The following is a 72,089-nucleotide window of genomic DNA, read 5'->3' on the forward strand; positions in this document are numbered from 1 at the left end:
TTGAGCGGGGCAAACATGAAATTGCGTAGGGCAAACATGAGATTCAGTGGGGCAAACATGAACTTCAGTGGGGCAAACTAGAAATTGAGCAGGGCAAACATGAAATAGAGGACCGAGTACTCACGTTCCATAATAGATGAGAATGATACAGGAATTAAGGAAATAAAGAGTAAGCAATGCGTTCATTTTTTAAATAAACAACTAAAGAGAGTAAGCTTATATGGATTAGGGCTTCAAAGATATGAATGACTTCATGTGGTACTTATTACATTCAGCGACGCTATCTATCATGGAATTGAGTGAGGCAAGTATGAAAATTAAGCGAGACAAGCATAAAAATTTAGTGAAGCAAGCTAGAAATAAAATGAGGCAATCATGAAAATTGAGCGAGGCAAACTAGAAATGGAGCGAGGGAAGCATGAAAATTCAGCAAGGCAAGCAATAATTTGAGGGAGGAAAACATGAAATTAAGCAGGGCAAACATGAAATTGAGCAGGGCAAACTAGAAATTGAGCGGGGCAAACATGAAATTGAGCGGGGCAAACATTAAATTGAGCGGGGCAAACTAGAAATTGAGCGGGGCAAACATGAAATTCAACGGGGCAAACTAGAAATTCAGTGGGGCAAACATGAAATTGAGCGGGGTAAACTAAAAATTCAGCAGGGTAAACATGAAATTCAGCAAGGCAAACATGAAATTGAGTGGGGCAAACTAGAAATTCAGCGGGGCTAGAAATTCAATGGGGCAAACATGAAATTGAGCGGGGCAAACTAAAAATTTAACGGGGCAAACCAAAAATTAAGCGGGGCAAACATGTATGTTAAACAAATACCTTTTTTCTCTCTTCTTTTTTTTTTTTTAGTTTTTATGCTACTTAGAAGGTGTTTAATAAAACACCTGTAACACCATTGTAGTTCAGGTGTTTATGAAAATGCCTCATGGTAAGGGCTGCATCACTCTGGGTGAGGCTGGGGTGCACTTAATATACTCTTGAAAATTAGGTGGCTTTTCACTTATAGGACAAGACGTAGCAAATCGTTTGCATTCTCTCTGCTTGTGCAATTGTTTGCATTCAGCGGGGCAAACTGCCATTATTAGCAAGGAATGAATGTTTAATTGACCTATAAGTGAGGGAATAGAAACTTTACAGACATCATTTTTCGATGGTCAATGGAAGAACCAATTTTATGAACTAAACATCTCTCTTACGTTGAAAAGTTATCAGATGTGAGACAAACAAATTGTTTCCTTTTAGTGTTCAAATTGAAGGGAAAAAGTGAAATAGCATGGAGCTATAAGAAATCAAAGCAATAATAAAGAAACCTAAATTAACAAAGAAGAGAGGGAGACCCTCAGGGCATCTGTAAGGTCTTGACCTCAACACGGGTTGTCGCAGCCACTTCCGGCTCTGCAACTTGGATCTGGATCTCGGCCTTAGCTATCTCGAGCCTCCGACCTACCTGCTCGACGTGACCCCTCATCTTAAGGAAAGCTTGGTGGGAGGCAAGAACTCCAATGACACCCTGCAATATTCTGGTATGTATCTTATTCTTCAATTTTCGGTTTGCCCCACTAAATTTCTAGTTTGCCCCGCTCAATTTTCAGTTTACCCCACTCAATTTCTAGTTTGCCCCACTCAATTTTCAGTTTGCCCAGCTCAAACTGAAAATTGAGCGAGCCAAACTAGAAATTGAGCGGGGTAAACTAGAAATTGAGCAGGGAAACATGAAATTCAGCGAGGCAAACATGAAATTCAGTAGTGCAAACTAGAAATTCAGCGGGGCAAACTTGAAATTAAGCGGGGCAAACTAGAAATTGAGCGGGACAAACATGAAATTCAGCGGGGGAAACATGAAATTCAGCAGAGTAAGGTATTTGGCTTTTAAGGCCTATTTGGATACCCCGAAATAAGTTACTTTGTATACCTACATAAGTAGATAAGTAGCTTATTCAAGATAAGTAAGCTCGGTTTAAGATCAATTATAAGTAACTTTTTTACTTAAAGTTACTTAATCACTTCAGCTTAAGAAGTAGAAACCAAGATAAGCTACTTAATGCATAGGTAGCTTATATCAAGTTACTTACAATCCACACTCCTCTGTATCGACACTATTTTCCCAACTTTTATCTCATGTTAAGGCTAAAGTAATCAAGTTGGTTGGCTAAAGTAGCTTCTCCTACCCCAAAATCATATATGGTACGTCAAGTAACTAATTTTGGTTTAGAAGATATTCTTGTTAAATGAATAAAGAAAGAAATGAAAAAAAGAGAGAGAAAAAAAATTTATATGCTTATATATACATATTTATATAAATATGTATTAGAGAAAATTGTAGGTAGAATAACGTTCTCCATGTAAAAAAAAAAAAACTCATAGACTTTTACGGACTACAATTATTGCTACGGCTATAATCCGTAGCTATAGCTTTGATACATATCAAAAACACTTCGATATGTATCGAAAATTGCAGGATTTTTTAGGCAAATTCGCAGGTCAGTTCTGAACCTTTTTCGATCATATTGAAAGACCTTCGATATATCGAAGTACATATCGAAAGACCTTCGATACATAGCAAAGGGCATATCCAAAAAGCATGGGCTACGGTTATAATCCGTAGCCATATGTTCCTGGTTTTTTTTTTTTTTTTTTTTAATGTTTTTCTGTTATAATCCCCACCGCTTTTTGTGGGTCCTGTTATGAGGTATGTGTTATATCCAAACCATCCATCTATTTGGCAAACTCATATTAAGGCTTGAGACGAAAAATAAGATAGATCTAACTATCAAGTGGACCACACTATAAAAGGCAGTGGGGAATTGAACGTCTACCATTGAAACCCTTTTAGGGGTTACAGAAGTTTTGGATTATTATGAAATTTGTTTTTCCTCTTCATCTAGGTTTTGTGACCCTATGAATGAACTTAGACGGGGAGGATTTCTCACAAACATCACAGTGGGCCCCCGAAAAGCTTTAATGGTCGACGCTTATTCAACACTGTTTCCTGTAATGTGGTACACTTGAGATTTGGATATACCTCATTTTTGGTCTCATACCATAAAATGATCTGGAAAAATATATGAACAGCATGGATGAAAAGCATACATCATGGTGGGGCCCACAGACCACTAACCATCCACCATTGGCGAGTGGCAGGGCGAGTACCCAATCTGTTTCCGTGAAAGGAGGGGTGTTTTTGTCCTCAAATTCGCTGTCCGTACGAGCAGGTCTAAGTTCCCAAACAAAGTTTGTATTGCTTCATAAAACCTGCTGGATAAAAGGTGGGGTCCACAGTCACAAATTCCTCATATTTTATCACCAGATTAGATGGGGCATGACAACGCAAGCATGCATTGAGCAACTCCCCACAGCTAGAATTACTCATTTGCTCTCACTTTTGCCTAAAATTACACTCTTTGTCACTCCCATCCAACCATCCATATTGTGTCTTGTGGTGCTCACATTCCTACAACCAATTTTAGCCTTTAAAGGCCTTTTTGCCCCTAAACTTTCTAAAAATAACTATAAAACCATTTCAAAACCTTATAAATACCTTCATCATTCACCATTCACCAAGAAAGCTTAAGGGATAGAAAATTGAGAGAATGAGAGTGAAATCTAGCTCATCCATCCACAAAGGAGAAGAAGAGCGCAAGAGAGGAAGTCCTTCTAACATTAAGTCAACTTAGTCAAAACCCTTACCTTCATCACCCAAGCCATCAAAAAGTTGATCTAGTCCACCCACGTCAAACATTGCAACAAACCCATTCACCCACTCGCCCTACTGACATTCGCATTGGCATCCTTATCTCTACTCTCAACCCACCTACTCGTCTAGTCGGCCTAAGTGTATGCTCCATGGCTCGCCAATATTTTGTATCTTGCTTATCAAAAACTTACATCGACTAAGTTTTAACTACTTCTCCAAGTGAGTTAGGGTAGACTTGTCTAACCCGATCCATCATTTACGGTAGGCACTGCATTGCCACACTGTATTCCACACTCATTAGCATCATTTGTGTATCCTTATCTTAAGGTTTATGCAGGGGTCTAACTGACCATGAAAATCTGAGTAATTAATTAGTGGCGACTCCAAGTCAAATATATAATAACCCAAGTCATAAATACACACGAAAGCCTTTAGATTTTATTTATATGATAGATTTCGAAGTTAAATTTGAAGTTTTAATTTTTAATTGAAAGTTTTAAACATTAATTAAGGCATATAATTAACATGTCACATCTAGTTTACATATAAAAATGTGAGTTTGATACTAAATTGTTAACTTGATGATGATTGAGAATGATATAAACTAAACTTAAAAAATTTTATCCATCATTTTAAAAAAAAAAGCGTGCACACACACACACACACACACACACACACACATATACACTCACCTGCCAACCAATTCTCATGAGAACTTGTGAAATTTTTTTGAGAACTCATCTAGTATGATATCAGCCTAAAATCTAAACCAACCACCTGATGCAACACCCCATGAAACCGTAGTGCCCAACTTTTACCCTGATTCAAAACTTTGGTGGGCCATGAAAAAAGAGAGGCAAATCAAGGGAGGAAACTACTTCATTTTGACATGGCCCACCAAAGTTTTGGATCAAGGTAAAAGTTAGGCCCTGAGGTTCTCATGGGGTGATGCATCACATGGTAAAAATACTTAGAGAGAGAGAGAGTGTGAGAGTGTGTCACTAGTATTGTTGAGGTGTTACAATCGTGTGTGTGTGTGTGTGTGTGTGAGAGAGAGAGAGAGAGAGAGAGAGAGAGAGAGAGAGATTAAATTCTCACCATTTCTAGTGCCCCTCTGATAACTCCATTTGTAGTTTGATCCCAAATAATAGGCTTTTAAATTTCCTAATCCCAATCCGATACAAATGCAAGAATCCACCAAATTCATGAATTTGAAAAGAACTGAAGTTAGATGGGCCACCACAATGGAAACAATGGGGAGAAGGCCCACCATGAGTCAATATCAACTTTTTTTTTTTTTTTTTTTTAATTTTGAAAGCTTGGTTATGAGAAGTATTTGCTAAGCACAGCCTCATCTAAGTGGTTACCTAATGGTGTTTTGTGGGTGCCACCATGATGTATGTGTTTTATCCACACCGTTCATCTATTTTTCTAGATCATTTTAGGACATGAGCCCAAAAATGAGTCAGATCCAACTCTCAGGTAGACCACACCGTAGGAAAACTATAGTGATTAAATGCCAATAATTAAAGACTTCCTATGGCCCACTGTAATATTTATTTCCAATCAAACCTGTTGATTAGGTCACATAGACCTGGATGAAGGGGGAAAGTACAAATATCATCTTCATCCAAAACTTTTGTAACCCCCAAGAAGTTTTTAATGGTGGACATTCAATCACCCTTGTTTCCTATGGTGTGGTCCACATGGATTTAGATCTACCTCATTTTTGGGCCCATGCCTTAAAATGATCTGGAAAATGGATGGACGGAGTGCATAAAACACATACATCTTGGTGGTCCCCACAAAGCACCGTCCAGTAGCTTCTGGCTATTGGCAGCAGCATCAGTAGGCTATCCATATCCCAAAGGCAGAGCACGTGCTTCCATAGAATGGCACACGTGCATTGGCCATCTATGCCATTCATCAAGTATAATTGTAAAGCCTCGTGTTTTCAGGACCCGAGTATACAACCCGTTTCCCAAAACTCAAGTGTTAGCTTATAAAGGGCCAAAGTCCACATATATTTTTTCTCTTTCATCAGAGTAAGCAGATGAGCGTAGTGTGGACAAATTAGACATTAAGAAAAGTTGTATTATCATTTAAATATTCAAGAAGCTGCCCATAATGACTTATACAAACTAATGTCTACATTCTTACAATACAAAATGAAATAATATTACATGTGAAATAAAGTAAATTTCAACAATCTTGGGATGTGAAATCCTGTAGCAACCCTGTGAACAGCATCGGCTTACTCTACACCTGCATCGATTATTACGATTTGATAATGTCAATGGCTATCGCAGTGAGGAGCACCCTCTAAGATTGCACACTCATCATTCATAATCCAATACAGCACGCAAGTCATGGAAATGGATATATTAAACAGGACATTTCATAATCATGATCATACACTCAAAAATCAAGTTAGTCAACAGAATCTCATCGTAAGCAAAACACAATAGCAATTGCAATATAAGGAAATATGTTCAAGTAAGCAAATAATCAACCATACGACTTTCTATTACACTTAAAAATTACATTGTACATGAACTCCACAAGATGGCTATAAAATCGATAAGCGAACTTCAGCTCCACCAGGAAATCATGGTACAAGTGAAATCCATGAGATGAATAGAAAATCAACCTTCAAACCTCTTCTTCATCCGGAAATCATGTCGTACGTCAACTCTGCAAGATAGCTAGAAAATCGATAAGCAAACTTCAGCTCCACCTGGAAATCATGGTACGATTGAACACCGCAGATGAAGAGACAAATAACATATAAACCCTACACCACCTGAAAATCATGTCGTACGTGAACACCGCAAAATGTCTAGAAAATCGATAAGCAAACTTCAGCTCCACCTAAAAATCATGGTATGACTGAACACTGCAAGATGGCTAAGAAAACAAACATATAACTCTAAACCACCCGAAAATTATATTGTACGTGAACACCGCAAGATGGCTAGAAAATCGATGAACGAACTTCAGCTCCACCCCGAAATCATGGTACGACTGAACACCACGAGATGGCTAGGAAATAACAGGTTATACAAACATAACTAACAAGCCACAAAAGGACACTAATAGACTATCAAAGCCATGAGGGAAAATATACAACCCAAGCTGTAGGGCAGATATGCGGTCTGAGCCACGTAAGGCAAGGTGGGATCTAATCCGCGTAAGTCAACCATGGACTGCAAGATGGTGAGTTCATGATAGGTTTCATTCATTACATCATTCAATCGCAGACGACAAACGTATAATGTACAACTAAAGATAGCATGTTATCACCAAATCGTTTATGCATGTTATGATTAAAAAGATATTTTCGTTATCTACCACAAGAATCAGGTGCAACACATTATCATATTCACATGTTCACATGATAAGTTAAGTAACAAAATCAAGTAACTCAGGAGATACTGAATGGAAAGTATTAAGGCATCATCTATTGGTTAATGAATTTAAGTGGGAAGCTCAAAGGATGAGTCCTCACCTTACGTGTCGAGTCGCCCATTAGTGTCGCGAGGAAACGTATGTGTCATTAGAACCAAATCCTACCATACATTTTAAAGTTATATAATTAGATCCAAGCTTTACACGCTATTCATGGTCAAGGTCTTAACCTAGGGTTTGGATTACCTAAGTTTAGGGTTTTATCCATTAATCAAATCTTAGACTTTGGTTTAGGGTTTGAAACCTAACTCATATAATTCAATTTATAATAATATTAGAATAAGGTAAAGATAATTAATAATTGTCTATTAACAACACTAATCTTATAATCAATATCCTACTAATGACAAAATAAAAATAGCATTAATAATGATAATTGTTAATATCAAGTATCTATAATAACTAATACTAGTCAAATTAACATACTAATGGTTAACCATATTTAAGAATTGCAATAATTATAGTAATGCTAATGATGATGATAATTAATAATAAAATTATAATTGATGATAATAGTTACCATAATACTAATTAATACATCATAATATTAATTATAATTTCTAGTCAATAGCATCAAAATAACATTAATTATTACAACAGCTAGAAAATAATAATGATATTATTAATGACAAGTAACTAATGACAAATCTAATTGGTGAAAGGAAATGAAGATTCTCACCTTGTCGACTCATTTCGAGTCGAGTTGGCTCGTTTCAACACAACTGCCAACACCTCACCTTCTCTCTTGGTTCTCTATCTTTTCTCTCTTTTTCCTTATCTTTCTACGGGATGACCAGTGAGGTTACCAGGCCCATAACTTAGCCAACAACTTGCCCTGATTCAAGTAAAATGAGTCAACAGCGAGTTAACTCGGTCCCAACCCGAGTCAACTCAGCGACTCACCTTCTCTTCTTCTTCCTTTTTCTTTTCTACCCACTCAGGCCCACATGTCCAGCAGCGTTGCTGGACTGAACCAGCCCAACTCGTCGGACAGCAGCCCTGACTCACACGACTCAGCCTGGCCCGCAACTCACCTCTCTCTCTCTCTTCCCTCTCGTTTTCTGTGTTTTTTTTTTTCTTCCTTTCATTCTCTCTGTGATCCTTGTTCCTCTTCTATCTTCTCTTTTTCTTTTGTTTCTTCCTCTTTCCTTATAACTCTAGTCAGCAAGAACACCAACCCAGACCGAACTAGGTCGGGTCAGTGCAGTGCGACAGCCAGCAACTCGGTGCGGTGTAACAGCCGCAGCCTCCTTCCTCTTTCTCCCTCATTTCACCTCATATTCACCCTATTTCCTTCTTCTTCTTCACTCTCTCCCTTTGGCCAGCAGCAGAAAGTCCAAACTCAGGACCAAACCTGACTGAACTCGTCCGGAACTCGTACCGAGTTCGGGTGTGGTGCGGCGGCAGCGGGCAGCAGCTGTCTGCACCATCTTTTTATTTTTCTTTTTCTTTTTCTTTCTTCTCTCTCTTCTTTCTTTCTCTACTTCCCCCTGCTGAAGATCTACTAAGGCTCAGGCTCGACTTGGAATCGGACCGAACCAGGGCAGCTCGGCGAAGAAGACGGTCTGGCCGTCAATGGCAGATTGCCAATCAATGCGTCTTTCTTCATTCCGTTTTCACTGGGAATTTTGCATTGGTCCACAGGAGCTCGTGGAGGCTGGAGAACGAATTTTCAATGGAGTTTGGGTGGTGGGTTCAAGGGAAAGAGGAAATGGTTGGTTTTCTCGAAAAACAGGGGAGAACGGTCGGTTTGGTTTTGTTGTGGGAGAAAACCCTAAACCACGGATTGGATTGCTGAGATCTCCCCTAAAGGAAGGTTGGGATAGAAGGAGAGGAAGCCACGCTGATCGCCAAGCTGGCAGCCGCGGAGACAGTTCTTTTTTTAGAAACATGGTTTTTCACAGTCCGTGTGCGGTTGGATTTGTGCCCTCAAGAGTACACCTCTTCATGTGAGATACCTGGGTTTCATTCCGAATTGACCTATCTACAAGATGGGCGGATCAGATCAAGTTTCAGGGTCGGTTGGTGGGCCACTGATGCAAGAAAACAGGGTCAGTTCGTTTGAAACGAACACTGGCGGGAGATCCTCCCATTTTTGGAAACAATCGGGTCAATCCCGATTTGACTGAAGGTGGAGTCCGGTGCACCGCTGGTGCTCTCGCACTGGTGTACGTGCACACTAAGGTGGGGTCCACCGTGGTGGTTGCGACCAATCCACACCGTCCATTTGTTCCTAGGAGTTTACTTGGGCCTTAGGCAAATTTTCAGGTAGATCTAAATTTTCAGGTGGGCTCCACAGATGGATTCGGGTTTGCTGATTCCCATCAATCTGATGGTCGGATGTTTCCAAAACTGAACGCCAATGGTTAAAAAGGTCCAAGGATCCATTTTGATGGCTGGGACACCTGTTCTATGAATTTAGAATACTAAATGCTATTATTAGAATAATTCTATTATTATTATTATTATTGTTATTGTTGCTGTTGTTACTATTATTATTATTATTATTATTATTATTATTATTATTATTATTATTATTATTATTATTATTCATATATTCTGTCATATATACTTTATATTATCGCACATCGTTAACATATATAAATTATATGAATATTAGTAAATGAAGATTAATATATATTATATGTATGTTATTTGTTTGGTTATACATGTGTTATGCTTTAAATTTTATATAAGTCGTTAAATTGCTTGAAGTATGTTATTAACTGATGCTTTTAAGTGTCCTCATGCAATCATGGATGGACCCTAACCGTCTCTTTTAGAGTTGGGTAGTTATACCGTGTAGGTAAGCGTCAAATCATCTCGCAGGAAGTTGCGGGCTTGACAAAAGGGTGGATCTTGTGGTCCTTGGATTTAAATCTACAATGTGTGGTTAGATCTGTTTATCAATGAATTTAGAATCCTAAGGATAGGTTATTCGACGACGTGATGGTCTGTCTCGAAGAATAGTGGATGGATAGCATGATATATGGATGGGAACCGTTTTCAACAGTTGGATTTTTTTAACCGGAATGCATGTCAACATTCACTTGAGCTTGGTTTGTACTTACACTATGTAGGGTTACTCGGTAGCACCCGAGTTCTGAAAGTACGGGGTGTTACATTGATTCACTCCGCAGGCATGGTCCAATGCACGCGTGCCACACTTGATCAGTGTACTACCATACTTTTTAGTATATGTTCACTATCCCCAACCTGACGAATGGCCAGGAACTCCATGTACCACTAGAGGGGTACACGAACCGAGCTAGCTTGGTTAGCTCCCTCGACTTGACTCAAAAAAGCTCGATTGGACTAGGTTCGAAACTGAGTTAGAGCCGAGTCGAGCTGATTTTTTGAGCTCAAAAGTTCGAGCTTGCCCAAGCTCGACTTGACTCAGATCAAACCCCAGCTCGAATCGAACTCAGATCGAACCAGTTCGGTGACTCGGTTACTTTGATATTGATGTTGCTCACCAAGTGTTTGATGAAATGACTCAAAGAAGTGTGGCTATTTGCAAGAAAGGTATGTATATGAAACCAACACCCTTTTTTTCTTGATTTTTATGTTTCTTAGAAGGTGTTTGATAAATTACTTGGAAAACCATTGTTGTTGTCTCAAATACAGTAAATTTTTGAAGGTGCGGTCCAAGTGTTTGTAAAAATGTTGCAATGGCGAACTCGGCTCAATCTTGGCTCGAACTCAGCTCAAATTGGCCCAAACTGTTGACCAAACTAAGTCGAGCTGGCCAGTCAAGCTCGAGGACCGAGCCAAGTTCGACCTGAGGTAAACTAGTGGCCGAGCTGAGTCAAGTTGAGGCCAGATCGACTCAGAACGACTCAATGTACACCCCTATGAACCACCCACGCCGAGTCAAACTGAGGCCAAATCGACTCGGAACGACTCGATGTACACCCCTATGTACCACCCATCCACATCTCTAACTTTGTCTTCTACCCACTCACATGAGGAGCTTCTCGTCAAGTCATAACCATATGGTCAAAAGACTCACAACTCGAATCGACTTGTTCAACCCTAAACCAAACCTGGGCTCACTCGAGTCAAGGTAGACTGGAGAGCTCGTGGTATTGAAGTCTATTGAGCGGTTGACTTGTAAAAGTCTCTTAAAATGGTGATCAAGAACCTTAAGGCTTATTTGAGAGCATGGATTCCTAGATTTTCTATAATGATATGCAGTTTGGATTTTTAAAATCTTTAATTTAAAAAATTGAATTTGTTTATTGATTCTTAAAAATTATTATATATTATATTCACAAGACAATGAATATGATAAATTAAATACTTCTATTTTCAAACCATAATTTTAGATCGGCCCCATTTGATGTTCTAACATGAGTTGTCACGATAAAGGCTGGTTTGGATACCATAAAATAAGTTACTTTTTCTACTTACAATAGTAGATAAGTTTGGTTTATGATTAGTTATAAGTAACTTATTTACTTAAAATTACTTAATTACTTCAGCTAATTATTACAGCCTTTTTACTTTTTATGAGACGCTAAAAAGAGGCATAGGAAAGATGAAAGAGGAGACACTGATAAATAAATTATTTACCAAACATACTTATTTACTTAATAAGTAAAAACTAAAATAAGCTACTTCAAGCATAAGTAGCTTAACTTACTATCCAAACACCCCCTTACATATGTGAAATTCAATGAATTTCACGCAGTCATCATGGTTAGCTCCACAGAGCCTTTCCCACGCTAGCTCTAACAATGCAACGCCAACTAGGGCTATATACAACCAATATGGAAGCCATATACAAAGACAAACATAGGAAGATATATGGATGGATTGAATTGACAAAAATGCCATTAAAGCTGCACACATCCCATTTGCAAGGGTAAAATTAGAGCTGTACATGAGCCGAATTGAGCTTGGCCCAGCTTGGCTCAGCTCGGCTAGCAGGCTAACCCAAAATTCAGCCCGATAGCTCATCAAATGGGCACGCGCCTGTGTGAGAGATGCCGTCAGAAAAATGGCACACGTCCATGTTCAACACTAAAAACAGACCTGATTACTCAAGCAGCCTGATTTTCAGGCCATTTGTGATGGGTCCACAATCATTTGGGATCTCAAACGTACTCCATGGGCACCTGTGCACCAATCATCTTGAAATTTCCCACTTATAATAGGCTCACATGCACAAGTCACTCCTATGCTTCCATCACAGAGGTACTTATAATAGAAAACAGAGAGAAATGCATGATGAGTTGGCCAGCCTAACATTTTTTAGCCTGGTATATACACATCACGGACCACCTGATGAACAGCTAAGATCTTGCACATGTGCACTGCACTGGCATGTGACCCCAAGTAACCTCTGCATTCCTCCACAACAGATTTCTTGAGAGGAATGGAAGATTTAAAAGAATAAATACATGAGCATGGAAATTCAATGTCTTAAAAAGTCCATATATATCTTCCTGGGTACAGACAATATTTACAGCTGCATCTCCTGATGCCAAAGCCTTGTAATTAACAAAAATAGCCATATAGCTCTGGCCCATCCACATCAGGTTTGCACATAACATCTTCAGTTTCACTTCTCCAAAATAGCTGAGAATTCATTCTAGTGGTAGTCTAAAGATATTTAGGTGCATTTTTTTCAGTCTCCCAGAACCAACACTCATGTGAAAACTCTGTAAATAAAGTCATTCTCGTGGTATGTGGGAAGCTAAAGCCCAGACATGGGCAGTTGGAGAGAGCTACCAGCACACCGGATGAATCGTCTGGTCCACATGATCAATGGCTCAATCTCGTCTTGATGAAAATATCCTCAGCAGTAGCATGTTTTGTTCAGGTAGACCAATCTGTGGGCCAAAGTGCTATGTATCAATATCGTACCATGCATCGCATAACGAACTGTAGTCAGAGGGAAGGATAGGGGAAATGTTAAGAAAATTGTGGAATTTTTCAATGCAACTTGAGAGATGTTAAAAGACATTGATTACACACTTAAAACATAAAGAAAAATAAACTAAGGTGTAGTAGTTTTCCATTTTTTTTAAGGGACAAAACTCGGCGTTATCTGCCATAAGTGATGCAATTACATCAAAATAATTAATATTTTTAATAACACAAATATGTAATGGTCTCCCCATTACATATTTATTGTATTAATGAGCATTATTAATATTCTCAATTTTTTTCAAAAATATTTTTAATTAATAAATATGTGCACTATTTTTTTAAAAATAAAAATATTCAATTATTTAAGATAATGATATGACTGCATCATTGTCATCATCATCGTCTAAAGCCTTATCCCAACTAATTGGGGTTGCAAAAAACTTGTTCATTCCACTCTATCAAGGACCATGTCCTTGGCAAAACCATTGGCCAGTCATCAAGTCTTTTCTTACTACCTCCCCCTAGACTTTTCTTAATAATTTATTCACTACATATATCTATTTAAGTATAAAAATATTTTAAATACATTTTAATTGAAAGATAATTTATTTTTTTTTCCAAAAAAGAGAGTAGTGAACATGATATGCCCCGTTACAAGGTCGTAAAGGCCATTACGTAAAGGCAACAGCGGCAACCGTTACATGCTATGGGGTTGTAATGGCCATAACAATCATTTTGGAGAAAAAAAAAAGGGGGGGACCCGTAACAACCTGTTACGCCCTCCATAAAGGCCGTAACGGCCCCATAACAGTCCGTTACGGAACCGGTGTAGGTTTTTTGGATTTTTTTCTTTAAAAAAGAAAAAAAGAAAAACTGTAATGGCCCGTTACAAGCCGTATCGTAAAGGTAATGGTGGTGGCCATTACGGCCGCCATTACCATTATGGAATACCTTGGTAATGAATCTGTATGACTCATCAACATATATCTTTTCTACACCAATATTATAATTTAAAGAATGAAAAGGGAGGAAATTCAGATTTCCCCAATTCCTCCATTTTCCTTATTCAAAATTGAAATTTCTTGCTTCAAATCCATGTCAATGCATGAAACTCATGCATATATATGGATTTACACTTCTTTTTTTCTTAATATATATTCAAAAAATGAATTTAAACAACTAAAATAAAATAAAAAAATCACCTATTGGGTTCTGACCAGATTCTGCTCTCGGATCATGATTTCTCCACCAAAATCATGTTATGATGAAAAACAACTCACCTGAGTGGAGTTCTCAAGACATGCCCAGAAACAATTTCCACCAAAAAATCTGACATTTTTCTTCAATTTCCCACAATATAAGTGTGTATCAGTTTGGACTTTTATAAAGGTGAGATGAACAATACATATGTTACATGCAATACGTGTGAGAAAGCATGTGATGCATGCAATACATTGACCAACTTGGGGGACTTCTGTGAATATACCTGAGTTTTGAATCACACCTGATATTGATAACATCAGTGGATATATCAGCCAATGTCATTGAAACATTGATCATGGGTTGACCATGCATGTAGTAGGGCTTAGCATTCTCTGCGAGTGTCACTTTTAGCCTTACAGGAGAAAGGTAGATGTTCCACCAAGGCATCCAAAACTAGGTCCACCCAATCTCCAGCATCCATGAGAGAACAGAATCCATTGTGGATTGACTGATTGGATCACCCTTTCAATCTGACCCATTGCACTACAAATGATGGTTGAAAGAAAAGAAACCTGGTTGGTTGCATGATACCACCGAGGTTAGGATCATTCAACTAGTATGAATTTTGCAATGTGACCAATTGACAGTGAGGCACACCAGATGGGAAAGTAGATAATTGGGCCATTCACCCACATGCAATGCTGATGGACAAACAGAATTTGCTGTCTTACTGGGATGGTAGATATAAAGAAGAGGAATTATAGGATCCTTGCAAATCTAAATGGGAATGGTGTCAAAATGACATTCCCCAAAAATCTCCCTAATCAAAGGTTCTAGGAAAATGGCCAAGGATTGGAGGTCATCATCCATTTGCTGCAGGTCCCACAAGACCCGCAGCCCGAATCGCTAAACCATGAAAATTGCTTGGCACAAAACGAGTGCACCATGAAATTATTCACTTTTTCATGCATCCACAGTATAAAATCCCTCTAAAAAACTTATCCAAGAATCCTGTTAACTATCTCAGTCAGTTAAGCTGTAGAGTATCCATGACTCAAGAGCCTTAATTTTGCAAACTGCCCCCAGCTCATTGATATAAAATGTTAATAGTGTTTTCTGTTACAGTTTTCGAAATGTAGCGTAATTTAAATAATTTTCAAAATTTCCAGATTTTAATTAATCCTAATTCTACGAATCCCCATCTAGATATCATCTAGTTTCTATAAAGAAAAAACCAAAATAAAGGCTACAATTTGGTTGTAGATTGCCGTCAGTCACTTTTGTGTAAATTGTTGCAGTCGATCCTTTAATCAAGAAGGCTTTCACCCAGATCTATCCTAGACAAGAGAGAAGAAGAGCCAACACCCCACTCCCTAGAGCAGGGCTAGGGCAGCACGCGAGAGCCGTCCAAAATGGACCCTGTGCGTGGATGTGTGGATGGAATCAAAGTAGAGAGAACATTGATTCTCTCTCTTCACTTTCTCTTTCTCGCTTTTCACTCTCAGTGCTCTATACCATGAGGTTGGAACATCAAGAGCTCTCTCTCCAATCCCCTCTAGCATAGGATCTGTTTATAAGAAGGAATTTGACTTACAGGGAGAGACACCAGTACAGTTCTCCACCACCATGTAGACTTTGGAATGCCCTATGCCCTATTGCATATAAAGTTTATAATCTTGCCTAACAATGTACCTAAATTGACCCAATCCCTCCACTTATCATCACCATCCACCCTTGATCTAATACCCATGCAAACCAAGTGGTGGACCATAAGATCTCAACTGTAGGAATTACCATAAAGTGCGATTAAACTTTTTAGTAGTTAAAACAAAATATCAATGGTTAAAAACATTTTAAAAACCATTTAAAACCTTTTTGAGTGCTGGCACCAATGAAAAACCACTCCATGGATGGTCCGATCTACCAAATCTTAGTCATAAGAATGTTCCTAGGTACAATGGATCCCTTATTGGATAATATGGTCATTAACCGTATCCTAATGCATGAACCCCACAACACCCACAAATGAGCCACTACAATTGACTCCCTAAGGTGGGCCAAAGTACATTACATCAGGAACTTGAACTCCAAATACGTCCTTACGTCTAAGGATTAGCCAAAGCTAGTACATACATGAGTCAATCTAGACCAAGCATAATGCGTCTCCCCAATCCAGAGACTTGAAGTGATCCTCCAATGCAACTATCCAACAGGTCTAATAACAAGATCCCATATCCAAGAATACTAACACTCCCAAGTGGGATAGGACAAAGACACCGACTCATCGTTAAACCCGATGGTAGAGACCTTCCATCCTGATTGACATTGGTTACCTCACACAGGATGACTGCATAAAACAACCATAGGTTCGTCCTAAAACGTGCTAGGTAGTTACGGAACACATCTCTCCCTTGACCAATGGTCGTCGTGCCCAAACTGAAGTTGCAAAGTATAATAGAAGAAACCCACTCCATTAACCCATCCATATACACATGATTAGGATGTACCCACACATTAGCTATGAAATTAATACCACGTCCACATAGGAACCATGGTCACCATGATCTATGATCAAGATCATCAATTCAATGGATAAGATCATCAAATTGGCTTTTCAAGGCACAACAAACATTTTCCTTGCATCCGACTCTGGTTCATCAACATGATGATGTCGGTATGAGTTTGATCCACTTCAATTGTCTCATTTACAGTTTCATGAAATGTATGCTCTTTACATCATAGTTCAAAACCCAAAAAACTCGACTCGACTCAATATTTAATAATTATGATCTACAAATATTAGTAATAGTAACATATATTTAACATAGATTAGAATTTCTACTTATAATATAAAATAGAAAAATTGCTTGCTTGAAGATGCACTGATTAAGTGCGTCTCTTCCTTTACGTAAGGTTGAGGGTTTGATTCCATCCCTCGCATCTTCACATTTTATTACACGGACTCACTAAGTAACTCGATTTGAGTCACCACGAGTGATGTTGATTTAACGAAGTGGTTGAGTCGACTCAACAAATCTTCTCGAGTCCCGATTGAGTCCAATATAATTCTAACTTTCCCAACGATTTGACTCAAAATCTCGCTAGTTCGAGTTGACTCAGCCAAGTTTCATGTCAACCTAGCGAGTCCTACAATAATGTCACTCATAGCTACACCATTAACGATCAATGCATTTGTGAAGTATGAATGTATTATGAGACATTATTTTAGGAGGCAATATATCATGCTCCCTGCGTCAACATTACAGCGAGTTTTCAGCAATCCAAGACTTTGATGTAATTGGCCCCACAGTGGATGGAAATCTCATTGATGGAAAAATCCTAACCAAGGCATTCAATAACAGTAATGGAGGACATAACAGCCAGCCTTATGGTTGTAACGGTACCTAACGTAACGGCCATTATGGCCCTGTAACAATCAACATTTTTAAAGAAAGAAAATGCATCGACCCCATATGAGCCCTTCATGGTCTTGTAATGGTGTTATTGGGCCTTCAGAATGGCCATTACAGCCCCATATCGCATAATGGCTCCCACCATTCCCATTACATAATGGCCTTTTACTACCATAATCCTAACCCTTCAATAGGTGGCCGACAAATCAATTAGTGAAAAAATACAACAACGGTTCAAAACAAACAAAAGAAAAGGCCAAAGATTCAATCACTAGGAACTTATGATTTTAGTGTCTGGGTGATCATCCATGTTGGCACCATGATATCAACAGCATGGATCATTGAACCATGGTTTCCACTGGTACAAACTTAAATCATGAGCATACTACAGAAACTCACAGGCCGAGCATTATATAATAGCTCGTGTATGACTTTTAAGATAGATTTGTCATTTGAAGAGACTAGAACCATAGAAATCCTCTTCTATAAAAAGATCTAGAGATCTCATACTTGTGTAGCACTTCATGAGCAGATCAGCCTAACTCTGGGGCAAGAGCATCTACTGATACAGGACATGAAAATTAAATATGATATGCAAGATTTTAAATATGATATGCAAGATTTCAGGCTTTAGATCATACTAATTTAGAAACAATCACATAAAAATTTCACATCCCACACAAAAGTTCCAGCACTCAAAAAACAAAGGGAATCTTATGCGGATCCAAGCCTACACATGCTAGGGCCGGCTCAATCAAAATTATAGACCAAATGAGAATCAAAGGAAAGTAAATTCATCCACACATGCACAGAAATAATTCCCCCAATCCAAGGGATTCAGAAATTTCAATTCGGGGAACCCTAAGGTAAGAAATGGCATAAAATTGGGGATTTGAATAATTTAGGGTTAGGTTTAGGGATTTTGGGTGAAAGAGGAGTGAAAGAGAGGAGAAAGACGAACCAGAGAAGTACCGCACGTGTGGACAGCAGCAACGGCCCAAAAGCACGTGCGTGTGATCCCTGTCGCACATGTGTGGGGCCCACTATTTACAAAAAGGTCACCTTGGCCCCAGTCATACAGGGATGGACTCCAAAACTCCCAAATATCAACTCGATCCGACGCATGATTTGTGCATGGTGCTCCGCCGAAGTTTCAGCCCTCTTGCAAGGCCATATTTTGGAAATCTACTGTAGAAAGAAAAACGCCGGCAAATATTGATGGATTTGCACATGGAATGCTTTTAGGAGGAGAAATATGGATGGAAGAAGATGAGGGCGAATCGGGATAGGTGTGGCTTCGCACCACGGTAGTCAGCCCTTCGAGGAAGGGAGGGTTTCACACCCAATTGAATCTCCAGAACTCAGAAATTTAAAGGAGAAGAAAAATGCAGTAATTTTATTAATCTTCATTGATTTAAAAAGACTACAAGGGGTGCCTATTTATAATAAAACCTTATATCCCAATGCGTAACCTATTACTTGGCGACGAAGTAATAATCAAAGCAATCTAAACCGTCCATGATACTCCTAATAACAATAATAAGCAAAATCCAAAGTACTAAATTAATTGAAATAGTGGGCAATGATCATGAGAACCCATGGTGGGATTCATATGACTATCAGGTCCACTCCAATTAACCAAAATGCAGCCCTCTAACTAGGAGGCCCTCCCTGGACGTCGTCATTGATCCAGATCGATGGTGGGGCCCTCCTCCTCCTTGCATACGTGCGTAGGGGGGGCATGCGTGTGCACGTGATGTCCCCATCATCTACACAATGAGGTCCATCGTATAGACAGATTGAATCTCACGCATGAGTCACATTAGCACGTAAGGTGTGTGGATATCCACCATTGAATTGGATTGCAATAACTGCTCTCATGAAGTGGAAATTACCGAAAAGTAATGACTTCTCACACACAGAACTAGGCTCCAAGTTGGAGACGAAAGTAATGCTACTACAATTAGGGGTGCAACTCAGGCAGGTTAGGTGACCTAGAAGCCAAGCCAAGCCCAACCTCAAGAGGACCGAACCCGCAACCCAACCCGACCGAAATTCCAACCGAGCATCCGCAACCCAAAGTCCTCCATACTTGACCTATAGCTGCACAAAGCGTGAGGCAAAGCAACAACGAATTCAAATGCAGGAGTGGGGAAGCGTCTCTTTCAAAATGTAAACAAATAAAATAGGTGGAAGCAGGAACAACAACGAGAGTCCAGAATGGGGATTTGAAGCGCGAGTGAGTGGCACCTAATCAGAAGGATCATGCAACTAAGACCTGACCCAAACCAATCGGTTTCAAACCAACCTGACCAAAATGACCAAACCTGAACTGAATTTGCTTAATCGAACCCAACCTGAATTTGAATCAGGTTAGAGATTTCCAACCCTAACCCAACCAAGAACCTTAACAACACAACAAGACCCGACCCAAACTCGAATTGCATCAATCATGTTCAGGTTGACCCAAACTCAAGTTGCAGGCCTAACTGCAATTTGAGAGCTACTAATAAATTTGTAATGAATACTCGGGGATATCACTAATTTTGGTTACTACCTCTTACTAAACCAAGCGATCGCAATTGAATTCACTTGTTCATCCAAAGGCAACCTTAAGTGAATTCTCGAATGAAGATGGTCAGGCAATTCAAATGTAACAATAAAATCATATGCAAAAAACACTATGAATAAGAATCAAGAAATACCTGTAGTCAGAATTGGTTGCACATACAAAAATAAGATCTCAGGACTTCTTTCACCACTCCCACTGATCTCTAGGCTGATTGCAAGATCTTTCTCTCTTCCAGTGTGAGTCTTTTGTGGAGGCCCTGTAGATGCTGACAGAACTCCATGAACAATTCACTTAACTGCTTCCCCTTCTCATACTCAATAGTTCCCTTATGCACAACCTTTATTTTGTCAGCATGGTCTTCATTTTTGTTCTGTGGTTTCTTCTGCATGTACCACACAAGATTTAGTCATGATTTCATCAATAGTAGACCATTAATGCTGACCAGTCAAAGGTTCCAAGTCTGACTAATCATAAGTGGACTTCGGGCCTTAATTTTTAGGGCCTTGGGTGGGGGCTAGTCCTGAATTTCATGCCTAATTGGCAGATGTGTGGATCCAGGCCAAATTTTGAAAACCATTTTCAATTGACGCCCACTCTAGTCCAGGCCCACGCCTACTTATGATAGATTTAGGTCAGCCAAGGCCCTAAATTCAGGTCCAGTTAATAGTGGGCATGGCCCAAATTTGACTCTTAGGCCTGATTAGTAAATTATTTGATCTAGCTTCGCATTACAAATCCGAGGATAGACCAACAATATTGTGCTTTAATTTCAATTAGAGGATGGACAGTTGAGATAAAAGCTCATATGCTGACACCAGGCAGGGATCAAAAGCATGTCTAACTCCGACTCCACTCACCTCAAAAGAGTAGAAGAAGAAGAAGAATAAGAATGCTGACACCAGGCAGGGATCAAAAGCATGTCTAACTCCAACTCCAACTCCACTCACCTCAAAGAAGAGGGGGGGCATGAACTAACCACAGTTGTAGCATTGGATGGACACCAAGTGGTTGATATTATACCTCTAGGACCAGAACTAATTGTTTCAGAGGGTGAATCTATCAAGCTTGATCAACCATTAATGTGTAATCCCAATGTGGGTAGATTTGATCAGGGAGATGCAGAAAGTTTTTTTTTTTTTTTTTCCTTTTGGTTTTGTTTTTTATACCTACAAATAGTTTTATATCAGAATGCAACCATGAAAACTAACCTTGGGTTGGTGCATCAAGCCTTCAAATTTGCCTAGTCTCCATTCCTTCTCAACTATCACCCATGGTCTACAAACAATGAAAACAAGTTGTTTTTACAATCAAAATATGAACATTAAAAACTTGTAAACATTTTTTTAAGGCACTTGTAGTTGCCAAATTGCAAATGAGATACAAAACGCTACTTAATGTTACAGGTACATTTGGAAATTGATGGGAATTTTCAAAACCAAACACAGTTTTGGGATTATCTATCAAAATATGGACCTACCTTCAAAGTTGTTTTCAAACTACTACTTTTTATAAATTGAAAAAGCATTTCTGACCAAAACTTTACGATTGGCATAGTGGCTAAGAAAGGGGTTTTTACTACCAAAGATCATTCAGGTCTTAGACTCTCAATGGGTTATAGTGCTGCTCGGGAACCTTTGGCGCACTTTGCACTTGGTTTACAAATTCCAACAACCTTTCTCTCATTGAAAGTTTTGTTTTCAAATGCCCCAATTTTGCTCACATTTCCTGATGCCATTTTCATTGTTTTGAGGCTCTTCTTTTGTCCATGTAGAAATATAATAGTCATATCATTTTCTAATCTCGTTCGTTGTTAGAAGTGTTTGGGTCAATTAACCAACACTGCTTGCTAAAGATCAATGACCAAGATGGGCTCTAGCGTTTCATGGGTATGAATTTCTAGTGACCCAAATTGCGTACTCGAAATTTCACCCACGGTGGAGGCTAACAGCGTGGGAACCAATGGTAGTGGGAATATTTTCCATCAAACTAATATTTCATTTCCATTGCAAATACTAGTCATGTAAGCTAGGGTGTGGGACCACATTTGAGCTGAAAGTTTAGGGGTTTGATAGATCTTGATTTTAGACGATTTGTCATTATTTTTTGAAAATTTTTAAGACCTTTTTTATGGTGTTTTGGCCAAAATAGAGAGATTCGACAACCGGGCCCCAATCAGATTTTCTTCGATTTATCTCAAATCGGTTAGTTTTTCTCCAGTTTATTTTCTCAAGATGGATTGAAATCTTCCTCCCAAGCTAATCTGGAGGAGGTTTTAGTTAGGATTGATGTTTGAGTGGGTTTTACCCCCAAATAGACATGCGGCCATGCCGTTTTTGGCTTGTTTGAGTCAAATCTGACTGCATTGTGTGTTGGTTTAGAGGATTGTTTTTTGTTTGGGGTTTGTTTTCCATTTCCTTAAAGGATTGAGTGAGACGGAGTTAGTTAAAGAGTTTTTAAAAAAAATAAAATTTGGAGCCCTCCTATGGATGACAATGAGCTCTCGTCTTTTGGCATGGGCTCTCCTAAATCCAACCCCCTGCAGATCACTTCCATTAAGTTGAATGGTGACAACTATCTTCAATGGCCGCAATCTGTAAAAGTGTTCTTGGGAGCCCGTGAGAAACTGTCGTATATTTTGGATGATCCTCCAAGCTCTACAGATGCCACCTACAAGTATTGGACAAATGAGAACAATAAAGTTATTGCATGTTTGTTGAATAGTATGGATTCTTCAGTTAGTCACTCAGTGAAGTTTTTATACTCAGCTAAAGACATTTGCGATACACTTCATGATTTGTTCTCCGAGTCTCAAAAATTTTCACAGGTATTCCAACTTATTCAAGAAATTGGTCGATTCCAACGAGACTCAAAATCATTAAAAGATTATTATTCGACACTTCGAGGCATGTGGGATGACCTGGAACTGTATCAACCTCTTCCTTCCAAATGTAAATGCGGTCATGAACATGCACGTAAGTAGCGGGATGACACTCGCATCATGCAGTTCCTAGTCGGGTTGAACTCTGATTACCTCAATGTTCGAAGTCCGGTTGTTGTGAAGGATCCTCTTCTCCCGTTGACGACATTCTATGCCATGTGTCAGCGCTCTACTATCTCCGCTCTTCCTTCACATCATTTATGCCACCAGAGCGTTTGGTGCACCTTGTTAGTGATCAATCTTCTCTTCTTCCTGGCCTTCGGTCATCATCTTTGAGTTCGTGGTTGAGGCTACGAGGGAGATCACAGTAGAGGCGGTTGTAATCTTCATGGTTGTGATGGACATGAATGAGGAGGTGATGGTTCCTGCATTTATTCACATCATAGTGGAACCAATCACACTATTGACTATTGTTGACAGCTCCATGGTCGTCCAATGTGTACCGCCACTTCTGTTACTATCATAACTGCTCCTGAGGGACAACCTTCCACCCTTGCATTTGAGTAGCCTTCCTCAGGGGAGTTTCTTATCATTTCTCGAGCTACATATGATGCACTGATGTGGCTTCATGTTCATGCTGTTGTTGAGCCTTCTCATGCAGCTTCAGCTCAGTCAAGTACCACTCTTCTTGCATCTTCCTCTCCTACCTCTTGGGCCATAAACTCTAGAGCATACTCCCACATGACCGGTGAGTCACAACTTTTTTCCTCTTATTCTCCTTCTCACCACTCTCAGTATGTCATTATTGCAAATGGAACCCAAACTCCCATTTGTGGAATTGGTTCCATCTCTCTATCCTTCCTTACCATTGTCCCCAATCTTGCATGTGCCTCATTTTCCATTAAACTTATTATATGTTAGCTCTCTTAGTAAATCATTGAATTGTTCCATTACCTTCTTCCATTCTCATTGTCTTTTTTAGGATCTACAGACGAAGAGAATGATTGGTGGGGGCATGAGTGAGGAGGCGTTTATCATCTCAATAATACACCTGTTATCGCTTCTACTACCCTTTCTCTAGATCGAGAGTCCATAACACGATGGTACTATCACTTAAGCCATCCATCATTAGCTAGATTGAGACTTTTATTTCCCTCCTTTGTCACTAAACCTTTATGTTGTGATATTTGTGAATTGTCTAAACATCATCGCACTATGTTTTCTCATAGCTCTCCTGAGAGGAAACCTCACCCTTTTGAACTGGTACACTCGGATGTCTTGGGACCAGCCCTAGTTACTTCCACTTTTGGATTTAAATATTTTGCCATCTTTATTGATGATTATTCACGCATGACTTGGGTTTATCTTTTAAAACCTAAGAGTTAAGTGTCTGATGAGTTTAATGTGTTTTATCATGAAGTGTGCACTCAATTTCAAAGCTCAATCAAAACCCTCCATTCTGATACATGTCCACTGCTTTTGTGTCCTTCTTGCAAGAGCATGATATTTTCTCTCAGACATCGTGTGTTCGCACACCTCAACAAAATAATATCACAGAACGAAAGAATTGTCATCTTCTTGAAGTTGCTCGTACTCTTCTACTTGGTATGCATTTACCTAAACATTTTTTGGGTGATGCTCTTCTAACTGCCACTTTCCTTATTAATCGTATACCCTCACGTATCTTGTCTTATAAATCTTCATTTACTATATTGTATTCTCATAACAATCCATTTCCTCTACCTCCTAAAGTTTTGTTACATATGCTTCGTTCAAATTATGGATGGTAGTAATGATAAGCTTAGCCTTAGGGCAACTACATGTATCTTCTTAGGGTACACTCTTTGTCGGAAAGGATATAAGTGTTATGACCCCTCGACTCATAAGAAATATGTCTCTACTGATGTTCTTTGAGGATGTTTCATTTTTCTCAGCTCAAGGTCGATCCCTCTGTGATCCCCTTGCGAGTCAGGTGGAACATAACAGTTATTCTCTTCCTCTTACCACTAGTGATTATGGGGAGACATCTCCCCACCGTTCCACATCCTATAGGTGATTTGAGTGACCCTAAGCCTCTGCAAGTGCATCATCGTTAAGATAAATCTTCACACACTCAGTCGTCCACCCTTCCACCCACTTTGGATGTTGGCTCAAGTGATTCTCCTACCTTGAGTCTGGATCTCCCCATTGCCTTGCGCAAAGGGTCAAGATATTATACTCGGCACCCCATTAGCAATTTCATTTCATATGTTCATTTTTCACCGTCCTTTCAATCATTTGCAGCTTCCATTTCGTCACAGACTATTCCTCAATCTTTCTCGCATGCTCTTCCAAGTCCTGACTGGACAAAGGCGATGATGGAAAAAATGTCTGCTCTTGAGAAGATTCATACTTGGGAGCTAGTTTCTCTTCCTCCGGGGCACGAACATGTTGGATGTCGATGGGCTTACAAGAACAAGTTCCTTCCAAATGGCTCCATTGATCATTATAAAGCCTGGCTTGTTGCTAGGGGCTACACGCAGACTCATGGCATGGATTACTTCAAGACATTCTCTCCGGTGGCTAAGCTTAACTCTATTCATATTATGATCTCCTTGACCGTCAATCGATCATGGCCCTTGTTTCAACTCGATGTTAAGAATGCATTTCTTCATGGGGATCTCGCAGAGGAAGTTTACATGCATCAACCCCCTGGTTTTGTTGCTTCTCACAATCTTACACTTGTACGTCAGTTGAAGAATGCTCTTTATGGACTCAAACCGTCCCCGCGTGCATGGTTTGTAAAATTTAATCAGGCTCTAATAAAATTTGGCTTTATTTATAGTCATGACGACCATTCCTCTTTATATGTCATCGATCGACAGGCATCATGGTTCTCGTTGTGTATGTGGATGATATTTTACTGTCCAGCAGTGATTCGATTGGAATGGGGGATGTCAAAGAATTTTTAAAGACCAAGTTTGAGGGTCCTCTTCACTACTTCCTAGGAATTAAGGTTGGTCGCTCCACATCTAGGGTAGTCTTGTCATAACGAAAATATGCTCTTGATCTTCTCAAGGAGATGAGCATGTTAGGATGCAAACTTGCTACCACCCCTATGGATACTTCACAGAAGCTTCAGCCAGATGATGGTACTCTCCTTTCTAATCCTGGGATGTATCGACACCTTATAGGTTGGCTCATTTACTTGACTATTACTCAACCAAATCTTTCCTTTGCGGTGGGCGTTGTTAGCCGATTCATGAAAGCTGCCCGTTCTTCGCAACTCATGACTATTCTACTGCATACTCTGGAATCTTAAATCAGCCTCAGGTCTTGGCCTCCGCTTTCAGTCTCATGGTCATCTTCATCTTTCTGGCTATTTCGATGCCGATTGTTCAGGTAGTATCTATAATCATCGCTCTATGTTCGGCTTATGTACCTTCTTAGGTGGCAATCTTGTCACATGGAAGAGTAAAAAGCAACCGGTTGTTGCTCGGTCCTCGATTGAAGCAGAATATTGTGATATGGCTCATGCGACGTGTGAGCTCATAACCCTGTTTTCCATGAGCACACCAAACATAGAGGTTGACTGTCACTTTATTCGGGAGAAAGTTGCCTCTAAGGAAATATCACCCCTTTTGTTCGATCCAGGGATCAACTTGTTGATGTTCTTACAAAGTGTTTAAGTCGAGATGCTCTTCATTGTGTTCGTGACAAGTTGGGCATGATCAACATCTATGTTCCAACTTGAGGGGGAGTCTAAAGAGTGTTAGTGTATAGTGTGTGTGTGTGTGTGTGTGTGTGTGTGTGTGTGTATTAAGTGGCTCATTTAATGGTAAGTGCATGTGCACAACATTTTCCCAAAACTCCCTTCTCTTCTTCTCTCTCACTCTTCTCCACACCCTAGTCATCAAATCATCTCCTACTTTCATACTCTCTCTCTGGACATCATGAAGAATGCTCCTTTGCCGACAGGCAACAGGTACTAACAGTGTTCTTACTCGTTTGCCTACTTATACTAATCCATATTTAGACTCTTCCTTAGATGTACCTATTACTGATAAAAAATTGAAAAGACTGTGTACTTTCTCATCACATTCAATGTTTTCTCTCCCATCACTCTGTCTCCTCAACACAGGTCATTTGTTTCTACTCTTGAGTGTTCTTCCTCCACTTCCTAAAGATATTAAGGAAATTCTTATTTCTCCTCTACGGCAACATGCTATGAAGGAAAATATGGTAGGTTTTGAAAAAGAATAAAAATCATGCATGTGAGATAACTGAGTTACCAGTTGGGAAGAATCTTGTGACTTGTCGTTGGGTATATACTCTAAGGTAAAATCCTAATGGCAGTAAAGCTCGACATAAAGCCTGCGTTATAGCTAAGAGATTTATACAACTTTAGATGAGGATTACTCTGAGACATTTACTCATGTTGCTAAGATGAACTTTGCATGTGTGATCATTTCTCTTCCTAACAATCTACATTGGCCCCCATATCAGTTAGATATTAAGAATGTTATTTTAAATTGTTATTTTACTAAAGAGATCTATATGCTTCCTTCTCTTGGATTTGCTCGAAAGCGAAAGTAAATAACGGTATGTCATCTTAAAAAGGTAATATATGGATTGAAGCAGGCCCCTCGAACTTAGTTTGAGAAGTTTAATGGGGCCTTGATTCGCGTTGGATACATTCGTATTCACTCTGATCATTTTGTTTTTTGAAGTATGTGCAAAGGACCATTTTTAAGAGGCATGTGTAGATGATATCTTTGTTATAGGATATGTTGATGTATTTCTAAGGTAAAATTATATCTGAGCAAGGTGTTTGACATCAAAGATTTAAAACCACTCAAATCTTTTCTTAGAAATGAAGTCTTTCATTCTAAGAAGGGCATTAGTTTTGTTTTAATGAAAATATGCAATTGATTTGTTAACTTCAACTGGTAATCTTGGTGTCAAACCTATTAATTCCCCATTGAAAGTTAATAAGAAGCTCAGAACAAATTATGGGAACTTCTTGATGATCCTCGCATGTACCAGCGGTTGGTTGAAAGATTGATATATTTGACGATTACTCGCTCAGATCTATCTCATGTAGTGAGTTTGATTAGTTAGTTCATGCAAGCTCCCCGTTATGGTCACCTTGAAGCAGTTCATTGCATTATGCACTTCATTAAAACATCTCCGACACGTGGCATCTTATTTAGTTGTCATAATAATCTTGATATTGAAGGATACTCTTATGTAGATTGGGCAAGTTCACAAGATGATTGACGATCTACAATAGGCTATTATACTTTTTTCCTCGGTAATTTAGTTACCTAGAACACTAAGAAGCAAATAGTTGTTGTTTGATTTAGTGTTAAGGCAAAGTACCGTGCTATAGCAAATATGTTACATGAAATTATGTGGTTGAAAAGCTTTGTTATTGAAATGGGATTTCCTATGGAGACACATAAGCCAATATATTGCAACAATTAAGATGTCATTCACATAACTTCTAATCCAGTTTTTTATGAGCGAAAAAAACATATTGACGCTAATTGTCACTTTATTCATAAGAAGGTTGTTGTTGACATTATTTCAACTCCTTTTGTTCCATCCTCTACACAAATGGCAGATATCTTCACTAAGGCTCTTATTGTTGAAGTTAGACCAAGTGTTCTTGGCAAGCTAGGCATGATCGATATCTATGCCTTAGCATGAGGAGAGTATAGGTGTGTGTGCATGTGGGCCCTATTAAGCCTATGAGCTATCTGCTATAGTCCTTGTCTTTTAGGCTGTAATAGTTTATTTCTTATTTCCTTATTTGCCCTCTCGTCTCTCTTTAACCTCTCATCTTAAGGGCATAGATGTAATTGTACCACGGACGTCCAACCCTAGGTACTCTTTTCTTCTCTCTCAAATTCTTTTCTTCTTTAAGAAAGAAAAAGCCAGAAAACCCTCATTCTCTTTTTCTTTCACAAATACCATCTCCTTTTGGTTCCATAAGAATTGCCCTAATTACCTTCTTTAAAAGAGTAAGCGTGTCTCTATTCTCTGTAGTCATAATATCATGGGTTAAATCACGTAAAGAGGTGTGTCTGTGCATGAGTTTTATAGTCATATAGAGTACAACACTCATGACTACAGAAACTCATGGGTGCAAACATAACGCATATACCTATGTACACTCCCATGCATGTTATAACCGAACTTGGAGCATTTAATTGCATTAGCCCTTGAGAGAAAATCTTATAAAAGCCTAATAGTCATCTCCATATTGAAAGGTTACTGGGCTGCAGATTGGGCTAGATCTCCATCTGAAATGTGATCTAAAATTCAATGCGGTACATTTGTGGGTGGAATTAGCCACATGGAAAAGTAAAAAAAGATAAGTATTGTGGAGTGGTCTTATGCAGAAGAAAAGTACAAGACGTCAAGGCCATGGCACTATTTGTGAGCTAGAGTGGTTGAGAATCATGTGGCATCAAATATTTCCAGTATAAGTGAAAGAAACAACCATAACGAGGTTGACTTTCACTTCATCAGTAAGGTCTCCAACAACAAAATTTCGACTCATATCTTAAATCTCAAGATCAACTTGTAGATATGTTCACCAAAGAACTTGGATGCAAATCAATTTAATCAAGTTTACTACAAGCAGGACATCAATGATATCTACACACCAGCTTTAGCGTAAGTGTTAAAGTTGATGTATTATGGGTCATACAGCTATATGACAAGTTTGGTGAGCAATGTGGAACATATGGTCCACACTATGTATACCCGAGCATTTTGTATTATGGGGGAAGTTCTGCCATTATGTATTTTATTAATAAAGCATGGGAGTGGGAGCATGTGACCTAACTAATCACACTTTCCCTTCTTTTCGTCTCACTTTCTTCCTTTCTCTTCCCTTTCTCTATGCCATGATCTCTATAGACTACTAGCAATTGACCATTTCCATTGGATGGCTAGGATCATCTGATAAGGGAGGTATATAGTATGCTTCATTCGGTCATGGACCCAGCCAAATCAGCAACTTATTACCCCACAAGGTGAGTCCCACTTGTACCATTACATAAAAAATAAAAATAAAAAAATTTTGCTGTTTCCTTCAACCCAATCATATAAATTTGCTGTTTCCTTCAACCAAATCATATAGTAACTCATTATTAATACTGCAAAGGAAACCTTAGGCAGAACAAGATAATACCTTCCTCTTGAGGACATGATGAGATGAGCGGGATTGTGTAAAAACCTAGATAACTTCTCAAGCTTCTCTTGACCATCCAAAAAGATAGTTCCCCGTGTATATGATTCTGATAATAAGCTGGGGGTTACATAGGCGTGTGATGAAACAGAAGTTTGTTGATATATGAAATCCACAATGACCGACGATGGTAAATCTGTTTCCATGTTCTCAATCAAGATATAATGGTAATTTCTGGTTTCCTTGAGACTCTTTGTAAAAAAATATTCACCACCTCCCAAGTCCATATCCTGTCCAATCTTTTTCCGAACATTCCTATACCCTGCATTGTGAAAATTTAAACAGAAAAAAAAAGGGCGCGTTAGGACAGATCTCGCCTTCTTGTACTTGAGACAAATTTAACTGCAAATAGAAGATAACCTTTAAATGTTTGCGTTACATGGCCCTGCCTAGGATTCTTCTTTTCCTACAAAGACATAAGAGACCGCATGAGGCAATTATCAGTTGATCGCATGAAGAAACTCCAGAAACTGAATACTCAAGCTGCTAGACAAAGACAACCATATGATGTGCCATTTAATTCTAGAGGACTAGACAACTATGTGTTATCTCCCGCCATTTTCTAAATGGTGGTGACTCATCCAACATACATGCAGTGCATGTGCAAGTCAATACCAACCATCCAAATCATATGCCCCACTGTGCATGGACCATATCCAGTATCTTGACAATTTAGTATCAGGCTTACAATTTGGACAGTGACCATTCTCTTGTAACTCTTCATTTGAGGCCACCAATTGGATAGCGAGGATCACTTGATTAGTAAGTCGTCCCCAGTTAAGAAATGGTGCAAAACCAAGTATTCCCATCTTATTTCCAGATATATCTACGTTATTCTGGAAAAATGCAGAAGAATAAGTCCATGATTGTGTGGAAATTCTAGAGAAACCTACCTTAGAATTGAATGTTTGAGGTTTGTAAGGCATGTTGGGCTCACATTTGACAGCAGATCCACAGGTTTCATTAAAACATGCAGCACATGCATTTGCTGAAATTTCATGTTCAGTGACGAAAGAAGCACGATGTGAACCCAATTCAAGTTTCTTTCTTGATATTTCCAAAAAGAAATCCAGATTTGGATCATTTTGTGCACTTCCAGGCTGTATTAGGCAAATGTGTTCAATACTCGTTAATGTCTTTGTCCCCGCAATTGGACCATGTTGCCAGAAAAGAACAAACTCGCACAAACACTGTTCTTCTCCTTTGTCAAATGTATGTTCTGAATAGTATACCTGAGATAACAGACCCATCAGAACAGTTGAATATCCAGCACAGAGAAGCTAGATATGGCCACCATATACAGAAGAATTCTTCTAAGCCCACATGCACCAGTACACATGCCCACACATGTCAACAAGGCAAATGTGGCATGGGAGTGTTCAGGAGGTGGGCCAACCATATAGATGACCTTGACCAGAAATCAGATCTGCCAACTCATCTGGTGGGCCTCATCTGTACATTGACTGTGGAGAGTTGGCTCATTTTTTTTCTAAATATGTCCCTTGTCTTCATAAACATGAGGCTCACCTGATGAGCTGACTGGCCTTATTTTTCACGCCAGGTCATCCACACATTTCAGCCCATCTGATCAACAGATTGTATGTCTGCCAAACATTCCAGAGCCACAAATAGAGGCACATGTGGGCTTAGCAAGGTTCTCTAAATAAAGACTTTTACGCCTATCAGAATCATCCAGTAATGTCCAGAAAGATGACAAAGAAAATTGAAAAGCACTCAACTTTGCCAAGCCAAGCCAATTATCAATGTAGCAGAATGAAGGATGTGTTTGTAGAGGGAGAAGGCAGCCATTTTCAAAAAATTGGAAGTGCATGTGCATGTGTTAATAGTTTTTGTGACCATTTTTTAATGTTTACAAGGAGGTTGACCATTAATGTTGTTATAAAAAATTTTAAGAAAAAAAGAAAAAAAAACTTTCTCCACCAGACAATCTTAATTGCTGCAATTCCAAACACTGGTACTGTTACAGGTGATGCAGGTAATGGGGATAGAACTACCCATTTACCAAAGTCAAATATGCAGATATGATTGTTTGTACCGCTTGTAACATGTTATTTAGGTTGACTTTTAAACTTGAATGATTTTACTCAAAATAATATGTCAATATTATTATGTTTTAGTTTTATTAATGTTTTTTCAGGTCGTTCTAGCAGGATATATTTTTATAATCATCAAGGCCTCATCCCAACTAATTGGGATCAGCTACACAAATCCTGTTTCACCATTCCACTCTATCACAGACCATATCCTCAATTAAACCATGAGTCCTTGAGTATTTTCTTACATACCTCCACCCACGTCCTTTTGGGCCTTCCCTTTGCCCTTCTAGAGCCCTCAACTTGAGCCAACTCACTTCGAGGTGGCCCCACGCGGCTCGTCCAAGCTTGAGCCAACTCACTATTTCTAACCGGTGCAGTTCTTGGTCTCCACTGAATATGGACAAACCATCTAAAGCTATGTTCCCTCATCTTATTACCTATTTGTGATACTCCTAAGTTCCCTCAAATGCATTCATTCCAAATTCTATCCGTCTTTGTCTTACCAATCATCCATCTCAGCATCCTCATTTCCGCTTCACTCATACTGTGAACATGTTGTTCCTTGGCTGCCCAACATTTTGTCCTATAAAGCATAGCTGGTATTATAGCCATCCTATAAAATTGTCTTCAATTTTATTGGTTTGCAGCGATTACATAAAACTCCAGAGGCACATCTCCACTTCAGCCACCCAGCTTTAATTCTATGATCAACATCTGGTAGAGACAGTGTAGTGTGTGTGACTGATCCAAGGTCCACCATCTCTTGTATAGCATTGACACTGGTACGCTGAGCATATGAGTGTCTAGACCAGTGTTTTCAGTAGCGCTAGCGTAGCATAGCGAAAATGCTACATAACGTACGCGAGTAGCATAATTCCCTAGTAGCGTAAGCTACAGTGCATGTAACGTACGCTACATGTAGTGCAGTGTAGTGTAGTGTGTAGCGTGTATAGCGTAAGCTACCTAAAATCTCTTCTTCTTTTTTTTAAAGTGTTTTTTCTATGTTAGTTTAACACGTATTTTAAAATGGTGATGACTTATACCTATGACACATGGCACTACATTAAACTAATCCGGACCATCCAAATTGTGGTCCATATCATAGATAGAGCACTTGGATCAATCCGGACCATCCAAATTGTGGTCTATATCATGAATTTGTGGTGTTTCAATAAATAAATAAAAAGAAGTAACACTTAGAAATATCTAAAGGCAGAGAGAGAGAGAGAGAGAGAGAGAGAGAGAGATTTTGCATGGAATAAGTGGTTGATGATCCAGATTCGTAGTCAAGAACTCATAGAAATTATGCATTTTGTAAAATTTATCATATTTTCTATTATTTTAATTAAAAATATTAAGGATTGTGTAGCTCACGCTACACGCTATAGAGGGCCAAACGCCACGCTATATGCTACACACTATTTAAAACACTAGTCTATAAAAGACCCACCGAGAAAACAGATCTAATAATATATATGACTATGATTCTCTCAGTGAGGTCATCTCCTACAATCCTTCCAAAATGAGAGATCTTCCCAAAGACGTTCAAAGAACCAGCAGTATTCGAGAAGATTCCAAATACCAGGAGATCGGACCAATGTTCAACCCAATCCGACTTTGGTTCGAACCCCAAGTCAGGAGGGACGAACACATTGGCTCAAGCAGGTCTAGCCTTCCGTACATTAATCGGAATTAAAAGAATGGGAGAGCTGGATGAGAAGGCACGTCCGTCCGATAACAAATCAGCATCGGACATATCCGGACGATCCTACGCCGCAGAGATCGGAAAAGACAGAAGGATTACCCAGACATCCCAAGGCAAGCTTTGATCGGGATTAAGATATTGCGAGATCAGGATCTGGTGATCCAGTGCATCTATCCCCACTAGCATTCCAAACCATCAAGGAACGGGACCTCTTAAAGTCAACAAGGTGGGCCGTTAAGAGACGTTGAGTGGCCATGATCGACCTAGATCAACCCTTGAGGTTCCCAGATCTTTAGCCTGGTTGTCTTCATTACAGGAATCTTTGGTGGTCCCAGGCCAGATCTTTAGTGGGCCACGAACATCTCTATAGTGGGACTAGCTAATGGAAGAAGATCCGAGAAGCCAACAAGCCCGGATCTAACTGGAGTCCTTCCTTTCCAATGTAAGTTGGCAGTTCTAGATCAATCAAGGAAATACCCATATTCGTAAATGCAACGTGAGTGAGAAGGACCTAGAAGCAGCAAGGAAGCCTAGCGAGGGGTTTTCACCGCCTCAGCAAGCTATAAAAGGAGCACACAAAGATGAGATCGAGACCCCACGCCAAACACATCTATCTACATTTTATCTTTCTTTTATCTTAGTTTAGCCTAGCCTAGTTCTAACATAGATAGCTACTGCATAGCGACTCCCGCTACAGTACCATAGAAGTAGAGTAAATATCATCAACCTGAAGTCGTAGGATCATGATCTTCTAAGTTCTGATTTAGTTGATCATACCAATCCGGTCATATCCTGCTAACCACCTGCCTTGATCGTCAGTTCTGATATACGCATCAAGTATTTATCTTTCCTGTTTTTGGTTATTTTTTTGGTTATTAATTGTTCCGTCGATTGTAATGGGCCATACATTCAAACATTAATAAAGTCGGCAGTTATTAGCCTTTCTTTCAATTTATCTGTACACTCTTGTTCATTTGAGATATACAAAAACCTAAAGATTGGTGGAAGAAAAAGTCCTTAAGGTTGTAGACACACGTCTATTGTCACAAGGCAAAAGGAACTTATTTGGTAGGGCTAAACCCTACCCTTTCACAAATCGCTTGAACGGGGAGCAATACCAGTGGTCGAGAGGACTCTGGATCCTGTCCAATCTCCAATCTGTCCGTCTCGGCACAGGGGACACCAGCAATTCAGTCAAACCCTTGAATCGAGTAGGTTCTGGCACACCCAAGCAATCATACCCACACACGACTTCCAAATACAAGCCCTCAATCACACATGTGGCCTTGTTTGATTGAATTGGCGGCAAGAACGACGTAATGGGTATTTTTGCTTTTGTTATTAATGGCGTTCTTGTAAATATTGACAATTGTGTTAATAGACTCAAGAGAAGTGAGGACGTGTGACCCTAATCCTCATTCTCTCTCCTCTTCTATGTCTTCTCTTTCCTCCTTTCTCAATCTATCCATAGATAAAAAGATTAAATAAGTTTTAATATCCTACACTTTTAGATTTTCATAACATGTTGGTTCATATGGATTAAAAGGAACATATCGGGTTATGCATCATTGTAATGGATAGTATCAGTCAATGCATCCAATGGTCTAAGGGGCAAATGCTCAACACAAAAAAGCACCAACATGACCTTAAAGCAAGTAGAGATAGAACCATCCATACATGCTGACATATAGCACTTTGTTAAAAACTTAGTTAAATTGTATGAACTAGGAAACTATAGACTATGCAAACAAATAAATAAATAATGTGTAGGGTATCAACTGTCTACACTCCAAATCCTGGATTCACACAATCTGCCACAATGTCTGGCTTACTCTGCTATGCAAAAAGAGAAATACAGCCACGAGAGAACCTCACAATGTAGAAACTGATGATTGGGCTCAACCCATTTGGAGCAATGGCATATGCAATGCGGAGCTTGCCAATCATAAGTTTTTAAAATTGTTAACCAGCTAATCCCACCAAACAAAGCTCAAGGGATCGATTGGCACAAATTTTCAAATTTTCAAATGAAACATTGGTATGTGTGAAGAGAGTAGCCATCCAAATACGCTGCTTTGTATTGCCCATGTCTCCCAAATAATTACCAATCTCAGTTTATGACCACTGAACAGACAATCCTAGATCAGTTGTAACAGCAGAGGTCTAACCATCCATCTAAATTGTTCATCTTGTGTGCCCCACAATGTCTCTCAGGAGTCACATTGACCAGCCAATGCTAATCATTCAGTAAATGGCAGCAAAACCCAACCATGATTGAAACTAGCTTCGACGCAATCCACAATTTGCAAATTCCCAAATCTGTACTTTGCAACTGAGAGAGCGCTGTGCATTTCCAAACAAAACTGCAAAAGGGAATCTTTTAAGTTTGCACATCAAATAGAGTAAAATGAAGTTAAAAATCCATCCAAGCATATTCTAAGGGCCTGATTGGTAAATGCCTAAAAATGAGTTCATCTCCTATTAGTTAATCATAACTATGTATTAGAGATCATGATTGTTGGTTATCAAGAGTATTTTCAATCTTTACCAAAAAGAAAAATCATCTCTAATCCAATAAACCGAATTCTCCTAACAATTAGGTAGTGGCTATTCGAATAGAGATATATCAGCAAAGTAATGATTACCCTTATGCAGAATCATGATTCTTGTGTGTTGGGGGACCGCAAAAGCAAACTCCGAATTTGAATCCAAGACGCAAAAGACAAACACAACAAAGCATGCACAGGAACACATGAATTTTACATGGAAAACCCTCAAGGGAAAAAACCATGGTACAAAGCGATAGCAAAATCCACTATGAAACGATATTACAAGAGATAAATCTACTTACAGATATGAAACCCTTCAAAAAACCCTAGTTTCCCTTCAAAACCGTTTTAGAAATGTTTAAGCTATTCCCTCATTGCTCTAACCTCGTATTACACCCATATTTATAGTAAAACACCCAGAACAAAAAATTAATCACGTGATTATGCAAAATTGCGCACATTATCGATCTAAGCATCAATCGATTGACATCGATCAAGCAACCCTCGATCGATCGACGGCCAAATGTTCAAACTCTCGAACATGCTTAAAAGTGTCCAAAGAGTTGACAAGTATTTTCCAAATTTCCTCGATCAATCAACCCGACCTGTCGATCAATCGATTATGTCCAAAATTGTCCAGAGACCAATCTATATAATCTGGGGCTCACTCATTCGATCAATTAGCCTGGTCGATTGCTCGAGACCCCTATTTCATGTACAGATTGAAAACATCAGACAACATTGTGTTTATTGTTAGGTAATTAATCTGAGATTTCCACTTGCTATATAAACAGAACCCATAAAATGGAATCCATTTTTCTACAATTTTGACAAGAGTAATAATTAAATAATAATTACCTTTTCCATATCCGCACCTTAGATTCCCTATATTCAAATATGATGGAGAAAGCTCATGTGCTACCCAAGTGCTTTTAAACAAGAGCACAATCAACGATCTAGGCCATCTAATAAGTTCCCACACCATTCATGGACTGCCGCGAATAACTCATGTTGATTAGAGGATGCTTACCTTCCAAACAACTCCTTTTTTTTTTTCATAATTGTTGATTCTCCAAGCATGATAAGCCAAACAGTTACATAACGGCCATAATGGTAATGGTGAAACCATTACGAGTTATAGGGCCAAAATACAGTTATAGAAAAAATGGCCCATACCATCCCGTAACGGTCTGAAACCATTTTTTTGAAAGGCAATAACTGCCACACAACCGTTATGGAACAACTAGTTTCCAAGACACAAATGGTATGGTCATGGTCATGCTACCAAAATGGTACCTTGGTTATTCAGAGTGCAATCTCTCGAATGAACTATTTATAATGATTTTCAGAACTTTGATCCAACCGTCCATATTTATATGACACTGATCAGATGGAAAAATTCCTCTAATCGGTGAGAATCATTTTAGGGTGCCCCATGAAAAACGGGGCGGGCCAACCCGGTGGATTGTTCAGGTTGACTACTTGACGGTCCACGTATCTAAAAACATATGGCAGGGTTAAAAAGAAGGAAAATAAGATGTTGACACCAATCATAACAATGCCATTTTCTTGTTCTTCCTTTCTCAACCAAAGTGAGAAGAGGTATCAATGCATGCGCTCCAGTAGCGCATTCTAGATCGAATGAATCAATCTAGACTGTCCATATGATGGACCCATGGTGGATGAGGCATACTGCTAGAAAAGCATATTTGTCCATTACGTGGCCATCAAACGGCAAAATAGGAAAAAATTATTAAAGGTACAATTTCTACCAGTCGAATTCAACTGCAAGAATCATTGTGCTTTTGGGGCCATCCAGAATAGGACCCTGAATTGGACGGTATGGATCTAGTAACGTTATGCCAAACCGCATCATTGGACGGCACAAGCATATCATCCAACCTAATCCGCAGAGTATGGTACCATATTATCCCATTTTGAAACGAGAAATTTGCGACTGTACGACCCATTTATGGCCCATTTACGAGACCAAGCCCACCTTATTTTACCTTGGTTTGCCAAAGGTCGAAAATGCCCCTGCTTTTTCCTTCAAGCGGATCGGTGGTGCTCGAAGACGAGCGCTGACACTCCTCGAACTCCGAGTTGTACGAACGGTTCAAAAGATATCAAAGTTACATGGGCCCCACAGTTACGTATTTATTATATCCACAACGTTCATCCACATTTCGAGATCATTTGGGAGCATTATCAAAAAAAAAAATTCATATCCAAAGATCAACTGGACTAAAAATTTTGTAGGGCCCACCATAACATTTATTTTCCATCCAATCTATTCATAAGGTCACAAAGACATGGATGAAGAGGAAAAACAAATTTCATAATAATCCAAAACTTCTGTGACCCCTAAAAGGGTTTCAATGGTAGACGTTTAATCCGCCACAGCCTTTTACAGTGTGGTCCACTTAATAGCTAGATCTATCTTATTTTCCGTCTCCAGCCTTAATACGAGTTCGTCGAATATATGGACGGTTTGGATTATAACACATACCTCATAATAGGACCCACAAAAAGCGGTGGGGATTACAATAGTAAAAAATAAAATAATAATAAATAAATACGCTAGGAACTTATGGCTACGGTGTTTTCTATAGCTACGGATTATAACCATAGCTATAGCCGTAGCCCCTGCCGTTTTGATATGTCCTTTTATATGTATTGAAGGTCATTCGATATGTCTTTCGATATGTATCGAAGGTCTTTCAATTAATTGAAAAAGGTCTAGAACTGTCCAGTGAGTTTGTCTCAAAAATCCTGCAATTTTCGATACATATCGAAGAGTATTCGATATGAATCGAAGGTGATATGACCAACAGCTACGAATTATAACCGTAGCCATAACTGTAGTCTGTGCCAGTTTATTAAATTTTTTTATTTTCATTGTTTATTTTTTATTTTTTTACATGGATAAATTTATTCTACCTACAATTTTCTCTAATACATATTTATATAAATATGTATATATAAGCATATAAAAAAAAATGTCTCTCTTTTTTTCATTTATTTCTTTATTCATTTAACAAGAATATCTTCTAAACCAAAATTAGTTACCTGACATACCCTATATGATTTTGGGGTAGGAGAAGCTACTTTAGCCAACCAACCTGGTTATTTTTCAAGATTCCATCAGATCTATGGTCGAAAATCCATTTCATTCACTTCGCGGTCAATTTCAATCAGTTCGTGGTCAATTTCATTCATTTCATTTACTTCGCGATCAATTCCATGCATTTCACGGTCAATCCCAGCGATTCCGTTTTGATTCACGATCATTTCCATGCATTTCACGGTCACTTCCCTTCACTTCACGGTCATTTCCATGTCATTTCCATGCATTTCAAGGTCAATCACTTCCCGTCACGGTCATTTCCATGCATACCACGGTCATTCCCACCTATTCCGTGTTGATTCACGGTCATTTCGGCGCATTTCACGATCATGCCCCTTCACTTCACGGTCATTTCGGCGCATTTCACGGTCCAATCGCCTCACTTCACGGTCATTTCCATTCATATCACAATCATTCCAGGCTATTCCGTGTTGATTCACGGTCATTTCGGCACATTTCACGTCATGCCCCTTCACTTCACGGTCACTTCCACGCATTTCACGGTCCAATTGCTTCACTTCACGATCATTTCCATGCATATCACGGTCATTCCCGCCTATTCTGTGTTGATTCACGGTCCTTTCGGCGCATTTCACGGTCATTTCGGCGCATATCACGGTACAATCGCCTCACTTCACGGTCATTTCCATGCATATCACGGTCATTCCCGCCTATTCCGTGTTGATTCACGGTCATTTCGGCGCATTTCACGGTCATGCCCCTTCACTTCACGGTCATTTCCGCGCATTTCGCAGTACAATCGCCTCACTTCACGATCATTTGCATGCATATCACGGTCATTCTCACCTATTCCGTATTGATTCATGGTCATTTCGGCACATTTCACGGTCCAATCACTTCCCTTCACGGTCATTTCCATGCATATCACGGTTATTCCCGCCTATTCCGTGTTGATTCATGATCATTTCGACGCATTTCACAGTCATATCCCTTCACTTCATGGTCATTTCCACGCATTTCACGATCCAATCGCTTCACTTCACGGTCATTTCCATGCATACCACGGTCATTCCCGCCTATTCTGTATTGATTCACGGTCCTTTCGGCGCATTTTACGGTCATGCCCCTTTACTTCACGATCATTTCCACGCATTTCACAGTACAATTGCCTCACTTCATGGTCATTTCCATGCATATCACGGTCATTCCCACCCATTCCGTGTTGATTCACGGTCCTTTCCGCGCATTTCACGGTCATTTCCACGCATTTCGCGGTACAATCGCCTCACTTCACGGTCATTTCCATGCATATCACGGTCATTCTCGCCTATTCCGTGTTGATTCACGGTCATTTCGGCACATTTCACGGTCATGCCCCTTCACTTCACGGTCATTTCCGCGCATTTCACGGTCCAATCGCCTCACTTCACGGTCATTTCCATGCATATCACGGTCATTCCCGCCTATTCCGTGTTGATTCACGATCATTTCGGCGCATTTCATGATCATGCCCCTTCACTTCACGGACATTTCCACGCATTTCACGGTCCAATCGCCTCATTTCACGGTCATTTCCATGCATACCACGGTCATTCCCACCTATTCCGTGTTGATTCACGGTCATTTCGGCGCATTTCACGGTCATGCCCCTTCACTTTACGGACATTTCCACGCATTTCACGGTCCAATCACCTCATTTCACGGTCATTTCCATGCATACCACGGTCATTCCCGCCTATTCCGTGTTGATTCACGGTCATTTCGGTGCATTTCACAGTCATGCCCCTTCACTTCACGGACATTTCCACGCATTTCACGGTCCAATCGCCTCACTTCGCGGTCATTTCCATGCATACCACGGTCATTCCCGCCTATTCCGTGTTGATTCGCGGTCATTTTGGCGCATTTCATGGTCATGTCCCTTCACTTCACGGTCATTTCCATGCATTTCACGGTCCAATCGGAGCTACGGTTATGGCTACGATTATGGCTATAGTTATGGCTACGGTTATAATCCGTAGCTATTGGTCATATCACCTACTCTTCCATATGTATTGAAAATTGCAGGATTTTTTAAGGCAAACTCGACCTTTTTCGATTAATCGAAAGATCTTCTATACATATAAAAGGACATATCGAAACGGCCGGGGCTATGGCTATGGCTACGGTTATAATCCGTAGCTATAGAAAACACCATAGCCATAAATTTCTGACGTATTTATTTATTATTATTTTATTTTTTTACTGAAATCCCCGCCGCTTTTTCTGGGTCCTATCATGAGGTATGTGTTATATCCAAACCGTCCATATATTCGACAACCTCGTATTAAGGCTTGAGACGAAAAATAAGACAGATCTAGCTATAAAGTGGACCACACCGTAAAAGGCTGTGGAGGATTGAACGTCTACCATTGAAACCCTTTTAGGGTCACAGAAGTTTTGGATTATTATGAAATTTGTTTTTCCTCTTCATCCAGGTCTTTGTGACCTTATGAATAAATTGGATAGAAAATAAATGTTATGGTGGGCCCTACAAAATTTTCAACGGTGAAAATCAATTTTCCCATTGCTCTTTGTGGTGAGGTCCAGTTGATCTTTGGATATGATTTTTTTTTTTTTTTTTGATAATGCTCCCAAATGATCTCGAAATATGGATGAACATTGTGGATATAATAAATACTAACTGTGGGGCCCATGTAACTTTGATATCTTTTGAACCGTTCGTACAACTCCTAACTGTGGAGTGTGGAGTTAGGAGTGCCAGCGCTCGTCTTCGAGCACTACCGATCCGCTTGAAGGAAAAAGCAGGGGCATTTTCGACCTTTGGCAAGTCATCCGTACAACTGGGGCTTATTTTTGCAAAGTAAAATAAGGTAGGCTTGGTCTCGTAAATGGGCCATAAATGGGTCGTACGGTGGCAAATTTCTCAAAAAAGAGGGACGCGGATTGCACGGGATCTGCAGCCATAAGCTCTGTGGAGTCCACCGCAATGTACGTGTCATATCCCCTCCGCTCATTTTTTGAGCGTGGGAAGGCCGGTTTGGCTGGTGACCCCGACACCAGCCAGCTAGCTGGTGTCAAAGCTGTGGGCCCCACCATGATGAGTTTGTTTTATCTACTGCGTGGATACATATTACCAGCTCGTGCATATTTGCCAATATCAGGTGGACGACATTCCATGAAACAGTGGTGATTGAATTCCCACCATTAAAAACATCCTAGGGCCCAATGTAATGTTTAATCCAATGCGTTGATTAGGTGGGATGAGGACAAAACACAAATATAAGCTTGATCCAAAACTTCCGTGGCCCTAAGAAGTTTTCAATGCTAAGCGTTCAATCCCACTGTAACATATGGTGTGGTCCACATGAGCTTTGAATCTACCTGATTTTGTAATTATGCCTTGAAATGAGCTGACAAAATGGACGGACGGCGTGGATAAAACACATACATCATGGTGTGGCCCACAGAGCTTTGACACCAGCTAGATTGCTGGTGATCCCGCGCCCATGGGGAAGATACAAAGCTCAAGTGGACCCCACCAACAGTGAGAATTGAACGCCCACCATTAAAAGCTTCTTTGAGGCCACATAGGTTTTGAATCGAGCTTACACATGTGTTTTCCCTTCATCCAGATCAGAATCATCTTACCAATGAGTTGGATTGTATATAAAAATCACGGTGGGCCCTTACGACAGTTTCAACGGTGGGCGTCTTTATATCCGACTCTTCCCTCGAAAGGCTTTCGCATAAAGTTCGTGGGCAAGGACGCTGGGTGGGGCCCACCACCATGTTTGTAAGAAATCTACCCCGTTCATCCGCTTTGCGAGCTTATTTTAGGCTATTCAACCAAAAATGAGGTGGATACAAAACTCAAGTGGGCCACACGAGAAGAAACGGTGGGGATTCAGTGAGAACCATTGAAACGTATAAAAGCTCTTTGTTTTTATGTATTTTCACTTCGTCCTTTAATAATGACCTTATAAACGGTTTGTATGGCACATAAACATCAAGGTAGAGCCTAAGAAGATTTCAACGGTAATTATTTCTTTCCCCAATTTTTCCTCTCGTGTAGCCCACTTGAGTTTTGGATCCACCTCATTTTTACTGGCTAGTCCTAAAATGAGCTCGCCAAACGGATGAACGGAGTAGATTTCCCACAAACATGGCTGTGGGCCCCACCCAGCATCCTTGCGAATGAAATCCGCATCCTCTTTCCGGTATGTAGCCACGTGAGCTTTGAATCTGCCCGGTGCGAAATGAGCTAATGAAACAGATGGACGGAGTGGATATAACACATATATCACAGTGGCCCCACAGAGCTTAGGGCCGCATGAATCCGCGACCGAAAAAAGCAGCTGTCATTTCAGAAATTCAAATTTCCAAAAATAAAAAAATAAAAAAAAGAAGAAGAAGAAGAAACGGAAAACTCGCCGTTTCAACGACGGCGTCGTAGAACCTAACGTCGTTATCTCCGAACGTGTGCGAAGCGCAGACGGTCTTCCCTTCGATCAGTCTCCGGCACTCCCCGTCCTGTAACTGTACAGATATTGGCCGAAACCGTTCCGCGAAATCGTCCAACGCTTTCGGGTCCTCGAAATCGGACGGCCCCAATCGCTTGTCGGACTCGTCTCCGAAGTCTAAGAACTTCACCGTCAGCGTCTCGCCCTCCAGGACGAGACGGACGCCGTACCATGCGTCGTCGTCGTACTCTCGGAAATCCAGAACGGAGGGAGGGAGATCGGCGGTAATATCGGGCGGTTTGGAGGACATTTGCTGGTGTTTGAAGAAGAAGATGAGGGGTTTCGGGCGGGAAGGGTTGCATTGATGGGACGAAAGAAGAGTAATTATTTGGAGAAATACTATGATACTCTGGCGGACTGTGATGGATGATACACAGGTAGTTAGAAACTGAAATTGCATGGTTCAAACTGAACTGTCCAGATTATAGGCTCCGGTTTAGATGTATTATGAACTGAAATCTACGCTTATTTGATTATCCAACTATTAGATCGCTGGACGTTTATTGGACGGTTAAAAATGAACAATAACCAAGACCCAACTAGAGACGGCTGATCTTGTCAGGGGACGCGGATGACTTACTGACAGGTTAGAGCACCGAGTCTCGCTACTCACGTGCATTCGGAGAGATCCAGCAAGATCCAAAGAAAGGGCTAAATCCAAAGCTCCATTGGACTAGTAGACTCCTGCAGAAAAAACAGCGAGGCCAGTGACGCCACTATTAAAAACTTCTAAAAAGCTATAAAAATTTTAGATCATGTCTTTTCCCTTCTCCCGTGTCTTTTTAAACTTTTGAATTGGTTGGATTTCAAATAAACATCCTGGCTCACTGTAGGATAGTTTCAACGGTGGAAATCACTCTCCCAGTGGGAGTTCACTGCATATTTTTATCTACCTCATTATTTGTATAATAACCTAAAATAATATATTAAAATGGACAAACAACATGGATACAACCTATACTAGCTAATCCACGTCGCTTGTGTGTGCTCTGTGCGGTCCGACGCAGATCAGCGACTCACAGGTTGAGCGGCGAAAATGGTGGAGAGAGTGAGGCTTACCATTAAAAACTTCGAAGGTTATAAAAGTTTTCGATCAAGCTTATATTTGCTAATTTATGGACTGGTTGAATCTCAAATAAACATCATGACGGACCTTAAAGAAAGTTTCAATGGTGGGCGTTATTCTCTCAGCTGTTTTTTGTAACAGAGTTTATTATGACTGTAGATCTGCCTCTTTTTTTATTATGTCCTAATATAATCTTAACAAATGTATTAACAGTACAGATACAACAAATATGTCACGGTGGGACAATAGAACTTGGTGAGGACCGTCATATATAAATATTATGGGAGAGCTTAAGAAGTTTTTAAGGGTGGATTGTTCAACCACCATTGTCTCCTGTAACATGTTCCATCTGACATTTGGATATGCAAAAAGGATAAACATCGTAGATGTACAATAGATTCTTCGGTGGGCGGCACCGTAAGAGCCGTACCAAAGTCACCCGGCCCTGTGCCTCTGCGACGTAAGCTCGTATCACGCGAAATTGATATTTTCGTCAGATAGCGGAGCTTTTTTGAAAGGCGGAAGACTGTGCAGTGCGCTGCTCAGTCACGCTGACGTCCACGTGTAGCGTTGTCAGGCTGCGGTGTACTTAAATCTACTACGATTTGACACGTGTCATGCAACGTAACTATACTCCAAGCATGACGTGACTGCTAGGCTTGAGAGACGATACGATAGACGATCCTCCCACTGCCATCCACGTGGTTCGGTATGTATGGAATTATGGTCGTTCATCCGATGAGAACAACCGTGGATGGTCCATGTTCGGAGATAATAACCGTTGGATCTGACCATATGCTACTGGTTTCTATCCTGTACCTTCAGTTTGAAGGCCACTGATCAAATGGCTAGAATTAGCCGATCAGAGTAATTTCCGAAGATCAGTAATCCGACACATTGGTCTCTTGGGCCCCACCGTCAATGGACCATGCCCCTGGAACCAGATGGTCCAACTGAAATATTTGGGTTCTTTTCAGTTTAACGTCGACGGTTGCTGTATCTCTCTTCCTAACCGTCTATTTGTAGGCCATAAAGCGAAAGGTTAGATGGTCCTTTGGACGAGAAATTTCGAAAATGGTTCGCCCTCGGTGGTGCAGACATGGATTTGCTGGTGACCCCTGCATCAGCCAACTAGTTGCTGGATAAGCTCCGTGGCCCCACCATGATGTGTTTTATCCATACCGTTCCGTCCATCCGTTTCACTAGTTCATTTCAATGCATGATCTGATTAGTGAGGCAGGCCCAAAGTAAAAGTAGACCACACCACCCAACCTCATGGAACATTGAGAATTGAAAGAATACAGTTGAAAACTTATCATGGGCAACGAAAGTTCTGGATAAGCCTATATTTGGCCATGGGTTAGGTGACTTTATGAACTGATTGCATGGCAAATAAACATGGGGTGGGCTCCAATAAGTTTCAACGTATAAGCGTTCAATGTGGCCCACCTTAGCATTTGATCTGCTTCATTTTTACCCTCGTGTTTTAAAATAAGCTGCCTAAATAACGGTGGGAGCCCACGTAGCAGCTTTTCCACCAGCCAAACCTCGATCCAGTGGCGTGCAACATGCCAATGATATGGAAGTGGATTGGCTGGTGTAACACACACTTAGGGTTGTACACGAACCGGGTTAGCTTGATATGGAAGCAGATTGGCTGGTGTAACACACACTTGGGGTTGTACACGAATCGAGTTAGCTCGGTTAGTTTGCTCGACTCGACTCGAAAAAACTCAATTCGGCTCGGTTCAAAATTGTGTTCGAGCTGAGTCAAGCTGATTTTTTTAGCTTGAAAAAATTTCGAACGGAGTTCGAGCTTGCCCGAGCTCAACTCGAACCCCAACTCGGATCGAACTAGTTTGGCGACTTCAGTTACCTTGATATTGATGTTGCTCACCAAGTGTTTGATGAAATGACTCAATGAAGTGTCAACTAGTTGCAAGGAAGGTATGTATATGAAACAAATATATTTTTTTTCTTGATTTTGATGTTGCCTACAAGGCATTTGATTAAAACCTGTAAAACTGTTTTTGTAGTTTTACCTGTAATGAGAATTTGAAGGTGCAGTTCATGTGTTTATGAAAATGCTACATAGGCAAACTCGGCTTGATCTTGGCTCGAACTCGGCTTGAACTGGCCCAAGCTGTTGACCGAATTCAGCCGTGCTGGCCAGTCAAGCTCAAGGACCAAGCCGAATTCAAGTTGAGGTCAGCTAGTGGTCGGGCCGAGTTGAGCTATGCCAAGCTCGACTCGATTTGACTCGTGTACACCTCTACACACACCAGCAAACTATCTAGTGTGAGTACGTGTCGTGCGAAGAGGAGTGATGACAGTCCTCGAGATCTAAGTTGTACAAACGACGACTCAAAGGAGATCAAAGTTACATCGACCCATAATAATGTATTTATCATATCTACACCGTTCTTCCATTTGGCGAGATTATTTTAGATCTTTATCTAAAAAAGGAATAATTTCCAAGGTTCAATTGGATCACACTACAAATAGCAATAGGACAATTATTCTCACCGGTAAAACATTCATAGGACCACTGTAACTCGTATTTTCCATCCATTTTGTTCATAAGGTCACACGGACCTAGATGAAGAGAAAAAACAAATATCATATTGATTTAAAATTTCCGTGACCCCTAAAAGGGTTTAAATGATAGGCGTTCAATCCTCCCCTCTAAAATACAGTGTGGTCCACTTGATTTTTGGATCATTCTTACTTTTCGGCTCAAGCCTTACTACAAGCTCACCAAGTGGACAGACCGTTTGGATATAACTCATACCTCATGATGGGACCCACGGAACTTGGTGATATCAACGAAAAGTCGATCACCCTCTTCCTATCACTTGGAGACAAATATTTCCAATGCATACCTCTAGAGGATTCTTGGGGGTTCCAAGGTTGCCCACTTCAAAATCATCAGGTGCAACGTTGACTTTTGAATCAAACTTATTGAGGAGATCCTCGGGTTCGGGAGCCGGGTCATCGTTTCCCTCATCCTGGACTTCTTCTAAATGCATAAGTTCGAAGTCTAGTTCTATATCAAAGTCATAAATGTCAATTTTGGCTTCATGCAACTCTTTACATGAGTCTGACACTTTATTGCATATGGTTTTTGAAAAGTTTTCTGATTTTTGAGTATTTTTATTTTAATGTTGTTGGTTTTTGTAGGTTTTATTCTATTTTAGGTTTTGTAGATTTTCTATCGTTTTTTTTTTGTTTTGAGGATTTTCTATTGTTTTTAAGTTTTGAGAATTTTCTATTTTTTGGGGATTTTGATAGTTTTCAATTGTTTTTGGTTTTTGAGGGTTTTTTAGATTTTTTGTAATAACTTGAATTAATCTTGACCATCCAATTTTAACCATTGATCGACATACCAAACTAATCCAATATGAGCATTGATTTACATGATCAACCTATCCAATCTTAATTGTTGACTTGAACAAATCCAAATCCAACCTTCCATTAATTAATAAATTCAACTATGCATCTGACCATCCTCCAATGATACACCCATCTAACCATCTACATGCTTAGAACATTCACCCATCCATACATCCCACCCCCAAATTGACCATCCATCGTCCGAAGTTGGATGGCCACCTAGAATCCTACCCCTTTATTTGACCACATACCTAACGTGGGGTCCATACTAAAGATGTGCACACCACTTCTTTTGAAAATGACCATTCATCACCATTTTTGTTTAACCCATCCTCGTATACTACCTGTCCATCTCACCACCAATTAACATGTATATCATAAAATCTAGCCCTTGATCACACACGAGCCCATTTAACCGTATATTTATCCATCATCTATTTGTACATCCATCCGTCAATGCATGCATCATAGCTAACACACCATGTATAACCATCACATGCATACACCTTTCACTCATGTGGCATGTATGCACCATATGCATACACCTCATGTCCACACACGTGGCACACATATGGCACACGTGTAGTGCAAAACATGTTCATGAAAAACAAAGCCATGTGGAGCATGTGATCTAAATGGAATGAAAAATGTAACATATGAAAAAGGAAACATAAGAGGTGCCTATTTCACATGTGATACGTATGAAAGTAGCTTATAAAAGAGAGAGAAGAAAGAGAGAGAAATAAAAAAAATAAAAAATTCTGGTTACTCACATGAGAAAGAGAGGAAGAGAGAGGGGAGAGAGACTGAGGAGTGGAGACAGAAAAAGAAAAAGGAAGAATGAAAAGGAGGAGAGAGAAAAAGAAAGAGAGAAGAAGAAAAGAAAAGAAAAATAAGAGGAAAGAGAAAAGGGAAGAGGGAGGAAAAAAAAAGTTTTTCTTTTATAAAGTGAGTTTTCTCTCAATTAAATGTCATATAAGAGGTTCTCATTGTCAGGCTAGGTAATATTGTATTGCCGCAGGTATTAGCCAACCTGTGTAAACTGGCCTAAACTAGTGACTAGTAGTTCCCCACTGGAATCGACATTCTGTGAACACCTCCTCCCATACAAGCGTGATGGTGCCCTCACTTCCTTTGCTTTAGTATTGATTTGTTGGTGTAGCTAAAGTATGTTATTGATTCGGGTGTAAAAAATGTAATTGATTCAGAGTCACCACTATCCAAATGAAGCTTAAAATTTATGGCTGACTAACAACCGTAGAATCGCTTAGGGGTTCGGGAATCTCACGATTTCCTAACTCAAAGTGACTTCCACGGTTGATTTGCGACCATAAATTCTAAGTAAACACTTCAGTAACGAAAAAGAAAGGGATTAAGTACCATTTTTTGCTCGCACAATGTGCGGTCTCTACTTCATAAGATTTTGTAGTTTTGAGAGATTCAACAGAATTTCAACATTTTAATATTTGGTTGTGCTTCACATAACTTATAAGAGTCGGGCAAGCAAAAATAAGAAAAAAATATTCATCCTTACATCACAGAGCCAAGTGGACCTAAGTAGGCAAATAAAGTAAAAATGCAAAGGGTAAAATGAAATGCCAACTAGCCTTTCTTTATAGGATTTAAGATCCTGGGCAGGAAAATAAAGTATGAGAAAATTGAAGAGGGAAAATAATGTAGAATAAAATAGAAAGAACTGTGAATATAATTGATGCACTTAGAATGTGTGGAATGAAATGTGAATTAAATAGAGGTAGATAAACTCTTAGCTACAATAACTTTTTTAATGGGCTTTTTTGTCTCATATGTTGGGTAGCATATTTGCATGTTGGAAATCTTTAAGGTACCTTCGGCAGCATCTCCGGATGAATTCCAACCCTCAGACCCTTTTTGTATTTTCCTATCTCTCTTTCTGCTCTCTCTCTTTTTCTTTTTCTTTTTCTATTTCGCTCTCTGTTTCTTTCTCACTTTCCTTTTTTCATCTCTATCTCACTTTTCTTTCTGTCTCATTTTCCTTCCATCTCCTCTCGGTAATGGGTTCCTTATATAAGCGTTGGTAGCTGTAACTCATTTTGTTTCGTTGTGGGCGCCGGTCATTTAATTCATAAATTTATATATATATATATAACATAATGATTAATTTTTGTTTTTTCTAGAAATTATTTAAATGGTTGTATCATGTTCGTTGTTTGTTCATTATCTTAGTCTTGTTGGAAAGATAATTAGATAAGCTTATTAAAAAGACTAGAATCATTTCGATCGGACTCCGTTTGACTTGTCGAAAGTACAAATGTTTAGTATATAAAATCAGTTGCCTGTAATTTGACCAATTATCTTTTTTCGATGATCTTAGGCTCATTGGAAATGTCGCTTGATGAGCTTTTCAATTGAACTGAAATTACTTCAATTAGATCACGCTTGATTAGTCTAAAGTGTGGTCATAGTTTTTACAGTTTTGGCTGTGTAGCACTGCATGGTCTTGCTAAACGGGCTGGATCTTCCTAATCATAACTTGGATTGGAGGAAACTTAAGTTTGTTAGGAGAATCATTTGAACACTTTTCCAATGAATTATAGATCATCTTGATTGGTCAAATCTTTTTCTCAATAATACCATGGCTACTTTGTGTATAAGGACAACTGTACTTTTCTCAATCTTAAAGATATGACCTCTCATGTCTCAACACAACATTATTTGAGAAGATTAAGTAGTACAGAGAGTGATCCTTGGGTAGAGAGTTCATTTTATTATTTTTCGTGCATCAATTGCTATGCACAAAGAGTTTCTAAGGTTCTAGAGTTCAGATTCACGATCGTGAATGAATAGTTACTAGATTTGAAGCTAGATGATTAGGTTCATTAATTGTTTGTGGGACGTGCCGAGTATATTCCCAGTTTGACCCGTTTGGATTTTCAATAATTTCTAAATTAGTGTAAGATAATTTATTGAAGTCAAGCTGAAGCTCAAAGAGTGGCTTATCCTTATTTTAGATAAAGTGTCTACAATATGATATTTGTATTTTCCGTATATATAGGCCTGTGTGACTTTATAAATAGGTTAGATGGCATGGGGGGCCCTATAAAGCTTTTAATAGTGGTCATTCAATCACCACTATTTTCTGTAGTGTGGTTTAGTTGAGACTTGGATTTGACTCATTTTTGAGCTCATGTCCTAAAATGGTCTGAAAAAAATAAATGGATAGTGCGGATATAATACGTCATGGTCGAGACCACAGATGTTTGCCATGTCAACATAGTTAGGAGAGATTAAATACGTATGCAAACAAGAAATATATATGCATTTCGAGTTGATTTTCTTAAATTGGGCATATGCCCCGAAACGATCACAAAATGAATAGACGGTAGAGATATAACACATACTTCATGGGAGCTTACAAAAGTTTGCCACATCAGCATAGTGAGGAATTAAAAGGAAACACACATACTTCATGGTCAAGCCCATAGATGTTTGCCATGTCAACATAATCAGGAAAGATTAAATACGTACATGACCAAACATAGAATATGTATGCATTTCGAGTTGATTTTCTTAAATTGGGTTCATGCCCTAAAATGGTCCGAAAAATAAATGGACGGTGTGGATATAACACATGAAGTTCATGGGAGCTGACAGAAGTTTTCCACATCGGCATATTGGGGACTAAAAAACAATATAGGTAAATGACGAAATAAGAAATATGTATACATTTCGAGTTAGTCTTCTTAAATTGGGCTCATGCTCTAAAATGATCTAAAACAAATGAATGCACACGAACAGTGTGAATATAAAACATACTTCATTTGTGGAGCCAACGGAAGGTCGCTACGTCAACATAGTCAAAGTAAGATGAAATAATATACAAGGAAACAAGGGGACACGGATTTCCTGCTAAAGCCTTTCGCATTAAGTTTCTGCGCGAGAAACTTAGGTGGGGCCCACCGTGATGTTTGTGAGAAGTCTATCCTGTCCATTTGTTTAGGCTCATTTTAGGACTTAAGACCAATAGTGAGCAGGATCTAAGACTCGAGTGTGCCAGACTAAAAGAAAAGGTCAGTAGAGGAAAATTCCTATTTAAATCTCCCTGGGTTGACAGTGATGTTTACATGCCATCCATTTCATTCATAACATCATTCCTATTGGGATGAACTGAAAAAATAAATATTAGCCATATTCAAAACTTTTGTGGCCCCACAAATATTTCAAGGACTTTCAATCCTCACATTTTCAGCCCACGTGAGTCTTGGAACCGACTAATTTTTGGCCCATGTCTTAAAATGATCTTAAAAAACAGATGGATAGAGTGGATCTCTCACAAACATCATGTTGGGCTCTACCTAAGTTTGAGGGCAAGAACTTCCTATGAAAGGCTTTAAGGGCCTGTTTGGTTTTTACAATTTCCTCATAAATACAAAATAAAGAGTTATTATTATCATTTCCAAGTGTTTGTTTAAATAGGAATTATGACTTATAAATCGATAGTGAAATATACTTATCATAGGTATAAAAAATTGTAACCAAAACATTTTCACATTATAAATTTACCAGTTTTACAATCATTTATGAATGAAACAAATAATGTAACAAAATCATCAATGCATATAAAAATATAAGTGATGTCACCCTACAATTACAAAAGCAATCATTACCCATTTATAGCCATTTCCCATTATAGGAAAACCAAATGAGCCCTAATAGGAAATCCGTGTCCGAACCTTATTTCCTGGAAATCAAGTAAGTTCCTGTGATGGGATGCCAAGTGAGGCTCACTGTAAGTCTGTTAGAAATCTAACCTCGTCCATCTGTGAAATCATTTTAGAACATGCGAATGAAAACTAGGTGAATCCAAAACTCAAGTGGGCCACATGAGAGGTAACAGTGGAGATTCCGTGACCACTGTTGAAACATTTTTTTGGCCACAAAAATTACCTATCAAACTAAATTTTTTGTGTTTTCACTTCATCCCAATGGGAATTACTTCATAAACGGTTTGAATGGCATATAAACATTAAGATGAAGCCCAGAAAAGTTTCAACAGTAAAAAACACTTTCCCCAGTTTTCCCTCTGGTGTGGCCCATTCGAGTTTTGGATAAATTTCATTTTCTATAGCATATCCTGAAATTACCACGCAAAACGGATGAACAGGTGGATTTTTAGCCAACATCACCGTAGGCTCACATGACATCCAGCGTAGGAACTTCGTGCGACATGCTTTAGAAGGAAATCTGCGTAGATATGAGTCCGGATCGTTGCATTGAAGCACACATGCGGATTAGCTACTGACTGGTTGAGTAGCAATCTCCCTACTGAAGTGACGTCATCAGGTTAATTAGGCCGCACCATGATATATGTGTTATATCCACACCATCCATCCATTTCCAGAGACCATTTTGGAGCATGAAACAAAGATTGAGGCAGATCCAAAGATCAAGTGGACCCACCACAGAAAACAGTGGGGACTTAAGGTGTACCATTAAAAACTTATTGGGGCCACAAAAGTTTTCGATTAAGCTGATATTTGTGTTTTCCCTTCATCCATGCCCTAAACGCTAAACCCTAAACTCATAAACAGGTTTAAAATCAAATAAACGTCATGATCGGCCTAGGAATGAATCAACGGTGGGTGTCACTATCTCTACTGTTTTCTGTAATGTGGTTCACTTGAAATATAGATCAGCTTCGGTTTTTAACTCGTGCTCTAAAATATCTCTCCAAATGGATGGACGGTGTTGATACAGCACACATCATGGTGGGGCCTACAAAATCTGGTGACGTCACTTCAGTAGCGAGATTCGCTACGGAACCAGTCCGTATTTAATTCGCCTCCTTGAAGCGGCCGTTGTCGTCACGTGTCATTGGTCCACGTCATTGTGGAAAAAGTACTATGCGCTCGAGCTGTGTGGGCCCCACCGTGATGCGTTTCGAACATCTAGCCCATCAGTTAGATGCACCATTCCATCGTGGGCCTAGGCCTCAAAAATCAAGTCAATCCGTGACTTGTGTGGGCCACACCACATACAGAAGTGGGGAGGGGCCGTGCACCATTAAAATATTCATAATCATTTTTTGGGCCCACCGAGATGTGGTTTGCAAATCCAGCCCATCCATTATCTGTGTCCCACTTGGATGAGGGTTCAGCAGCATTCAAAACTCAGGTGGGCCCCACAAAGTGCTTTTATATGTTTTTGGCATGTCTTCACATGATTTTAGATGGTATTGCCCACCTGAGTTCCTTATACGGCTGATTTTTGGGATATCTCATAATTTAGAGGGGACCCATCAAATGCATGGTGTTGATGGTCGACACGCATCACGATGGGGCCCACACAACTCAACCTCACGGGAGCTTATCGTGAGGTTGAGCGCATAGTACCTTTTCCTATATATATATATATATATATATATATATATATATATATATATATATATATATATATATATAGGCTTATGTGAACTTTGAAGAGATTGGATGGCAAATAAAAACTATGAAAACATTAAGGTGCATGCTAAGAAGTTTTTAATGGTAGTGGAGTATGGTCTACCTCATAATTGGATCTTCTTAATTTTTGGTACCAGGCTCTAAAATAATCTGAAATAATGGAGGAATATGGTGCATTTAGAATACACACGTCAAATGGGCCCCATGGCAAGGGCTGCATAGTCTTGGGTGAGGCCGGGGTCTCACATAATCCGCTCCCCTACGCCACATAGTAAGCAACGGAATTTCTTGACGTGTGAAATTTACATAGCCCTTTAGATGGTGTATTTCTTAGATCCACACCAATTATCTATTTTACCAGATTATTCTAAAATATGAACCCCCAAAAAATGATCTTAAACTAAAGTGGACTACACCACTGGAAACAGTAGAAATTGATGCTACTGTCGAAAACTTCTGGGAGCCACGGAAGGCTATGATCAAGCTGATATTTGTATCTTACCTTCATTCAGGTATTTGTGATCTTATGAGAAGGCTAGACAGAAAATAAGCCGTTGGGTTGGCCCCCAGGAAAGTTTAAATCGGAAATTGTTCAATCCCCACTCCTGGCTGTGGTGTGATCCACTTGAGCTTTGGATGCATCTCTTTTTCTGGCTCATGCTCTAGAATTATCTGGAAAAAATGATGACTGTGTAGATCTAACACAAAAGTCATGGTAGGACAACTATCCAGAATCCCCCGTGTCTTCGACAATAAAATAAAAATAAAAATCACGGTGACTCTTCCTCTGACATGTGTCACTGTACAGCCACTCAGACGGTCCAAATACATAACAGGTTCATTTGAGCAGCTTCCTGGGTATAGGGTATCAGCTTAATTAGAAGATGCGGAGTCTGTCATAATCCTGTTTCTCTGTCTGTAATTAGCATCTGCCGTGGTTGACTTCATCTTATTTATTTTATTTAAATCTTGCATTTTAATAAAGTTATAGGTGGAGTGTTACTGTTTTCTTTTTAAAAAAATAATAATAAAAGAAACTATACTTGGACCGTTTCATTTTGGACTGGCTATAAAACAGACTATTAAGTGTAAAATATTGAGTGGTGGTGGGAAGAATCAAATGGTTAATATATATTAAAATTTTCAGCCATACTCCGTCCATAGTTACGTCATCAATTTAGAATATTTGGACTACCATAAAATTGTTTCACGTGAAGTGTAAGAAGCCACTTCCATTTTTAAAACGTGAAGTGTAAGAAGCCACTTCCATTTTTAAAATGCATAAACACAAAGACACAAGTGTAGTCTCTTCAAGGCTTCCATGCAGTTAGCATTTAAAAAGAGTGGAAGGAGTACTTGAAAGAAAAACAACACCAGAGAGAGAGAGAGAGAGAGAGAGAGAGAGAGAGAGAGAGAGAGAGAGATATGGACATAAACCTGTGGATAATAGTTTCCATGATGGTGGGAGTGATGTTCGTTGCATCGGAAAGACTACGAAGGCCAAAATCAACAGTGAAATTGCCGCCAGGACCGCCTAAATTGCCGATAATTGGGAACTTGTACCAGAACCTGCGCCAGCTCGGTGGTGGTAATGAATTGATCCACATCACCTTATTCAAAATGTCACAGAAGTATGGTGGGGTTATGACAGTGTGGTTAGGCATGAAACCGACTATTATCGTAAGCAATCATGAAGGAGCTTGGGAGGTTCTTGTAAACAAGTCCTCCGACTATGCATCACGAATGGTCCCTTACATGTCTAAATATGTCACTGCTAACTGGACAACGCTTTTCTCCTCCGATCATGGTCCATACTGGCAATCCCTTCGAAAAGGCGTCCAGGCCTTTGCTATGAATCCATCAGCCATCTCTACTCAAACAGTGTCTCAAGAAAATGAAGCGGTTGTCATGACACAAACAATCCAAGAACAAGCTATGACCAATGGCGGAATTATCCGCCCCTTGGTCTACATTCGACACAACACAATACGGGTGGTTGGGCGCCTTTGTTTTGGCCCTGACTTCAACAATGAGGGATTTGTTATTGGCATAGACCCTCTTATCGACGATGTCATCAGCCTATCCAGTCTTGCCCATTTTTCCGATGCTTTTCCCTTCATTCGCTACATCCCGGGCCTGCGGGGTTCATTTTGACAAATGTTTGAAATTCGTGATCGTTTCATGTCGATGATACAGCCAGAAATCAGTCGCTACCAATCATCGAAATTGCCATGCACCACTTGCTACTTGCATTTCCTCCTCTCACATGATTATCCGATGGAAACCATCATATTTTGCTTATTCGAAATTTTCTCTCTCTGTTGATAGCACATCGTCTGCGACTGCTTGGGCTCTAGCATTCCTTATATGAAATCCAGAAATCCAACAGAAGCTCTTTAAAGAAGTGGAGGAGATGAGAAGAGAGAGAGGGTGAGTGTAGATCAAGTGAGTAAGATGCCATATCTTCAAGCTGTAGTGAATGAAGTGTTACGGATGAAGCCGATTGCACCTCTCGCCATTCCCCACAAGACGGTGAACGATACCACATTGATGGGTTTGAAGATCGACAAGGGTACTGCTGTTATGGTAAATATCTATGCTGTCCATCATGATCCAAAGGTCTGGGATCATCCAGAGAGGTTTATGCCAGAGCGGTTCATGAACGAAAATGCACGTAATGTAAGCATGGCCATGGAACAGTCATTTCTTCCGTTTGGAGCAGGTAGGCGAATCTGTGCAGGAATGGAGCTGGGAAAGGTTCAGGTGGGCCTCACCCTAGCCAATCTGATTAACAGGTTTGAATGGGTTGCTGCTGATGGGGATGGGCCTGACATGACCGATGATTTTACTGCTCTTCTCAGGATGAAAGAGCCCCTCGTGGCAGGTATCACGCTTCGTACTAACCTTGGAACCACCTTCTCTTGAAGGTTTTGTGACCATGGATGCTGAATACCACCCAATAAGAAACTTCGTGTGTTTTAGTTAGTTACTTTTTTGACTTTGAATAGTCTGGTAAGCACCGTTGTAAAATTTACTCATGTATGAAAGTTATTTATCCAAGTTGTTTTTTTTTTTTTTTCCCAACTTTCAAACTTTTCTACCTCTCTCCCTCCCCCATGTGATGTATGGTCCATATCAAATGAGGCTCCACATGGTCCACATAAGAGGTGGGCCCACATGATGGATGGTCGAAATCAAAGGAGGGCTAGCTCCACATTATGGATGACCCACGTCTAGGTAAGCCCACATAATGGATCATCCACATTAAAGGTAGGCCCCTATCCATGAATGGCCTACAATATCTAAAGCAACCTCACATGATGGACAACCCATGTTGAAGGCAGGGCCTACATAATGGACTGGTCAATATCAAAGTGGGGCTCGACATGAGGGGCAGTGGATATGGGAGGTGGCCCAACCAGATGGACAATAACATTTAAGGCGGATGATGGATGACTCACAACAAGGTGTTCCCCAGATAGTGGACAGACCACATCAAAGGTTGACCCCTGATGATGAATAGCCTACATCCAAGAAGGGCTCCACATGATCAACGTCCAACATTAAAGGTGAAGCCCACACAATGGATGGTCCACATCAAAGTTGAGCTCCACATGGTGGACATTGAAGGTAAGCCCCAAATGTTGGGTAATTTATTTTGATAGTGGGCTCCACATAATGTATGGTCCACAACAAATGTGCTAATGATGAAGGGCCCAAATCCAAGGTAAGCCCAGCATGATGGATGGTCCAAGATCTAAGGTGGGCTCCACATGATGGGCGGTGGATATTAAACATGAGTTCCCCATGAGGACAATTCATGTCAAAGGCAGGCCCCTAATGTTGAATGACCCCAAATCCATGGAAGGCCTTACTTGATAGATGTCCCACTTTGAAGTTGGGCCCTGGATGATGGATGGTCCACATTAATTGTGGGCCCACATCCAAGGTAAGACCCTCATGATGAATAGCCCATATTGAATGTGGGCCTCACAAGGTGGAGGGTCCACGTTGAAGGTAGGCCCCACACGTTGGATAGTTCACATTGAAAATAGGGTCAAGGTAGGCTCAACATAATGATAAGTCCACATCAAAGGTTGGCCCACATGATGGGTGGTGGATATTAAAGATGGATTGAATAAACTTGAGAGATAAGTACTTATGTAATATTTAAAACCAAACATACTTTTTTAGTTTTTCTTTGATAAATATATTGTTTATCAAACAAATTTATTTATTGAATAAGTAAAAATCAAGATAAGTTGCTTAAGTGAAGTGTGAACTAACAGTGGGGTCACTACAACAAAATAGTACTTTACCGGCGGTCAAAACATAAAACCGCCGGTAAAGGATTTACTGGCGGTTATTACATGGGGCGAAAATGAGAAAAGGCTACGAATGAAATCCGTAGCAAGATATCTTAGGTTACCAACAATCCGTAGCCTTTGGAAGTCCTGCTGTTTCAGTTTTTCCTGCCCACTTTCACCACTGGGAAAAAAAACAAAAAAAAAACGATTGCAGGTAAATCTGGCCTGATGCCATTTGAATGCTGTAACTCACCTACTGTAAAGCAGCATACATACCACCAATCTAGACTGTCCAAAACACAGGCCATGTTGTGCAGAGTAAGTCAGGTTCCTCAGCCTTGCAGCCTTTGGGAACAAAGTTGCACTTTCTCCATCCGACTCCATCATCATAGGTTTGCTCAAGTACATTTGGCCAAAGCCGATTCTGTAGATTGTCTGCATCGAATCAAATACATTTACATAGATATTAACAATGTTAGCAGCAAAAGAGGACCTCCAAAACCTTAAGAGCTGATGAAGGTGTTCAGATCTAGTAACCATAAGAAAACATTGTACTTTAAATGGTTGATTTAATGTTCATTGCCATCAGCAAGAGCTACCTCCCAATGATGGATTCATTTGTTGCAGAAAATCTCCCTAGTATCATACATGAGATGTACCAACAGTAGTACTATTGAAAAAACAAAGAAATCAAATAAATATTTATCATATATACTTTAAATGGGCATGAAGAAAGCCAACGTTGGTATCTCCTGATCAAAAGTTTGGTCCTTAAAAGTTTAAAGAGGCATGAAGTGAGGCCGTGCCTTAGTTGCAGGAAACCATCTACAAAGCAGGAAACATGTTTCCTAGGAAAATATGGGTTTGATTTTCATTTTATGAAAGAGGTGGAACTGGACAGAAACTCAAAGAAACATCAGGGAATAATATTTCCCTGGGGGCACTAGAAAAGATATTTCATTTTAAAAGGTATCCTCTCTCATCTTTGATTGATTTCTTCCATCATTACTTACAAGTAAATCATCAATGGGTTCTAATTTAGAGCTTTTAATAGAAAATTAGAAATCTCAAAAAGAAGGCATAGTTAAAACTCCAAGAAGTTCCAAAGCAGCTCAAGAGACTTTTATGAGTTGTCTCAAATGGGCTGGACACTTCATACCAGCAAAAATCATAGATCCAAAACTTTGATTGGACGAGGAAAACCTAGAAGAAAGAAAAATTCCTCTTCTATTTTGATTTTTTTTATTTAAAGAAAGGTAACAGAAGATTGAGTTCATGATTACACTTGTGCATCCTACAAACGTTGGTAGGAACCTGCTCCAACCTATCATTGATGAGGCTACGGGGAGTTGATGGCATGTCAAGTGTTCAGTGCAGATGTTTTGGGCAGCCAGTAATAGAACTCCCAAAGGAAAAATCATTAACAATATGATATAACGTTGAAAAGATGTGTTTGACAAATTGAATTCTTTATCAGACATGATATGCTAAAAGAGATTTCATAAAGAAAATACGAGGTGGAGAATAACAGAATCTGCTATTCTGCCACTTATATACTTGAAAGTGGAGAATAACAGAATCTGCTGTTCTGCCACTTATATACTTGAAAGTAGGGAATCTTGCTTGCTTGCATTTTGGCTGTCATTGTACTCAACCTGAAATAAATCTCTATGTTAATATCAAATTAGAAGATATAAAAAAGAACAAAAGAGGTGTATTCATTTCTAGGAAAGAAGAAGATCACTAGGAAACAAAAATTGATGTTTCAAGAATCTTAGAGATGAATAGTTTTCGCTTTTTAGTAGGTACATGGGGCAGTTGTAAGAAGCAGGAATTATTCTAAATAAGTTATGTGAGCTAATCAAAGCAGGCATTGCACCATTCCCCACCTGGACATGGGAACAACATTAAGAAAGAAAAATAAGAACCCTATTCAAGTAAGAAAGAAATTCTGAATCAACTGTAGAAAAATCAGAAGATAAGAGAAACCCATCTCAGAAATATTAAGAAAACTCTAGCTATGGGATTGTGTGCTTTCCTTCAATCTTGGAGCAAGGTTTTGTCTCTTTGCTGGTTGGAGAGGTTATCCCTTTCCCCATTTTCATATTGACAAGATCGTGGGTCTCATCTGATGATCAGCTTGGATCTTGTACGTGTGCCATGTTCACATATATGGCTTGTTACCTGTAACAAGCCGTGTATTGGATTTAACCAATGTCTAGAAGATCCTTCTGAAAAAAGAAAAAAAATAAAAGAAAAAAGAAGTGTATTGGATTTAAAAATTTTGTAGAAGCAATCCAGGAGCAATGTTCTTGACCCAGAAAACAAACCTGCAAATGTTGTAGGGAAATTGTTTTCAGAAAAATGGTTTCACTACTTCCGAACTTCAGTTGGGAAATCTGTAAATACAAAGGGAAAAATAAAATAAAATAAATAATTGTGTGGCTGGAAGAAAGGGCACAAGACACGGTCCCAAGGTTTCCTCGGGTTCATATGCCATGTAAAAGGTCAACGCTTTCTAAGAAAAATATGAAATGGCAGTGTTGCTGAGTTAACAGACAGTTGAAATTCCTAAGGGACAAAACCTCGATTTGACAGCGAAGTTAGTAACCACCTAAGTTTCTCATCTTTTTCTACGAAGTCCATTTTAGGGGAAAAAAAAAAAAAGAAAAAAAAAAGGAAGACTACAAAGGCTGAGACTGAGCTTTTTACATCATAATTTTCTATATTAACTATTGGAAGAGACTGAGCTTCAATGAGGATGACCATTGAAAGAGACAAAAAATTCAACGCCTTGAACAATTACAGCAGCATAGTTGAGTACTCGCCATCCAAATCGGATTTAAGGTACGGAACAATGAAAGATGAGGAGTTCACTTGATCAAGGTAGCGCTATCCAGCAACGTGTCAACACATTCAAAAGCAGCTTTCCTAAGCTCAAGGCCATCGTCTACAATGTGCTTAAAAGGACCAAGATCGACTGTCCTGATCAATTCTTGCTGCATCAGAAACAGTAAATTACCAAAAGGTGACCATCATATTTCTAAATTGTTCACTAAAAGAACTGTTGGGGGTAAGATGGAAGAGTCAATGAGAAGGAAACTAAGCCAGGCCTCTGGGTCAGCCCATACCTGGCTGCCCAATTTTAGCAAGAATCAAGCATGTGACGGGCATAGACATCTAAAGCTCATGCCTGGTTCAGTTCATACTCTATAGGAACATAAGCTAGCAAAAACAATGAAAGCACCTCATCTCAATAAATGTTGCAGCTCATTTTCTTGTAGTATAGACAGGAAAAGAAAATCTCCTGTACCCACTACAACGAAAAAAGGCCTTTAGCCTCAGTTCAAAACCATGGCTAAAAATGTTAAAAACTGAGGCTAAAGCCTTTAGGTTGGCAATCAGCTGATTCTCTAAAACTAGATAATTGAGGTCTCCACATCACAAATATGCCAAATTTCTGTCAGATGAAAAGAACTTATTCCACAAAAAGCCAAGTAGACCTAGCTACTAATTGCATTGAAATAATCACTCCAATGTCAATTAACCCATCAATATCTCAGGATCAAATCCTAAGCAAAAAAATCCAAATAGAGTTGTGAGCAAATCCAAAGCAAATCAATGCACAAAACAATAGAAAGGGAATCAAATGGATAGAACTAACTCCTAATTATACTATCCATCTCACCGTAGAAATTTTTCGGTTAAGTACAATTTGGTTTGGGACTATTGACCATACATCAATTCTCATATCACAAACAGTCATTCCTTTAAGGAATAATCTACCCCAGCTTTCATAAATCAATACTGAGTGATGAAGATATGCCTCAACTCACTGGAGATGGTTCACATTTCTGGGTCCAGAGATTATGAGTCTTATGACAAAGGATGGGGATTTCACCTTTTTCATCAGGCGAAAAAGGTTGCTGTAGCAACCGAAAAAGACATGAAGTCCCATCTCGATGTGATTCCCACACTTATCTACAAATGAGCCCACTTTTCCACCAATGAAAGACCGTGAATCGTAAATATGAACCTAGGAAGAAAAGTTAAATTAGTTCTAAAATGAAGCTAGGAAGAAAAGTTAATGCAGAAAAAGAAAAGACAGCAGGTATGGGCTTGAAGGAAGAAGGCTTTACAGTAGAAGCAAGCATGCCATCCAAGCATATTTATCAATCTATGCAACTCGAAGACTTGGACAGCAAAAACCCTCTGTTGACTAGCAGAAGTAATAAGAAACTCAGGCCAAAATCCTAATCTTGCTAAATTATTTAAGACCAAAAGAAGAATGTCACAGACAATGACAAACAGATATAATGAGTAATCACACATTAAACTAATGAAAACTTTGGGTGTACCTGCTGATTTTTTCCAGGAATTCCTTGGGACATTAGTCTAGGACCCTAGATTTAGGAGGAACTGAAATTCATGGAGAAAAAGAAAAACAGATGGTCTAGTAATCCAATTAGTGTGGTTTCTTTTGCTATGCTCCATCTTAAAAGGGCCCATGACTGGGACAATCTGGATTGATTTCCATAGTCCATGTGTGTCATGTGTAGCTCCCAGTAATCATAATTCACAAAAGGCACTTTCTTTCCCTTTTTTTTTTTTTTTTTACTAATGTGGATATCAGGTCAGAAAAATAAAAATAGCATAAATCGCAAAAACAGTTAAACACCTTGAAAATCTCCTGCACAGTCTCATAGTATAAACCAGTTTTAGCCCATCCACCAGTAAATAGCACACTGTTCACCAGGTTGAGCTTCTGCAGTAGATGAACATTGTACGTCAAAGCTGAAATTCATGCCACCTATTTATCATAAAAACTAGTGCAAATAGAAGGAGAAGCCAACCAGCATCTTCAAATAATAACTATTTAATGAAAGAACATTCAAGAACCTAAGATGTGGTTGCACACACAACTAAATTGGATTTCAATAGTGAGGTAATCAAATTGCAACAACCTCCGTTAGTATTTGTATGAGGAAGTAGCCCCCAAACTGCAATTATGCCCTGTTCAGCACGGTGGATGTTTGGATGTTGAATCTGTCAGTGTTGTACAATTCCGCTTCTCCATAGTTTTGGTTTCCTTTTTCCTGCAGGCTAAAGGAATTTCTGGGAGGTTTGCGATCCATTTCAGGACAGAGCCAAAGGCCTCCACTTGCTTGTCTGTTAAGGTGTCAAACAAAACAGTCAACAGATATAGATAAAAGGGAATGAGTTCCCAATAGAAGGAGCTCAGCTATGCCCACAGCCATACATACCATGGCAATAACATTTGTTTCTCATCCAACATGGGCAAAAAGAAAAAAAGAAAAAAGTTTAGCCTAGAGGCAATACTCCAAAACTCATTGTATGCATGTGTTACATACCCACAGCTATAATTCACTGAAGCCATACTATTTCTCTAATGGCCTTCAATAATAACCTTGCGAGAGACCTCAATGTTGGCAGTTTTTCACCCAAGACACAAAAATAAGTCCTAACTATGCTACGAAATCAGGACATCCAGAAACAAAGATATTATCTTTCCTTCTAGAGATAGGTAGCACCATACCTCTTCCCATTGATGGTGTCCTCTGAGGAGAGTGCCAGCGGCACTGTTGCAGTACATATTCAGTTCAGGAGAGTGCCAATGGCACTGTTGTAGTACATATTCAGTTTTGCATCCATCAGTAACGAGAATTTTGAGAATTACATATCTCCATTCTTTATGGGACTTCATTTATGTTGCTCATCAGATATTTCCATATAAACTTAGTAAAACCATTGATAAATGAAATGAAACATCTAACTGAATAGAGAAAAATCCGGCAGCAGACCCTCCCCACACATAAGAATGGATCAGTGCAAATGGAGGAATTGATTTATTTTCAGCAACGAGATAAACAGAACGAGCATGTTTAGATAATAGGAAAGGCAAGCTTCACAATCAAAGGACTTACTGTTGTCACAGCTAGCAAATGGACCGCATCGAGTCAACTCAACAAGTCTTCCTGAGGTGGTGCAAGAACAGGGCCTTCACCCTCACCTACAATAACAAAGAGCGGAGCTCTGCTCTGATTGTCAGTCCACCACCGTCGCAGATCGCAAAATCACAGGGCCTTCTTCTTTGTTGGCTTCTGTCTTCGATCCTCCATTAAATCCGGCAACCCTCAGAAATCAGCGACCCATGCGCCTCAGGCAGCCATTAAATCCGTCATCCTATGACGTGGCTTACTCAAATCCTCGATCCAGACCTTCGGCCACCATCTTCTACGGTTGCTCCCAGTCTCGACTTCCACCCCTGCTCCATCGGGCGTACGCTACTTCCACGCTTCCTACCGTGCTAGGGTTTCAAAAACCCCCCTTTCTCCAAATGATGACACTGATCTGCCGTTCCAATCGGCGAAAAAGTGGATGGCAATGAGAGCCCGAACCACCTGCTGGAGAAATATCACCTTTGACAATGGTGAGGCGCTCATGCTCAAGGCAGTCGCCCTTGATCGCAAACAGGTATTGTCAAACTCCTATATAGGGTTTGGAAAAGACAATAAAAGGGATTTGAAATCCCCGTTTATGCACTGGAAAATTGCAGAAGAAGAGAGATTAGGGATTTGAAATCCTCGTTTACGCACTGGAAAATCGCAAAAGAAGAGAGCTCCCTAAAAACTAGTGAAGTGGGAAAGGCAAAAAGAGTTCCCGTAACACCATTGGATCGTCATCGGCAATTAATGATTCTTACATTTGCTGGCAGTTCGTGCTGGTCATCGGCAAAAAAAGTGCCGGCAATGGCCCACTTTCTTGTAGTGGGTGTCCTAACAAGCTAACAAAAAAAAAAAAAAAAAGATAAGCTGCTTAAGGCACAAGTAACTTATGTAAAGTAACTTCCGATCCAAACATCTCATAAGTATACACTCTCACGTGTACTTTAAAACTGTTACTTGCCTCCCAGGTGGTAAGGAGGCATTTGTGCGCGAGATTGGAACTGCCTATCTTCATTTTTTATAGTTCTATAATCATGTGGGCCACATGCATAAAAAAGTAAATAAACGTGGATGAGAAATTGGCTAATTGGTCCGTATATGATCAGACAAACTTGTTTTTTAGATCATGATGATTACACGTGTCACTAAAATAGCCGTACGTTTATATGTAGTGGCTTTTATGTTGTTCATGTCCACAGTGTCCTTGTGGACGCATAAATAAAACCTTCTTATATTACATGGATTTGAAAATTGCTCAGTTTAAGTCCTCTCCATGATCGAGTTCACTCCGTTTTTATTAATAGGCAATTACCTTTGCTTGCTGTATTAAATCTACATTTTTCGATTGACCCTTTCAAAAGAATTCACACGCCAAAAGGGCCACCAGCTTTACTTGACTAATCTCAATTTGATATTTAGGGCGCGTTTGGATGCCACTAAATAAGTTAATTTTCCTATTTACAGCAGTAGATAAGTAACTTATTTGAGATAATAAGTTTGATTTATTATCAATTATAAGTACTTTTTTTTTAATTATTATTTAAAGTTACTCATTTCAATTCAATAACTAAAAATCAAGATAAGCTATTTAAGGTATAAGTAGTTTAAGTAACTTATGATCCAAATGCCCCCTTATAGTTAAATTATTAAAATACAAAATTTCTTTAAAGATTTCTACACCATATAAATCATATAGAATTAACAAAGGTAAGTAAAAATATGGTGGTTGCTGTTAAGGTAGATGAATTTGTTGAAACCTTAATTGATTTTGTATCCTAGCACCTGGCATATCTCCTTTACAAATTTAAAAAGTTTGGCTGGTTGACTCAGCGAGTGAGTCCGTTTAGGTCACAGTGAGACTCAAGCTAGTTACCAGAGACTAGGTTAAAATATGGCTGAGTTTGGTTGACTTCGCTGATGTTTTAGTCAACCCATGGTCTTTTAGAACTATGTTCGTAGATATAGACCATCCATCACAACGGACACTCTAAAGGATTATCTAATAAGTCATGAGACGAGAGAAAGTAGACTTTGATGGTGAGGTCAGGTGCAGTAGAGACAAAAAAGAAGAAGAATGAGTTGGTATATGTTGAAGGCTTTAAAAGAGACAAGGAGAAAAGACTTGATGACTTATGGTCTTACCAAAATTAATACCCTTTGTAGAATGAAAGGGTGGAAAAGAATTCATGTAGTCAACCCTAAAAAACTATCTGTTTCTTTCTTCTTCTTCTTCCTTTTTTTTTTTTTCCTAAAAAGATGCCATTTTCTGAAGAGAGAAGCTAATACAACTAAAACATATTAAGACAAGTATCTGCACTTAAATGCAAATCTCACCTTTCAGTGCCTAATTTTAGTGCAATGCTATACAACAAGCATTAGTGCCAATGCTATACAACAGGCATAATCTGGTGGAGGAATCAGTGGAGGAATAAATAAATAAATACATGCATTACCTACATCCACACTATCATCTTTCTTTTCAACTAATGGAGAAACTAATCTTGTACTTTTATATAGTGATCATTTAAGTGTTATGAGAGGACAAATGCCTTGTGCCGAGTATGACGCAATTAACCTCCTTTTTTTTTTTCCTAAAAAAATGGATGAGCTGTTGCAGGAGGCGACAATATAGCAAGTTGATTTTTTCTTCTGTTTTTAGAAAGGTGGAGATCACCACGTGCAGGAGGCTACAATATCAAGTTTAATGAAGGTTACTTGTTTCAGAAGGATGAGCACAGGAAAACGAACAAATTAGTGATTGATGTTGAAACATACAAATGTGAAACACTTGAAAAAGTTGAGCGGTAGATAGAGATACAAGAAGAAGTAGTTGCACCACCTATCAGGAGAATCCACCAAGAAATCGCAGGGTACCGTCGAGATACAAGGATGATTTAAATGTTGCATTTGCTCTCATTACGAATGAGGGGGACCTATTTACTGTTCAAGAACCATTAGAAGATAGAAATGAAGAGAAGTGGATGGCAGCAATACATAATGAGATGGACTCTTTGTATAAGAATAAAATGTAGGAGTTGGTAGAGCTGCAGGGGCGGAAAGCGATCGGGTGAAAGTAAATTTACTAGAAGAAACTGAATAGGTACAAGGTGAGATTTGTAGTGAAGGGTTATATATGCTCAAAAAGAATGTGTCGACTTCGGTGAGATATTCGCGTCAATGGTAAAGTAAGTATCTATTAGATTTGTATTGGTATTGGTTGCCCGATACAATCTGGAACTAGAATAATTAGATGTGAAGACTACTTTTCTACACGGGGGAACAAGAAAAAGTAGATATAGATGAAACAATCTGAAAGGTTTGAGGTGAAAGGAAATGAGAATATGGTTAGTAGGTTAAAAAGGTTGTTGTACGACCTAAAACATTAGCTTCATTAATGTTACAAGAAGTTTAATTCTTTCATGTTAAGTCAGAGGTTTATCATAAGTGAAATCGATCATTGTGTTTACTTTAGAGCACTTAGTGACATGGAATTCATTATTCTGGCATTGTATATTTATGATATGCTTATCGCTAGCCATAGCATGTCTGACATCAGCATACCAAAAGCTCAATTATTAAGGACATTTGAGATGAAAGATATAAGGGCTGCAAAGAAGATTCTCGGGATTGATATAGAAGAGACAAGGAAAGGAGCGGGATATGGTTGTCTCAGGAAGAGTATTTTTAAAAGATCTTTATCAAGTTTGAACTAAAAAAGGCTAAACCGGTTAACACACCCCATGCTGCTCACTATAGACTTTCTTCAGGGCAATGTCTAACGTCAGATGAAGAAAAGTGGTACGTCTCGTGTGCTTAGCGCGAGCGTAGTTGACAGTCTTATGTAGGTCATTATCTTTACTATATTAGATATTTCATATAAGGTTGGTGTTGTGAGCAGATACATATCAAACCTCGACTAACAACATTGGAAAGCAGTAAAATGGTTACTTCGTTACATATAGGTACGACGGACTACATCTTGACATTTGAAAATTCTAAAGAGAAATTTATACATTATATGAATGTGGATAATAGAAGGCCGCCTTTCGATTACTCGTTTGTATTAGTGGGTATATTTATCAATTGGATGTCGAAGCTTCATTCTGTGGTTGTACTTTTCACAACTGAAGCTGAATATATAACAATGAATGAAGCATTTAAAGAAGTTGTTTGACTAAAAGGAATGATGAACGAGTTGGGGCTTCAGCAAGAAGCCATGCCATGCATTGTGATAGTGAGAGCGCTATCAATTTGGCAAAGAACTCGGTATATAACTCCCGGACTAAACACATTAACGTGCGTCATCATTTTATCCAGTAGATGCTAGAGGAAGACAGTGTTACTCTTGAGAAGATTCACACAAGTGAGAATCTGGAGGATATGCTTATGAAGGTTATTCCTGTAGAGAAGTTCAAGTTTTACTTGACTTCTCTAGGCTTGGCAAAGAAGAAATGAAGATAAAGTGTGCACGAGAAGCGACGATGATGTTGTTACTATTGAAGATGAGAGATGGCGATAGCATCTTGAAGCAATGGAGCTAGAGGATTGAAGCCACGGTGAAGACTGTTGGTCAAGTAACTTCAATCCTAGTGCTAGAACAGAGTTTTTGATTCGATCAATAGGGTTGTCAATTTGATTGAAATATTCCCAAAAATTTCAGTTTGCTTCCTAGATGTTTTTTGACGTTATCAATTTGCTCGATAGAGGTGTTGATTTGATCGATAGTATGCGCAGGTCTGCGTAAGTGCAAGTTTTGTTTCTAATTGTGAATAAGAGAATTTATATTATGATTAGGGCATGGTGAGAGGAACTAAAGAGGGTTTTGAAGGGGATCTAAGATTTTCCATCTATAGGTTGTTCCATCTCTTGTATTCTTCTAATTATAGTAGATTGATCGTCGCTTTGTGTCAAGTTTGTTTTTCCGCAAGGGTTTTCCACATAAAAATCTCCATATCCTTTATGTTTGTTTGTTCTTTTTCATTCTCTATTGTATGTTTAATTTGTTCTAAGGTTTCTTCAGCGCTCATTAAGGGGTTTCAACGCCTAACATTAACAGGATGCAACAATTGAAATGCAAATTTAAAAATTAAAATTTCACATTTTGAAAGTGGATTCAGCTCGAGTACTGAACTGGGCATTTAAATTTTCACATTTTACAAGCCTTATAGATTCTAAATTGGATTAAGCTCGAGTTAGTGAGCTTAATAGAGGGGAGATGTTATAGACTCCTGATGTACTGGTTTACATCTCTTGCCTAAACCAAGTATAATGTAATTCATCAAAAAAAGAAAAAGAAAAAGAAAATTCTAGCTTTCTACCAATCGGTGCACTGTTTCTTTGCGCTCACTGGCCACATTGAAGTCATGCTCATTTTTCAAATAAACGTTCTAAAATGTGCTACTTCTCTGTCTAGCATTATTCGATGGGGAGAGATAGGTGAAGCCCACACTGTCCACACCATACTCTTACAAAGATTTTCAAATGATCATTCTTAAGTGTTAAGATCCCATCCAACATCATTGGGCAGTGGGAGATGCATTAGCATCAGTGCACACAATCATTTCTCTATTTTAGAATACACAAAGTTCAAGCGTAGCTGAGCACAATTCCATCTCTCATAATCATCTCCGCATGCAGCCACATGTATGACATTTGACTTACATAGATAACCAAGCCCAAAAATAAGCCCCACTCCACACATTAGGTGGCCCAGCAGATTACAAATCGGTTCCAGCTAGGACTGAAACTAGCATATATCAGCAAGACACGAGCTGAGGATACTCCCTCAGGCCTAACCGATTTAACCATCAACTGCTAAACCTACCCATTTTTGGGTCAGCAGGTCATCAAATGCACATATCAGATATCTCACATGGCTGCTTGGGCTTCACAAACTCATAAAGCCATGCAAAGGAGGCAGAATGCTATTTAAAAAATGAGAAATGACATGCCGACAAACCAAAGAGAAAAAGAATTAATAGAGCGTGGCACATCTCATGGGTTAGGACTTCGGCCGAACCCGGTGTGAAAATGCCCTTGCATTACGTGGCACATCCCATGGGTTAGGACCTTTGCCAAACCCACCCCGAGTGTGTCCCTGCATTAATCTTCAAACCCACCCCGAGTGTGCCCCTACATCCCAGGGGCCACCCCACTCGAGCCCGGTGTGAAAATGCCCCTGCATTGCATGGCACATCTCATGGGTTAGGACCTTGGTTGAACCCCCCTCGAGTGTGCCCCTGCATGTTTAAAAATAGTTTCTTTTTTAACAATCATTTAAAATAATAATTAAAAAAGATCTTTAAAAAATGATTTATAAAAGGTAAATTATTATATTTTGTTCTTTATAAGAGATTAAATAATATGTATTCTCTTAAACGTTAAATCGTAGAGGTTTTTTTTTTTTTTTAATGATTTCTTTCTTCTTAATTGGTTAAAATGAAAAATTAATGTATGACCTATACGGAATGTTTTTATGGATGGTTATGATAATGTTGACTTATATGTGTTGTGGAATGATGGTCAAAAATCAAAATATCTTTTTTCATTGGTTATAGAATCAAATGCTGCTTTTCCAATGTGATTCTACATTCAAGAAAGGTACATGAACATAAATTAATAAAGCATTCCTGTTCATTT

General features: G+C 39.4%; 3 protein-coding genes and 1 long non-coding RNA gene across 8 annotated transcripts; 2 read left to right on the forward strand and 2 right to left on the reverse strand.

The window, feature by feature from the left end:
• Positions 1–12,590: 12,590 nt before the first annotated feature.
• Positions 12,591–32,216, reverse strand: LOC131258184 (uncharacterized). Of its 5 annotated transcripts, none has more exons than XM_058259307.1 (6): positions 31,253–31,797; positions 30,720–30,765; positions 30,303–30,621; positions 21,450–21,516; positions 20,375–20,620; positions 12,591–13,065 (listed from the first exon to the last, which is right to left on the reverse strand). In XM_058259307.1, exons 1-5 carry the CDS (start codon positions 31,607–31,609, stop codon positions 20,444–20,446), a joined length of 966 nt encoding a protein of 321 aa, XP_058115290.1. In that variant the 5' UTR covers positions 31,610–31,797; the 3' UTR covers positions 12,591–13,065; positions 20,375–20,443. The 5 variants fall into 5 exon arrangements, with proteins under 5 accessions (XP_058115290.1, XP_058115289.1, XP_058115288.1 ...); XM_058259306.1 differs by having other exon boundaries at positions 12,591–13,028; positions 20,375–20,623; positions 31,253–31,785; XM_058259305.1 differs by having other exon boundaries at positions 12,591–13,013; positions 20,375–20,623; positions 31,253–31,783.
• A 24,419-nt stretch (positions 32,217–56,635) lies between these two features.
• On the forward strand, positions 56,636–57,331 carry LOC131217439 (cheilanthifoline synthase-like). Its single transcript, XM_058212359.1, has one exon. The coding sequence runs from the start codon at positions 56,636–56,638 to the stop codon at positions 57,329–57,331; it is 696 nt and encodes a 231-aa protein (XP_058068342.1).
• Positions 57,332–57,587: 256 nt separating this feature from the next.
• On the forward strand, positions 57,588–58,208 carry LOC131257397 (cheilanthifoline synthase-like). Its single transcript, XM_058258272.1, has one exon. It carries the CDS (start codon positions 57,632–57,634, stop codon positions 58,100–58,102), a length of 471 nt encoding a protein of 156 aa, XP_058114255.1. The 5' UTR covers positions 57,588–57,631; the 3' UTR covers positions 58,103–58,208.
• A 4,928-nt stretch (positions 58,209–63,136) lies between these two features.
• On the reverse strand, positions 63,137–64,537 carry LOC131258186 (uncharacterized). The gene is made up of 2 exons (XR_009177951.1): positions 64,449–64,537; positions 63,137–64,249 (listed from the first exon to the last, which is right to left on the reverse strand). It is a non-coding gene; the product is annotated as an uncharacterized LOC131258186 (long non-coding RNA).
• Between the last annotated feature and the right edge of the window lie 7,552 nt (positions 64,538–72,089).

The sequence above is a fragment of the Magnolia sinica genome, chromosome 10 (genome assembly GCF_029962835.1).
Source record: "Magnolia sinica isolate HGM2019 chromosome 10, MsV1, whole genome shotgun sequence".
Lineage (NCBI taxonomy): Eukaryota > Viridiplantae > Streptophyta > Magnoliopsida > Magnoliales > Magnoliaceae > Magnolia > Magnolia sinica.

Excerpts from the sequence above, each read along its gene's own strand:
- LOC131217439 (XM_058212359.1), top strand. The coding sequence starts at position 56,636 with ATGGTGGGAGTGATGTTCGTTGCATCGGAAAGACTACGAAGGCCAAAA.
- LOC131257397 (XM_058258272.1), top strand. The coding sequence starts at position 57,632 with ATGCCATATCTTCAAGCTGTAGTGAATGAAGTGTTACGGATGAAGCCG.
- LOC131258184 (XM_058259306.1), bottom strand. The coding sequence starts at position 31,609 with ATGGGTCTGTTATCTCAGGTATACTATTCAGAACATACATTTGACAAA. Across the intron at positions 30,766-31,252 it reads CTCAAACATTCAATTCTAAG|GAAAAGAAGAATCCTAGGCA; the intron begins GTAGGTTTCTCT and ends ATGTCTTTGTAG. Across the intron at positions 21,517-30,302 it reads ATCATGTCCTCAAGAGGAAG|ACCATGGGTGATAGTTGAGA; the intron begins GTATTATCTTGT and ends CATTGTTTGTAG.